General features: G+C 37.0%; 1 protein-coding gene, 1 non-coding gene and 4 pseudogenes across 4 annotated transcripts; 1 reads left to right on the forward strand and 5 right to left on the reverse strand.

The window, feature by feature from the left end:
• Positions 1–16,026: 16,026 nt before the first annotated feature.
• Positions 16,027–16,134, reverse strand: LOC132176761 (small nucleolar RNA R71). The gene has a single exon (XR_009439615.2). It is a non-coding gene; the product is annotated as a small nucleolar RNA R71 (small nucleolar RNA).
• Positions 16,135–16,502: 368 nt separating this feature from the next.
• On the reverse strand, positions 16,503–37,338 carry LOC132173281 (Pentapeptide repeat-containing protein). 3 transcript variants are annotated; one of them, XM_059584734.2, is made up of 7 exons: positions 37,162–37,338; positions 36,890–37,073; positions 36,789–36,818; positions 36,528–36,634; positions 32,114–32,148; positions 31,779–31,907; positions 16,503–16,893 (listed from the first exon to the last, which is right to left on the reverse strand). In XM_059584734.2, the coding sequence occupies exons 1-7, from the start codon at positions 37,304–37,306 to the stop codon at positions 16,702–16,704; spliced, it is 822 nt and encodes a 273-aa protein (XP_059440717.2). In that variant the 5' UTR covers positions 37,307–37,338; the 3' UTR covers positions 16,503–16,701. The 3 variants fall into 3 exon arrangements, with proteins under 3 accessions (XP_059440717.2, XP_059440718.2, XP_088371180.1); XM_059584735.2 differs by having other exon boundaries at positions 36,890–37,077; positions 37,162–37,247; XM_088515054.1 differs by lacking the exons at positions 36,890–37,073; positions 37,162–37,338 and having other exon boundaries at positions 36,528–36,664; positions 36,789–36,808.
• Positions 37,339–41,754: 4,416 nt separating this feature from the next.
• LOC132176818 (5S ribosomal RNA) lies at positions 41,755–41,873 on the reverse strand (annotated as a pseudogene).
• Positions 41,874–43,628: 1,755 nt separating this feature from the next.
• Positions 43,629–43,747, reverse strand: LOC132176741 (5S ribosomal RNA; annotated as a pseudogene).
• A 603-nt stretch (positions 43,748–44,350) lies between these two features.
• On the reverse strand, positions 44,351–49,805 carry LOC148586860 (uncharacterized; annotated as a pseudogene).
• Positions 49,806–58,152: 8,347 nt separating this feature from the next.
• Positions 58,153–66,122, forward strand: LOC148586861 (uncharacterized; annotated as a pseudogene).
• The last annotated feature ends 5,967 nt before the right edge of the window (positions 66,123–72,089 follow it).

Genomic DNA, 72,089 nt, shown 5'->3' on the forward strand with positions numbered 1-72,089 from the left:
AATGAATCAACCTTTCAATCAAATTATAGATTTTTGACTTTCCCAAAATTGCCAATCCTCTGCATAACTCAGATAAAGTAGACATATTATGAAAATCTCAATGTTTCGGCACATCAAGCTGATAATGATGCAATTGAATTTTCAAATAGATTTTTTCTTACTTAATGAAATCTTGAAGATAAAACTTCTCAGTTAAGTTGCATATATCATCAATCTTAGATGATTTGTATGCATCTTTAGGGCTTAAAGCATCGCTAAGAATAAGAAGTTTCACTGCATGCTCATTGAATCTATTATTTAGTTCTTGCAATTGAAAATGTATTGCAGCAGTAAATATATCAATTCTAAAATGATGCTCCATTGTCATCAAAGATTCTTCATCTTGGCGACGGGATCTGCCTCGAGCTCTAGTGTAATGAGCATTCATATCAGAGACATCGATTTCATTTTTTTTTTTCACAAAATGATTTAACAATATCAAGAAAAGGCTCCCATTCTTCATTTCTCAACCTCTGAAGAAGTAATTTTGTTGTTGAAACTACACTCATAGCATTTAAAATGTCTTGAGAATTTTGTTGCAAAGGTTGGCAAAGAGAATTAGTAAATCCCATAATCTGTTTCATCAAATGCAAGATCAAAACAAATTCAAATGAGGTTAATACCATATAAGCCGCCTCAGCATCACCACGTTGAGCATAGTTGATTCCCTCATTTGAGATTCTCTCAAGAACTAAGCAAGTTGGATGAAACAATCTTATCAAGCTACATACTGATTGAAAATGAAAAGACCATCTACTATCTCCAGGTCATTGAAAAGTACCAATTTGGTTTGTCCCCCTTCTTGTCTCGATTTCATTAGCAGCAGTCATACTTTCAATCTCAACAACTTGAAAAGATTGAAATTCTTGATGGCATTTTGAAGAACCAACAACAATATTGATAATAGAAGTCAAATAGACAAAGAACTGATGAATAGATTTTGTTTCTCTAGATGCTGCAACTAAAGCTAATTGTAGCTTATGAGCAAAGCATTGCAATAATATACATAGGGACATTCTCTTAGAAATAAAGCTTGTAGCCCATTCCATTCACCACGCATATTACCAGCTCCATCATATCCCTAACCTCAAATATTCTCAATTGGGAGGTCGTAACTAGAAAGGACATTACATATCTCGTGTTTTGAAGTTAATGCAATAGTATCTTTGACATGGAAAATATGCAAGCCATCGAGCACTATCTATCAAGGTTTTGAGCTGCAATCGACTATTCTCCATTTATTGTAATGATTGTTTTACAATTAACTTACCAATATAACATGAATTGTTCTTTGATAAGTGCTATTCATATTTTCAGCCCTTAACTTGCATGTTTTAATCCTTTGGTTTTGGTTAATTAGGTCATTTTAATTCATTTTTGTGTTTTTCATACTTTTGTAGGCTTTTGGAAGAAATTGAAGTAAATCTAGATGATTTGGGTTCAAAAGAGAGAAGATGGAAAATTGGGAGCTCTCTGACACTGTGATCGATCACAGGGTACCTGCGATCGAGCGCAGTACCCGAGAAGACAAAGCACAATTTAGGCCAGGAGCAATCAAGCGCATGCCAGAAGAGGATCGATCGCAGACCTATGATAGAGCGCACACGGGTTAAGATCGATCGCACCCGTGCGTAGGAGACATATCAAGTGGCGGCCAAATTGTCATTCTTTCCATATTAGGGATTTCCAAATCCCAATTGTAATAGGTTTTGAAACCCTACGAAATCCCTAGGTTTACTACTTTGTCAAGGACTTCTAAAGCCTATAAATAGACCCTTAAGCCTCTAGAATAGATATGCTTTGTAAGGAGAAGAAGAGGAGCTCTTCAAGTTTAAGTCTCAGGTTTATTCTTTTCCTTTCTTTTTTTTTCTTTATGAAGATGTTTAACATCAATTTTATGTGTAGCTAATTTAATTAGTAGGGCTATATTGAAGCCCTAGTTATGTTTAGTTAATATATCAAAATTGGCGCTCTTGTGATAATCTTGTTGTGCTATTTAACTTGATTAATGCCTACTTACATGAATTCCTCATCTGTGTGTGCCTGATCAACATATGCATGTGGTATGGACTAGTTAGTTAAATCAATTTGGATGGCTGATTCCTGGGTTTAACATAAGTAACAAAAAAATTCACACCGCTATTCTTGGGTTAATCAACATGGGAAACCGAGAGTATATGCCATACCCTAGGCCTCATGTGTTTGTCGATTTTCATACAACATATGCTTTCCTAAGGAACAACTTAGTATACATCATGCTAAATCCCTTAGTATACTACCTCTTTCATGTTGGGATTCAACCGGCGCTGTGCCTCACGGGAAGGTCGAGCATATTCTTCCAAATGGATCCGGTGCATACAAATAGAGGGGTCGATGCCTTTCAAATCTGCCATGATCCACCCAATGGCCTCTTTATAGTTCTTTAACACTACGAGCAAACTGTCCTCTTGGTCCTTTTGTAGGTCAAAAGCAATGATAACCGGCAGAGTGTTGTTAGTTCCAAGAAATGCATACTTGAGCTTTGCTGGCAGCGGCTTCAACTCAAGCTTCGATGGAGACAGTAGAGAAGGAACAAGAGGAGTGCTCGATGTCACAGGTAGGGGCTCCTTTACTACTCTCCATGGATGAAAATCTGCACTTGCGGTTGTTTCTAGCAAATCATGGACCTCTTTGATGTACTGGTCGGTGTTGAATTCTTCAAAGTCGAAGTAATTTAGGCAGGCTTCCACTGGATCCTTGTTCAGGAGACTAGGTAGTGAATCTTCTACATATTCTTCCATGCTGGCCAAAAAGAAACACTCATTCTGATCAGGAGCATGCTGAAATGCAGTAAAGATATTCAACCGAACTTTCATATTGCCAAATGAGATCTCCATGACTCTAGTTCGACAATTGATACAGGCATTCACTGTGGCTAAGAAAGGACGCCCAAGGATGACAGGAACCAGCTTCTCAGGATTGGGCACAGGCTCGGTGTCAAGCACTATAAAGTCAACTGGGAAGAAAAATTTATCCACCTGGATAATCACATCTTCCACAATCCCTCTAGGCTTCTTAATCGAACGATCAGCTAGTTGTAAAATCACTATGGTGGGCTTCAGGTCCCCTAGGTCGAGCTGCTGATATACTGAATGTGGAAGTAAATTCACACCAGCTCCCAGATCTAAGAGTGCCTTATCAATCTCCCTTTTTTCGATGATGCATGAAATTGTAGGAGTCCCGGGGTCCTTGAACTTCGGAGGAGTGTTGTGCGTAATCAGGGAACTCACTTGCTCAGTTAGAAGGACTTTCTTGGGGATGTTATTTCTGGGCTGCCTCTTTTGAGTACACAAGTCTTTAAGGAACTTGGCACAGGCAGCCACTTGTGCGATGGCATCAAGAAGAGGAAGGTTGATTTTTACCTGTTTGAACATCTCCATCATTCCTTGTATTTTCTCTCCTTGTTTTCCAAAGTGGGTCAGTGCCTTGAGACGTTCTGGGAAGGGGGCCCGTGGCTCATATGGAATCTCTGGAGTGGGAGCTACTGATGATGATGTGAGCAGCATTAGGAACAAAACCAGCAATCATCCATTGGTCTAGCTTCTTGGTGATAGCCTCAACTACTTGGTTAGCCATATTTGGGGGATGGCCTGCTTCATACAAACTCTCTGTCTTGATTGCTTTAGGTGCTGGTGCCCTTCATCTGGTGGAGACCTGTTGAAGAGAATTGTTACTCAAATTTTCAAACATAGCCCATGCTTTAGTCCATCTTTCTATTGGACTCGGTTAGGCCATGATAAAAACACTGCACTAGCTGCCATTTTGGGACAGCATGGTGTGGACATGATCTAAGCAAGCTCTGTAGCCTATCCCAAGTCTCATGGAAATCTGCTCCCTCATATTGGGAGAAGGTGGTGATAGCCCTCCTAGTGTCATTGGTCATTCCTATAGGATAATACTTCATAAGAAATTCTTGTTGCAATTGAGCCCATGAAGTGATAGAGTTGGGTGTTAAGGACTGGAAGCAATGTTTGGCTTTTTCCTTGAGGGAGAAGGGAAAAAGATGCATCCTTAGGGCATCCTCAGTGAATCCGTTCATTTTAGTGGTATTACAAATTGCTTCGAAATCACTGAGGAAGTCATAAGGATTTTTAGTGTTAAGCCCTAGGAAAGAAGGTAAACTTCGTATAGTGCTGGGCTTAATTTCATAGTGGGTTGCCGTAATTTCTGACAGCCTGAGACATGTGGGAGTAGTGTAAGTGGTGGGAAGATAATGATCTTGCAAAGCTATATGGTTACCGTCTCCCATGATCTTAGTGGAACGCTCTTCTAGCATATTAGGGTTCCTTTGGGATCTAATTTGTCTAAGAGTGCGTTCAATTTCAAGGTCGCAACAAATTAATGGAAAAGACAAAGAATGGCGACCGAGCATAAACAAAACAGAAAGAAAAGAAAAACTAAGCTAAAACAGAAAAGTAAAGCTCACAAACGGCCCTTAGATGCACTTAGGGCTCTGGATGCAGGTTGCCGCAAGTGCGCTCGATCGCACGGCAAGCTGCGCTCGAGTGTACTGCCGCAGATGGGTGTGAGCGCAGGAGAAGAGGGCTCGAGCGCTGCTGCAAGGTTCTTGCTGGAATGCGTCTGTACGCTCGATCGCACACGACCTGCGCTCGATCGCAGTCACAAAGAAGGCAGCATACGGACCTGTTTGCAAATTCTAAAAAAAAAACAAAAACCAACAGAATTAAAATTAGTAACTAAAAACAGAAAAATAAATTATTAAGCTAAAATTGATCCTTAAATTTAGATAATGAAACCGTTAAGCAGTCCCCGGCAACAGCGCGAAAAATTGATGTGGTATTTTTGTGACCAAAAATATCAATTAAAAATAACCACTCGCAATAGGACAAATCTTTGTAGGATACGGCTATATTGAGGGTGTCGAACCTCAAGGACTGCAGGGGTTTAATTATCAAAATTTAAAAGATTAAAGTTAACTTAATTAAAAGGAGATTTTATTTGATTTGCTTAAAAACTAAAGTGCATGAAAATAAAAAGAGTAAATATATGAGAGAGAGAGAGAGAAAGAGAGAGAGAGAGTAGGGTATTGATTTCACCACTATCCACACATTATTGGTTAACCATATTTAATTTTAGCAATTCATTCTATGCACGTTATAATTTAAACAAGAAAACATATGAAGATAATTTCATACAATCAACGGAATAGCATAACCCATCTTCGGTTGGCACGGATCGTCTACCTAAATTACACTAAACTAGGGTGTAGTACGATCCGTCTTTCCTAGGTATGGTCTATCTATCCCTATTGATTGCATGCCAATTAAGAACCATTGTATAACCATCATTCTTATAATCACAGAAAATAAGAATGATTTGAGTTTAATAATAGTAAAATAATTTCTAAGAAAAGATAAAGATTTTACTAATATTGAATTGGAATTAAAGAACAATTGCATTTAATATGAAGAACATAAATCAATTATAGCAATCCTCAGAGTTATACAATCAACATGCATAAATTGAAAACTAGAAATTAAATACAATCAAACCATTGTGCTTGGAAAGGGTTACATCAATACCCCACAATTGGGTTTAGCCGCTCATGATCTTCTAAGCTTCACAGACAATTTACTGAAATTTAACTCTAGAAAGCGGTGTGTCTGTTTACAGTGTTTAGAGCCCTATTTATATGGATTAGGAAAACCCTAGAAATCCTTAGAAAACCGGAGGTCAGTCTCCCAGTCCAATTGGGAGACTGAAAACCAAGTCCACGCTGGAAAAGGATTGCTGTCGTGCACTGCACGCCCGAGTGCGCTCGATCCGAGGTTTTTGTGCGCTTGAGTGCACTGCGCTCGAAGCTAGCTGTTATGCACACGAGCGCAAGAATGCGCTCGATCCCTGGCCGCAAATGCTCGAGCGTACCTGCGCTTGATCTCAGGAGTGCTGCGATTGATCCTAAATCCAGAATGCTCAGCTTGTCGTCCTCTTAAGCCCAATTTTCAATGGTTTGTCAAATAAGACCTGAAACACAAAACAAAACAAAATCAAACAAATAACAATGCTAAGGAATTAACATACGTAAATTAATGGGCTTGAATGTATAACATGATCAAAGAATTGGCATATTGTTATATTAGTTAAATATAATTAGTGGTGGATATCAAAGCCCTACCTTTTATTATCATCACTTAGACAATCAATCTTTTGTTTTACTTAAGGAATTTATTTTTAAATAAAAAATTCAGCAATCCTCGTGGGAATGATCCTGTACTTGCACCATATACTACTATGTTGACCTTGTGCACTTGCAGGCAAAACGTACAATTATTTACCTATTAATTTAGGTAGATATTTTGCACAACATTCTTGACATCATCACAACATCTTAGGGGAATTTTATATGGTGAGTTTTGATCTTTACCCATATGTTTCATTAAAGGACAATTCACTCCATTGTTTACCTTTTTCCAATTGTTAAAACCTTTCACTGTAAATGCATTTGATCCTGGACGGCCTGTCGATTGCTTAGCAAAAATATAGCATGGATGACAAAATATGGCATTCTTTAAAGGTGAATACTCTAACCAAGTTGAGTATGTTTTGAACCAAGAAGCTTGAAATCGACAATGATGATTATCCGGTCTTGAAGCTGGATATTTTGCACGTTTGGGTTGATATGGACCAGCTTTAAGATAAGCACGATGCATTTCATTTTGTAAGTTAACAAGAAATTCTCTTATTTAAGACGTAATCCTGAATCATATTCCAAAGAGGTAGCATTCATTTTTTCAGGTTGTACTCTTGTATATTTAGAAAGCTGCTCATCAGTCACGGAAGCATTAAGATCCGTTGCTAATGGTCTATCTAACTTTGTATTAACCTCTGAATCACTCACATCATTTTTCTTAAAGAATGAATCGATTGTTTTTGGTTTGCCCATATTTTTCTAAGTTGTAAGAAAAATTTATGGATCAATAATTAACTTGAAAAATACATAGAATTAGAAATATAAAATATTTGTTGGAATTTTTATCTCAAAATAGTTCTTATTAGCATCAACAACTAAAAGAGTAACAAATAAATTAATCAAATCACCAAAAAAAAAAAAAAACAAAAACAAAAACGAAAACAAAAATTAAAGTAACTATTAAAAATCTTCATCTAAGGACATCACAAACATATAATAATTCAAACTAGTTATGAAGTAAACTAAGTACAATTAATAGTGTTTAAGAAAAATGAGTACCTTTCAGTGAATTAGTTATCTTGAGGTATTTTTTGAAAACAAACCAACCACAATAAGGAGTTAGCTGAATGCTGCGAACCAATAAAACCAAATAATTAATTAGAAGAAGAAAGAATGGAACACAATAAAAAGAAGAAGTTATCTTCCAAATTGATTACTTATTTTAAAGACATTTATTACTTTAATAGAATAAATTAAAAAAATTCAATCTAATTTGGAGAAGTTTTATCCATCTAAAATCAAGGAGTTGTATTTTACTTAGTACTTCAACTGAAAAAGACATGCCTAATTCTCACACTACACTACTTTAAATACAACAATATAAATTTCACTCCTACCTCTTACCTTCTTTCCCACACTAATTAATTTTAGTACTACTATTTTAATCCAAACATAATTTATGCCAATTAAAAACATCCTATCATTGCAATTTATTTTTGTTTGATTTGTTTGAATTATTTTATGAATATTAAAATTTAAACACATAAGATTATCTTGAAAATTATTTGAAAAAGTATTAGATTGTTTAGAATTAAATTTGTGCGTCTTTTTTTTTTTTTTTAAAAAAAAAAAAAGCAATCTTCTTGAGAGTTCTACTATCAATCAAAGACTATTTCTCCATTCCTCAAACTCTTCATCTCAAGCTAAAAGACAATTGCCCCCCCCCCAAGACAAAATTGCTTTATCATCAACACACTTCACCCACAACGAATCACCTTTTTTTTTTTTTTTTTTTTTTCACACGGCTAACACCCCCACAGGACCACAGGCCACAACCACAAATATGTTTTTCTTCTTTTTTTTTTTTAAAAAAAAAATTTAAATTTTTTTTACTCTTGAACTTTGAGTCTCGACCTTATCTTTTAAGCCTCAAGTATCTTCTTTCAAATTAGTCTTCTTTCACCTTTCACGCCTCAAGGCAAAAAAAAAAAAAAAAAAAACTCTCACCGTTTCACAGTGTTTCTCTTCTCACATGTTCAAATTTCTTTTAAAAAGTCCCTAAGGGATAGCTCAATCGGTTGCGGACTACGCGTTATGAAGCGGAGGTCACTAGTTCGAATCCCCCCTCCCCCTCTTGTGTGGACATGTCAAAAAAAAAAATTCTTCCAAAAAAAAAATGGTGTGTCAAAAAAGCCCCAAATCTTAAAGCATAAATCAGATTAAATTCTACAAAGAAGAGGAAACTCATGATGCACTATTGCTACCGCTGGTGGTGCGTGGATGGCCGACAATGGATGTACAACAGATCGATGGTCAGAAGGGTGAGAATGTGAGTTATTTCTTCAACCACAAAAAATTCTCTCTTTCCTGGGGTTGGGTGAGAATGTGAGATAGAGTCAAATTTGAGATATGTTTAAAACAAAAAATTTGCCCCCTTTCCCCTTGTCCAGTGTGTGTGTAAATTTTGATTGACAGGATGGTATTGCTGAATGCGTGGAGAGGAAAATAAAGAAATATATTTTTTTTTTTATCAGTTTTTATTTATTTATTTTTTTTTAGGTACATAGTTGTGACTTGTACTTTGTAAGGGGTTTATTATTATTAGTTTTATTATTATTATTTTTTGTTGTAAATAATTAATTTTTTTTTTGACAAAGCAGTCCTTTCTAGACTTCTAGTATAATAGAGAAAAGAAAAAACTTGTATGGGTTAATTTTCAAATTTTGCTAGGGCCATTACATGTAATTGTAATTTTTTTTTTTAAAGGGTCTTCCAAATGTTAGGGGTTGCCATGGATTGATGGACCCCCCACCTCCTAACATGCGTCCACCCCTGGTCAAGGCAACGATAGCTTTCAACTCAATCCCTCCTGGATTAAAATAGAGAAGTAATCAGTGATGTACAAATTTAATTGTACATGTAAGCGCATGAGTCGTGTGCAATAAAGTGTGTGCGCAAGTGCAAGGTCGAATCCACAGGGAGTCGCGTTTACAAAAATTAATTTTCTAATTTAAACCAATTTTATCTTAATCTAGTTCCAAATTTCAAACTTTTGTTGTGCAAAAACATAAACTAAACTAATTGATTTGAAAACAATTAATGGAAAAGTTTATACATTGTTCAAAAGTCCTGAACACGCAAATTAAATCATTCGATGAATCCATCCGTTAAAAGAATCACAACGAATATTTAATTGAGATCAAATCATCAACTGTATCCGTATATCACAATAGATATTAGTCTCAATCTGATCGTTCGATGTAACCCCGGACGAAACACAACGAATATAAAATTTGGCATGAATAAAAGAACAGCATTCAATCAAATGAAATTAATCAAACAATTGAATTGGCTTTGAGCAACAATTTAATTAAAAATCACATTGTATACATAAAACGACAAGAACATGAATGTTTATCAATGACGAGGCTTCATCTTCAACCTTATCTGAAGGTTTTAGCCTCTCATGATAACAAAATGAATTGACATCATGAAAAAAATGTAAAACTTACAATAGAATTGGAGTTCAAATCTCCAAAAACCCAGAAAACACGAATTTTGACAAAGTACGGCCCCCCCAGTGCGTCTCCGTCCATCTACAATAGAAAAGAATGATATTTATAAGCTAATTTTAAGGATTTCAGCGCTGCCAAGTTGACCGATTGCGCTCGATCGTACTCTAGGTGAGCTCGATCGCACTCGAGCATGCACTTTCCACTTTCGATGGGCACAAGTGCGATCAATTGCACTATATGTGTGCTCGAGTGCACTACCTGTGGATTTAGCCAACTCTTGTGCAACATAACTTTGTAGATCTTTGAGTTAGCTTTCCAATGACACTAAGACCACTTCAATCCAAGCTCTACAACTCTAGATATGACCTTTTTAGTGGGACTCATCGGGTGCGAATAATTGCGCGATCTAAATTTGCTGCCAATGTTCCTTGAAGTGTCTTAAGCCCCAAAATTAATGGATTTTCCATTTAAATGTGCAGTTTTCCCTTAGCAACCTACAAAACACTGAAACACCAAAACTAACCAAAACATCAGAAAATAATAAAACTAAAGGCTTAGCAAATGCAGATTAAGGGGTCTAAATATGCAATATTTAGTACTCAACAAATACCCCTAAACTTATATTTTGCTGATCCCTTAGCAAAACAAAATGAAAAACAAAATGAAAGCAAGAAACATAAGTCACTGTCATGGGAGAGACGATTGCATTTAGCATATGCAACCAGCCTTTTAAACCCCTAGGCATCCTTAGTGGATGAGTGAAGTCTCGTGAGGGTTTAACAGAAATGATACCCACAAACATTGTCAATGCTATGTCATTGAAAAGAATTAAGTTTCACACAAACCATGGATCTCATTCATAAGCAAGCTTAAACAAGACAAACACTATCATCATAATCATTAGGGAATCCAGAATCAAAGAACTCATAAATGGACAGTTAAGACAACAAATGCTCAGATAGGTGCAAAGTCAAAATTAGCATACATTCATGAGGCTTCAATTTATTCTTAAGATAAACAGCTCATGATTCATTTGATGTACCCCCGGACGAAACACAATGAATGAAAAATTTAGCATGAATAAAAGAACAACATTCAATCAAATGAAATTAATCAAACAATTGAATTGACTTTGAACAACAATTTAATTAAAAATCACATTGTATACATAAAACGACAAGAATATGAATGTTTATCAATGACGAGGCTCCATCTTCAACCTTTGTTGAAGGTTTTAGCCTCTCATGATAACAAAAATTATAACAAAATGAATTCACATCATGAAAAAACGTAAAACTTACAATAGAATTGGAGTTCTAAGCTCCAAAAGCATAGAAAACATGAATTTTGACCAAGTACAGTGCCCCCAGCACGTCTTCGTCCATTTATAATAGAAAAAATGATATTTATAAGCTAATTTTAGGGTTTCAACGCTGTCAGGTCGGCCGAGTGTGCTCGATCGCACGCTAGGTACACTCGATCACACTCGAGCATGCACTTTCTACTTTTGATGAGCACAAGTGAGATCTACCTACAGAATTAGCTTACTCTTGTGAAACATAACTTTGTAGATCTTTGAGTTAGCTTTGCAATGACACCAAGATCACTTCAATCCAAGCTCTACAACTCTAGATATGGCCTTTTTAGTGGGACTCGTCGGGTGCGAATCATCGCTCGATCTTGTACATCAAGTACAAGATCGTTCCCACGAGGATTGTTAATTTTGTTTAGAATTGATTAAAATATAAAAGTTGTCACTAAATTGATATTGATATATGGAAAAGAAAAAAAAAAAGGAAGATGAAAAGGAAGGGCTTTGATATCCACCACTAATTATGCTCAATAATATAACAATATGCCAATGTTCGAATCATATTATGAATACCTAAAGTTTGCCAACCTAACGGTATGAGTGTCTACTCCTTAAGCTATTGATCTCCCTAAGCAACGAATTAGGCGCATGGGTATCTACTCTAATTCTTTTCTTTCTTAAAGGATTTCGCATGATTGTCTATTAAGTTGTTCTTTAAGAAAGCATAAAGCTATGGAAATTGACAAACACATGAGGCTTAGGGCATGGGTGTCTACTCCCGGTTCCCCATGTTGATTAACTCAAGAACCCGTGAGAAAATTCTTTTGTCACTCTATTAGGCCCAGGACTCGATCATCCTATTTGACTTAAAGAACTAATCCATACCACATGCATATAATGGTCAATCACACACATATGAGGATTTCGATAAAACAGGAATTAATTAAGTTAAGTATCACAATATGATTATCATAAAGGTGCCAATATTGAAATATTAAAGAAATATAATTAGGGCTTCAATCTAGCCCTACTAAAGTAATTAGTTACATGTAATTAAAATAAAGGGAAAAGAAAGAACTGAAAACCGCTCCTAGAAGTAGTCTCCAAATTCCCCTTTCCAAAGTTGTATGGAATTGTGTCTCCTCAATTGTCTATTTTATTGTGAGGCTTAAAGGTCTATATATAGGCCTACAGAAATCCTAGAACCCCTAGTAAACCTAAAAAATTCGTAGAGTTTAGTCCTATTACAAGTGGGACTTGAAAAACCCTAATATGGAAGGAAAGGGAATTCTGGCCGCAACTGTCTTTTCTCTAGTGCACGGGTGCGCTCGATCACAGCCCATGTGTGCTTGATCACATGTCTGCAATCAAGTCTCTTCTTGTGAACATGAGTGCAAGCCTGCGTTCGCTTCTTGACATTCTCTGGTAGTGCGCTCGAGCGTAGATCCCCTACGATCGATTGCACTATCGGAACCTCTAGCTTTCCAAATTTGCTCTTTAATGCTCGAACTTTCCATAAGTGCTTGCTTTTCTTCCAAAAGCCTACAAAAACATAGAAAACACATAAAAGGAATAAAATAGCACAAACTAACAAAACTAAGGAATTAGCAAATATAAGTTAAGGGCTAAAATATGAATATTTTGGCACTTAACACACCCCCAAACTTACATATTGCTAGTTCCTTAGCAATACGAAACTAAAAACAAAATTAAAAACAAAAAGATAAATCCTCCTTTCATGGGATGTACGATTGCATTTAACATATGCAACAAGCCTTTTAAACTTAGAAATTCCCTAGAGGTCGCATGAAGTCTCATGAGGATTTTCCAAGAATGTTACCCACAAACATTATGCACAAGTTCATGTTATCCAAAACTCAAGTATCACTCAAAACCATGGTTTTCATTCATTGCCAAGCTTAAAAAGATAAACTCTATCTTCATAATGAATTGGATTTTAAAGTCTAATCACTTGCAAAAGGCAGCTTAAGGCATCACAAGTTCGAAATAGTGTAAAGTGAACTAGCACATAAATATGAAGCTTCCAATTATTTTCAATATGTAATGTCTCAATATCTCAAAGTTCACTGAAATTCTCATAAGAATGAATAACTATGGCATAACTTTCTTTTTCTTTTTCTTCTTTTTTTCTTTTTCTTCTTGGTCAGGTTGTGCAATGTTTGGTTCCGTTAAGCTTTCTAATTGACCCATGTAACGAGTGTTAAGTCAATGACTCATAAACTAGGTGATTTTAGGGTAATAGGTGTAAAGACACCTCTAAGGACTTACTAACTCGAGTCAAAAAGGCTACGAAACCAAACTAACTATGACATTAACCGAATCAAAATTTTTCATCTTTTGACGTGAACACTCAATGCTTAATGAGGCAAGAGGTCCAGTTACTTAGTGAAAAGCTTATCAATGATCATTTTTATTTATTTATTTATATGTCAAAATATCTATCTAATAAATCATCCAGTTTCACCCAAGACATAAAAACACACACATCAGCCTTTCATGTCATACTCCAAAAATTTTGTGCTAATGTGGTTGTGTCAAATCAGATCAAACATGTGAATTCTTAAATGCCTAAAGCAAGTAACCAAACTAAAAAACTCTGTCATCGGATCATGTGTTCAAAATTTTAAGCTCACTAATGAAAATCAAATCACAATTTTTTTCAAATCAACCAAAATTTTAAGACAAACATGAACATGCAATTTTTTTAAAAAAATGGGACAAAGTGTGTGTAAAGTGCCTCCCCCCAAACTTAAATTACACATTGTCCCCAATGTGTGTATAACCTGGAAAGATCTTACCCAGTGATAAGAGACAAAATATTCATATTTTAGGTCTTAATTTACACTTGTTAATTTCTTAATCTGGTTATGTTGTGTTATTTTATTTCATTTTTGTGTTTTTGTAGGTCATGGAAGAAAAGAAAGCGTTTCCGGAAAAGTTTCAAGCTTAAAGGAAAAATTGGGAAGACCTAAAAAGTATGGTTAAGCTTAACTAATCATAATAAATAACCCATATGATGTGGTTATGTTTAATCAAATAAATGAAATGATTAAATCAGAATTTCTCAAATTAGAATCAAAATCGGATTGGATTCAAATTTAGATTCTGCATACGTCTCGGTATTTGGACCATAACTTTTAGCTGAAATATTCGACTGAGGTGATTCTAGCAGCATTGAAAAGCTAACTCAAAAGTATAGAAGTTATTGTCAAATATCATTTTCCTAATTCGGATGTGTGCTATGCCAAAATCGTCCTGCAAGGTAAGAACGCAAATTTGGACGAATCCTATTCCGATTTGGACTTAGGTTATCTATCCTAATTAGATTAGGAGATAAACCTCCAAATTTTATAGGATTACTAGGGCTTCTAGGACTCTCCTAAGCCCTATAAATAGACCTCTAAACCTCACAATACAATACACAATTGAGGAGAGACAATTCCACACAACTTTGGAGAGCGGAATTTGGAGGCTACTTCTAGGAGCGGTTTTCGGTTCTTTCTTTTCCCTTTATTTTAATTATGTGTAACTAATTACATTAGTAGGGCTAGATTGAAGCCCTAATTATGTTTCTTTAATATTTCAATATTGAAACCTTTGTGATAATCATATTGTGATGCTTAACTTGATTAATTCCTATTTTATTGAATTCCTTATATGTGTGTGATTGGTCATTATATGCATGTTGTATGGATTAGTTATTTAAGTCAATTTGGATGATCGAGTCCTGGGCTTAATAGAGTGACAAAAGAATCTCCTCACGGGTTCTTGGGTTAATCAACATAGAAAACCGAGAGTATACACCCATGCCCTAGGCTCCATGTGTTTGCTGATTTTCATAGATTTATGCTTTCTTAAAGAACAACTTAGTATACACCCATGGTAAATCCTTTAAGAAAGAAAAGAGTTAGAGTATACACTCATGCCTAATTCGTTACTTAAGAAAATCCATAGCTTAAGGAATATACACCCATGCTTAGGTTGGCAAACTTTAAGTATTCATAATATGATTGGAACATTGGCATATTGTTATGTTATTAAGCATGATTAGTAGTAGACATCAAAGCTCTACCTTTTCATTTATCTTTATTTATTTTCATAATATCAATTTAGTGAGAATTATGATATTTTAAAAACTATTCTAAACAAAATCAACAATCCTCGTGGGAATGATCTCGTACTTGCACCCTATACTATCGTTTTGATCTCATGCACTTGCGAGTAAAACATACCCATTATTATCTATTAATTTAAGTAGTATTTGGCACAACAAGTTTTTGGCGCAGTTGCCGGGAATTGTTTAATTTTGTTTAGAATTAATTTCTTTAGTTAATTTTATTTTTGTTTTAATCTCTAGTTTTACAATTTTTGTTTTGTTCTTCGGAGGTGCGCTCGAGCACCCAATCCAGTGCGATCGAGTGCACCAGTGCGATCGAGCGCGCTTCATGGTGCGATCGATTGCACATCCGGACAGCAGCATTGAAATTGTGTTAATTACGGATATGATTTATTTCTTTTATTTTATTTTATTTTTTATTTTTCTTTAGTTATTTAACTTTCTTTTTGTTTTAATCATGTTGAGAGACAATACACCTCCGGTGCGAAGACCTATAAAAAGTTCATTCAGTCCCCATTCCTCAACTAGCCATCATGCATTAATTTTCAGCCCATTGTGCAGAGCAACTACAATTTATCTCCGCAGCTGCTCAATATGGGTGCACACTATAAAGGCACACCTACACCATATTGGCATATTCGAGAATTCTTTAATCTCTGCAGAACTCAGAATGTTCAGGTTTAACTCCTGAAGAAATCAGGTTAATCCTTCATTTTTCTTTAAAAGATAATGCTAAGATATGGTACAATTCTTTGGCCACAGGTTCTGTTCATACTTGGGATGAGATGGTCACAGTGCTCTTAATGAAGTTTTTCCCAGCCCAAAAGACAAGGCAATTGAGAAGGAAAATTCTGACTTTCCAACAAAAAAAGGGATACCCTTTCTTCGAGCCATGGGAGCACTTTAACGAACTACTTCTCATATGCCCTCATCACAATTTATCTCAAGACGATTAGGTACTCGCATTCTATGAGGTTTTAAATGATCCTAACAACAGTTTTGTAGAAATTGGTAGAGACACCAGAGTACTTTGAAGATATTTTAGAATATATAATTGGCATTAGAGTAAAACTGATGTGATGTGTGCTTAATGATCTGGTGAATTATTAATTTTTTTTTTTTTTTAAAAAAAAAAAAAAAGAAAAGAAAAATTCATTTACAGCATATTTTGTGCTAAAATATTAAAGGTAATAGTGGTAGCGCCATGTAAAACCTAATTATGGTATTTATCAAAGGGGAGTGTCCATTACAATTTGCCACAATGTTTCTCATTACTTCACCTTTTCAGAACAGAGATGGCATTGACACATACAAACTGTGGTGATTATAGAGAAGTTAAGTTATACAGAATTATGCCTATTTGTTCAAAAAATTTTACAAATAAATTCACCAAACGTACGTTCTCCATAGTTAAAGAAACCAGAAATTTCATTTTGCACCGATTTTTTTATCCCGCAAGCTTATACATCTAAACGAATGTCATTTCTGTAATTACCTAGTCTTGATACTATTTTGCCTCACAAAGACCAGTGCCTTCGTCACAGAAACCATCCCTATCAAGCAGTTTCTGTGGTGGAGCGCTTAACAATGGAGAAGATGGAGTGCCATAGGCATTGCGTCGACTGTTTCCACAACCTAAGCTTACTCTGGTGCTAACACCTGTAGTAGGATTGGTACCACTTGCATACTTGCAAAGAGCCTACACGAGAAAAATAAAATAAAAAATAAAAAATAAAAAATAAAAAAAACCTAAAGATTCATTAGAAATGCTAAATGAAAAGAGTAATCATTGCGTGTATTATAGAGTCAATCAAATAAGGAAACAAATATCTGTTAATCCACGGAAAATATTAACAGAAGGGGCCAAATATACAACATCTTGGATATTAGTGAATGCAAACAAACATTTTGCAAGGGTAATCAAGTTCCTCAAATTTTGTACACAAATTCACATAGCAATAGAATCGTCTAGAAAAGAATGTGACTCACTTTTTCCGAGATTTTATAGTCTTCTACTTTTCTTACCTTTTTAATAAGATGATAAAGTGCTTCAATATCCGGGTTTCAAAAGTTGAATCTTTTTGCATTCGGTGAACCGCGCGCTACCATAACCATAGCAGTCCAAAATCCATGAGCTGTTTAATGATTATTGCTTGTCAATTGAAAGACTCCTACACAGACACTTTGGATTCATTCGTTCAGCCATCATTATACTCTAAAACTCGAATAAGTTTTAGGGTCCTATACACAAATTCAATCCAGGATATAGATTCATAATGGCTGCTTAGAGGAATACTTTCAAACCGAATTCTTTGACTATAGCTAATTTTTTAAGTAACTTTCAGTATTGCAAATTCGTTTGGGGGGGGCCTAATAAGAAGCGTTGTCACAGAAAATGATGATCAATGTAGTTAGAGATTCTACAATTTGGCTATATGCTTTGCTAGCGTCTTTGGTAAAGAAGGTACCCACAATGAGTTACTGAAACTGCTAATCATGTTGAAGCTCTTGTTTGGAAGAATATCTAGGTAGCTAAACATTAGTTATATACCAGGTAAGATTGTGCTATATAAGTAACTCTGGGGAGTTCGAATTATAATTTCGACTAATCTTTTGAAGTATAACACAAATGTGACTAGCGCTTCCATGAGTCATAACAAAGGTTATCAAAGATTGGAAGTCCCATATTGGTTATATATATTAGGTCCTAGAAATTAGTCTTACTCAAAACTTGGGTTCTAAAATGTTTTCAACACGTAAGTCTTTTGGGGTAAAAAGTTAAGTCTTTCATTGTTTTTAATATTCTGTCACTTGCTTGTCATCAGGCCATGGTTACGGATATCGTGATAAAAACTTTGAAGATTAATCAGACAGTTCTGTCACCTATGGCGTCACCTAGACATGCTAACGATTGGACTTCATGGGAAACGACCATAAAGATAGCGTTAAGCCCCTTGTTTTTTTTTTTTTTTTTGAGAAAAACTGCTGCATATATTATTCACTCAATCAGACTACAAGGAAAAGCAACGCTCCCGTAGGATAACATCCCGAATACATGCTGGATAATCTCCCATCCAAGTCATAGCAAGACCCTCCCTAACAGCACAATGAGCCAGAGTATGAGCAGCACAGTTTGCCAACCTAAACACTCCATGCATCTGCCATAGTGATAAATCTTGGAGCAATAATTTCATGTCCTCCACTAAATGACCGATCTTACTCCAATTTGTGCCTTCTGCTTTAACAGCTTCTATCACTCCCATCGCATCCCCCTCCAAATAGAGATTAGAGTGTCCCAGTTCAGCACAGAATCTGATAGCTTGAGTGCCAGCCCATGCCTCCGCCGATAAAGGATCAAGACAGCCATGCATCGCCAAGCAACGTACAGCTATCACCCTCCCTTCTGAATCTCGAATAACAGCGCCCATTCCCGTTTTGCCCTGCTGATTGCAGATCGCGGCATCCCAGTTTATTTTATTCCAGCCAAAAGGTGGGGCTTGCCAGTTAACTTGAACCCCATTTCTTGTTCCCCCCACTAGACGTTCACGAGCTAACGCATAAGCATCCACCACAACGGCAGCTTGAAGAACTAGAGCATTTGGGTGATCAAACAGACCTCCATGAAGCACAAAATTAGGTCGAAACCAAATCCTTCTTGCCAGAGTCACGAACAGATTGATCTCCTCTTCTGCACAACAGCCGATGATTGCCTTCACTAGATGACAAAACATGGGACCATCATAGGAACTTTTCTGCAGTTTTTTACCACAGCCACCCCGCACATACCTGGCCGAGGGGCATTCCCACAAAATGTGGAAACATGTCTCCTCTACTAAACCACAGAAAGGGCATAGAGGATCAGTAATGATCTTACGTTTGTATAAGTTGGTTCTAGTAGGCAGAATTTCGTGGCATGCTTTCCACAGGAAATTTTTTTCAGCATTAGGCACACTCAGTTTCCACAAAGCCCGCCATATCTCCCCCAATTCCCCTCTAGTCGAACTCTCCGGGTGCTGTCTTGCTTGTCTCTCCTTAGCAATATGATATGCACTTCTAACAGTGAATGTTCCTTTAGAAGTGCCCCTCCATGTCAACCGGTCATCCCAATTTGTGCAACTAAGGGGAATAGATAAAATCATTGATGCTTCATTGGGCCCAAAAATCTCTTCGATAAGTGCCTTATTCCACCCTTTTGTATCGCTATCTATCACTTACTTTTGCATCCGAGGCCAAGACCCTTGGATAGGATTGTATAGCATAAGTGGAAGGTAAAGGCACCCATTTATCACCCCAAATCTGCATCGTTTTCCCATTCCCAATCCGCCAAAACAGCCCCTCCTCAAGCAACTCCCGTGCCCCCGAAATACTTCGCCGTGCCCCAAAGGAGCATCCAAAAAGGAATTATTGGGGAAATATTTTGCCTTCATAATTTTCGAGACAAGACTATTCGGTGTACTCCAAAGGCGGCACCCTTGCTTTGCCAACAGAGCCGAATTAAAGCTCATTAAGTCGCGGAAACCCATACCACCTTTCTCCTTTGACTCCCCCAATTTACTCCAGCTCATCCAAGGAATATGAGACACTCCCCACCAAAACCTTTGCATAAGAGAGTTGATATTTGAGCATAAAACCTTTGGAAGCCTAAAGACACTCATACAATAAGTCGGGATTGCTTGTATGACTGCCTTTAGCAAAATTTCCTTCCCCGCTTGGGAAAGGAATTTGAGCTTCCAATCTTGAAGCCGCTTCTACACTCGATCTATGATCCCCTTGAACTCTTTAGTCCGTGACTTACCCACCAAAGCTGGAAGGCCCAAGTAGGTATCGTACCGTTGGGAACTCGAAATCCTTGCCACTTCTAAAATTTGCTCCTTTACTCCTTCTGAAGTGTTATGGCTAAAGAAAATAGTTGTCTTCCGAATTGTTAAGCCCCTTGTTATTCCAATTACAAGTGACACGATCCTCCTCTGACCAATCTTCATACGCCTCCTCGAAACGTTTTCAACCCGTCCAATAGTTAACCAAAATTCTCATTTAGTGACTTGAGGAAAGCTCTTATACGAACTTTTCAATAGGCGTAGTTACTCCCCTCCATGAAGGGAGGGACGTTCAAGGAAAAGGCTTGTTCCATGACAACAAGATCATAAAAAATGCTCAGGATGTGAGTCTAAATATGAGTAAAACTGTTTTGATACGTAAAAGGATCAGATACAACTAGGGGTGTCAAAAAATATCGGGAAACCAGAATCAGAACCGGAACCGGAAAACCGGGAAACTGGAAAACCGGTTCCGAATCCGTTGGAAAAAACCAAAAACTAGGGACCCCTGTTCCGGTCCCAGTTCTTGGCACCCGGTTATAACAGGAAAACCGGAACTAGGTCCATATATATATAATAATATTTTTTTAATATTATATATATATATATATATATATATATATATATATATATATATACACACTTTAGGTTTAGCTTCACACACTTACACTTACCCTTCCACCTCTTTTCAGTTTTCACTCTTCATCACTTCCGCCTCTCTCTCGCTCTCTCTCTCACTCCAAAGGACTCATTCAAAAGGGCAAAAGCATGACTTCCTTAAGGATAGAGACCAGGAGGTCAATTGCTTCAAGTTCAAATAGGAATAGCAACTTCCTGTTTTGATATCTCCTCAAATCGAAAGGAAGTAGTCCCTTCGTGAGCTTTCAGTGCGTAAAGGTGATGTTGGCTGTCTGATTTGATGGGTCGTTTTTGTTGGGTGTCTGATTTGTTGGATTGTTTTTGTTTACTATTTTTTTGGTTTGGATCTGTTCTGATCTATTTGTTTTTGACATTTTGTTTTCTATTTGTGGGGCTTTGTTTTGTTGGAGAGAAGGGGATGTTGGAGAGAGACGAGAGAGATCTTGGGTGATATACTGATATGTTGCTGTTAAATCTTTGATCTGTTGCTGTGAGAGAGAGATCTTTGATTTGTGGGGCTTTGTTTTTGAGAGAGAGATCTTTGATATGTTGCTGTGAAATTTTGCAGGTATGGAGAGAGACGAAAGAGAGAGAGAGAGAGAGATGAATAAGAAATAAAAAACAAATTGTACAAAAAGGCTAAATGGCTAATAAACGTGCAAAAATAATGGGCCCAATACCTGGAATAAGACTATTTTTTTTTTTTTTTAAAACCCGGTTACCCGGTCCGGATAACCGGGTACAAACCGGAGTACCCTGGTTAATTGGGGTAGGGAACTGGTTTCCGGTTCCGGTTTCCTAAAGTCAATAATCGGGATACCCGGTTCTAGTTATGAAGTGAAAATCCTTCGACATCTCAAAGGTAAACCACTTCAAAGCAACCAAACCCAAGAGAACGCTTCACTTTAAAAAGTTAAAGTATAGACACAAACCCTTACAACTCTTGTAAGGTTAAGATTTTGTATGAACAAGCAGCTCCCCGCTTGCGTTTGCTCCAGTTCCTTGCTAGCCAATCTTCTTATAGGTGAACTCCTTACCGACCCGTTAGTAGACTTCAAAACGATTGAAGGAAGTGTAAGGTATGGCTTGAATAAACTGAACTCCAAGAGAGGGAAAGCTATATAGGATTAACACAAAATTCTCTTGGGATAACAATGGTGATGCTAAACAAATCCTCACAAGAAGTTTTAAGACTCAAAAATAGTCTATGCTTCACGTCTCGCAAAGAAGACACCCTATTCTATTTATAGGAAAGGGAAAAGGCACCATCAATGTGTAAAAAGAATGGATTTTTACTAGCAATTTTTTTGAGTAATGTTAAGGACATCTTTTTATCATCTTTTTATCCTCCTAAAGTTGATGTGGCTTTCAAAATCACCATCGAATCAAAATTCAAGAATGATTCATATAAAATTTAATGGTAATTTTAAAAGCCACATCAGCTTTAAGAGGATAAAATGAGGATAAAAAGATGGTCCCTAGCATTACTCAGTTTTTCTTGAGGCATACGGATGATCCAAATCCATTAGTACAATCATTAGGATTTCAATGCTCACTTTGTTGACAAACCCAACAGTGTCAACACGGCTATGTAAAGGGCCAGGTGATGGAACTTTTTGTGATAGCAATCGTCAGCATGTTAAGGTGACGGTCCAGGTGACAAAACTCTCTATGCTAGCAAACATTAGCATGTCATTGTGAATAAAACTCAAACCCCAAATGCACATATTTTAATATGGAAAATAAATCAAACCTAATATGGAAAACACACAAATATGGATATTGCTTTCTTTAACTTAAATGATTCTCAATGGAAAGTGTCACATTCTACAATTAGAAATTCAAAAACCAAAGTTACCAATACAGAAGAACAATGGTTTGAACATAGCAACTATATTCTGAATTAGGACACCAAACTATGATAGAAGTAGTGCATGTACTTCACTACAAAAATTCCCATGTTTAAAAAATGAAAAGCACATAGCAACCATAAGATATCATTTTTATTCCCAATTCCCAGCTCTAACGTCTCAAAGAACATCCATCCTCAATCAATCTGATGTTATTGACAGTCAACACACACCAACAAATGTGGTAATTTGTAGAATTGACCACAACTTACTGATCTTAAATATCACTAATATTTTTACTTCTACTTACCAAACAAAAACACAAAAAAGAAGGAATTTTTAGTTCTCTCATCTGAGTTCTATATTATGAGCCAAAGAATATACTATCAGAAACAATAACAGATTTCAATCATGCATGCAACTCTCCAATTAATAGCTGCCGTCAAGAAATATAGAAATAAAAGTTGAATGTGAAAACAATGGGTTCACTTGGGACGGTAGAGAGAGCAACGGCAACGACTAACAGTGAAGTAATTTTTTCCTTGACGACATATCTCGATGAGTAGGATCCTATTGAGCACTATCAAGAATATATGGTTGCTTCCAAATAAACTAAAATTACATAACCCATCTATAGAATCAAGCATATTTAATACTCATCCCAATTCCCATTAATCATTAGAAAAACAGAGAACACATGATTTAAGAATATTGGCTGTGAATTTAGGCAATCAGATAAGTATGTCTTTAGTTTCAGCTTTTAATTAATGGCTTTTGAGAACCGTTTCATTGAAGCTCTTTTCTTCTTTGGTGCACAAATTTAATATTCAAAGATCAGCAAATACATCAAAAAGCAGCCCATACTTGGAGAACATAATTTTGCTGAGATACCCAATTCCGTTATTTGTTTCTATTTCAAGAAACAAAGAAATAAAAAACCCAAAATCAAAGAGAGATAGAGAGCGAGAGAGAGAGAGAGAACGTGCATTTGTTTTTATTTCAAGAAACAAATAAATAGAAAATCGAAAATCAGTGAGAGATAGAGAGCGAGAGAGAAAGTGCCTTAGAGATCAAAATGTTAAATTATCAGTTGTCTCAAAAGCTTAAGCTGATAGGAAGAGGTAAATTTTTAATCACTTAATCAATACTTTAATACTCCCCTTCACGTGTGGGCTCAAACTTTCTTTTAATTGGCGAGACGAGGCCAAACACGTGAAATATTTAATTTAAATGGGGTGAATTGACGGAGTCAAGGTTCGATCCCAGGATCTTTGGCTTTGATACCATGTTAAATCACCAGTTGTCCTAGAAGCTTAAGCTGATAGGAAAAGGTAAATTTAATTACTTAATCAATACTTTAATACAAAAACGGAAAGAGAGCGGGAGAAAAAGAGAGAGAGCATGCCTTAGAGGAAGAAGAGGAAATCAGAGAAGAAAGAAGAAAGTGAGGAAAACATAATTGTGGTTAGAGAGAAGGAAGAGACGGCGTCAAACTGAACCGGTTCAATTTTAAACCGGTTCTATTTTTAAAATAATGTATTAAAAATCTGGTTTTGACATTTAAAAGAAAAAAAGTTTATGCCACATGTCGCAATTTTAAGGCTTTTCTGGGAGGTGATTCGGCTTTTATATATGTATATATGATATATGATTAGGATCGAGTGTCATAGTTTGAAGAATTCAAAGAGGCGAGCCATAAATGCCTCTATGAGTAGTGAGTTTGAGTTTGATGATTCCAAGGACTCCAAGGAGAAGAATCTTCGTTTCATGGCCTTTCCAACCACTTTAGAAAGTATTGATGGCACCACTTATGGTGATCCTTACTGCTGATTCTTGTGGTGAAGACTCATAAGATGACTCTGATAATGGTCTCAGTCATCAAGGGGCCTATAAAAACTTTTTAAGGAATGTGTGAAATAGAAAAGATTGAACAAAAACTCCTTAAAAAATTTAATAAGGTTGAGGCTGAGAAAGAATCCTTGTGTGTTCAATTGTTTGATGTTAATGCTGTTTTGGATTCCTTGAAAGTTGACAACTCTTTACTTTTGAGTAAATTTCAACGAAGCGTCTAAGTTTGATTATCTTATGGACTCTTCCACTACTACACTTGACCCATATTTTGAGTTCTAAGAAGTCTTATGGTCACAAGTATAGACTTGGTTTTGGCCCAAACACTTCCTCTTCAAAAATCACACCTGTCACTAAGAAAAAAATAACACTTGTATGGATGATATTGTTTCGGAAGTAGCTGATAAGGGGAAGCGAGTGTTGGTGGACAATAGGTACAAGGTTAAGGGTTTTAATCCTCGTCGGATACAACCTTCTTCAAGCCATGTCCCTAGTTGCCACCTCTGTGGCAAAGTTGGTTACATACAACCTCAGTGTCGTCTTCTTAGGTCTAGGAACAATATAAAAGTGACCACCCCTCTAGGAAAGCAACCATCCCACAACGAAGAACGCTGTCCTTATATTGGATAAGCTTGAAGTTGGTAAGGGACTTACTTAATTAGTGTAGGTAGGTTGTAGTATGGCTAGGATTATGGTGCATGCATTTCTTCATGTGTCCTAGGACACTCATAGGATTATGGTGCACTTCATTTGTTTTGTTGTTTCTTTTTCATTTTTGCTTAGTTGTTCGCATTGCACTTTCAAAAAAAAAGATTACAAAAAAAAAATGTTGAAAAGAGACCTTAGTCATATGCACTTTACTTAAGTATCTCAATTTCCACATGTTTCTCATTATGTCCTGCTATGTACCATTTTTGCTTGAAAATTGATTTAAATGATGGATGGTGACTTTTATATGTGTGCACTTGTTAAATGGTTTGGTTAAGCCATGCTGAATTATTTTCATGCACACTTTGTTTACAAGGTTGAGGTCTGGCAGCATGTGTGAGGTTTGGTAGGCAACCTTGTGTGTAGAACTGGTAATTACTATGACTAAATTGACGACACGCCAATCAAACTAGAGATGAAACACCAATTATATCACATCTTTCAATAATAAAGCAAAATGTGATTAAAGATCACGCGTTTAAAAAAAAAAAAAAATGTCAAAAGTAAAAGCGAACACAACATTTATAAATATGTCCATGAAATCCATAATTATAGAAAAAGCTGGTGTTCTTTCATTGCAGAGAAAGGTGAAATGTCAAATGGACTTAAGTGCTTCTAATTATTGCTTTGATTAAAGAGGAATGAGTGCATATGTGTGTTTTAGCGCTGGTAGGTATAGGGATGGACTTTTGATCCCAAGGGTAACCTAGTTCTCATGTGAGCTAGCTTGAATTGCTCACATATGTATGGTCTTTAACCTCTCGCTTGTGAGCTTTATCACACACTACACTTGACATGGTTTTAAGAAAAACAATTTTTTTAAGTGCTTTGTGTGTGAAAAACCATCATATTTGTATAAATTTTGTACATTATGGTACACATTGTGATATTTTGGGTTTTTCCTATTGTATGTGTTAGGAAATTAATCCTATTTCCCAAGACCCGTGAGATGCGAAAAATAAGAAGAATGCGGAATAACAAAGATAAGCAATCACACACGACACAAAGATTTAAGTGGTTCGGCTTACAAGCCTACATCCACTGGCGGAGACGACCCGGAGAAAATTCACTATCAAAAGATGGAGTACAAAAATAGTAGAAAGAAAATCACTCAGATCCCAAAGCCCCAATACACCCAAATCTCACTGTCACACAAGAAAGATTATTCCTAAAATAGAATACAAAAGACAGATGTACAAACTCTTCTTTTGCTGGAACAGATGGCGGCTGATCTCTATTTTCTTCTCTCACTCTGCAGCACTCTTTTTTCTTCTAATCACTTGTTTTTAACTCCTCCAAAAACCACCAAGAAGAAAACACCCTTGCTGCCCTTGTACCTCCTCTTAAATTCTCTCTTTTTCTCCTCCCCTCGGTGCTTCACGTTTTTGGCACACACAAATTCACCTTGTGCTTTGTTCCTTATATAACTCTCCTTTTACATGTTGGTCTAGGACTCCTACTATAAGTCAAACAAGGAGTCCAATTACACATAGGAGAAGGACTCCAAATCAAACTTGGACAAAAGTCTCCTAAACCCAAAAGGAGTAGAGAACTAGTGGGGCCCACGTGTGATGGGTGGCAAGTCACACCTAACAATCTCCACCTTGACTTGAATCCCATCAAGTCTACCAAAACGTGTCTCCTCCAGATGTCTCCGCCTTAGCCCCCAAGGGCAATCACACTCTACAAGTGTCCCTCAAGTCCAAGCGCCTCTTGAACTTGAGCATAGGACCTGATTTAGACATAACACTATGCCTCCCTATCTGTCCCGTCGACCGTACAGCTTTATCCGATGACTCTTTCTTCCTGTAGACCCATCTGCACCCTTTAGCCTTCTTTCCCTTGGGTAATTCTGCCGATTCCCAAGCTTTACCACTCCGTAGTGACTCCACCTCTTTCAGTGTACTATTCTGAGTAGACGATGGATCTCCACTACAAGCCGTTAGAGCAAAAGAAACCACATCTTCAAAGCCATACCTCTTTGTTGCTTTTCGATCCTGTTTCTCTTTGCCTCTTGCTAAAGAATAAGACTTTTCCCGGTGCTGTAAGTTTCTTGAAGATTTTCTGTCATCACATTCATCCGTGAGTGAACACTGTTTATCAAGCTCCACCTCCACGAATTGTTTCTCTTTCTGCACTGTACTTTCAGAAAGATCATCTAAGTTAACAAACTCAGACTTCTTCGGTTCCTGCTCTGTAACTTCAGGTTCTGTACTTGACCCATCCTTGTACATAGCACACTCATTAAAAGTCACATTCCGACTTCTAATGATCTTCCGATTTTGATCATCTCAAAATCGATAACCGAAGGCCTCATCTCCATATCCAATGAAGAAACACTTTCTAGATTTACCATCTAGTTTACTTATAGCATCAGACTCAACTTGGACATACGAAGCACAAGCAAAAACTTTCAGATGTGAAAGATTTACCTCTTTTCCACTCCAGACTTCTTCCGGTAGTCTATGGCTTAGGGGAACGGAAGACCCCCTATTTATCAAATATGCAGCAGTGCTTACTGCATCAGCCCAGAAAGTCTTTGGTAACCCAGCATGCAACCTCATACTCCTAGCACGCTCATTGAGAGTTCTATTCATGCACTCAGCCACGCCATTCTGCTGCGGCATTCCCGGGATAGTTTTCTCCATTCTAATCCCATTCACTGCACGAAACTGTTTAAACCCCCTGTCTTCGTATTCTCCTCCATTGTCTGATCTCAAACACTTGAGCTTCAAGCCCGTTTCAGTCTCAACCATGGCCTTCCATTTCTTAAAAGTCTCAAATACATCAGATATACTTTTCAAGAAATAAACCCATACCTTCCTGCTTGAGTCATCAATAAATGTGATGTAATACCGCGAGCCTCCAAGAGATGCCACTGGTGCGGGACCCCACAAATCCGTGTGTACCAGCTCCAGCTTTCCAAGCTTAGGTGCTTTGCCAACTTCCGCGAAACTCACCTTCTTCTGCTTCCCTATGATGCAGCCTTCACACAAATCAGACTCAACTGACTTTAACCCCGGTAGTTTCCCTTTTGACATAAGTACCTTCATCTCTTTCCCGCTCATGTGCCCAAGCCTTAGGTGCCATAGTTTTGAGTCAGCAGTCGTATCTACAACAGCATCTGTATCCTTGCTGTTCGTGGTCATATAGAGAGTATTTGTTTTATGACCAGTAGCCAAAATCATGGCTCCCTTGCTGACCTTCCACTTTCCATCGTGGAAATGAATTGAATGCCCTTCTTCATCAAGCTGTCCTACTGAAATCAGATTCTTCTTCAGTTTCGGAACATGCCTGACCTTCTGTAGCTTCCATACCGAGTCACTGTGAACTTTAATGCGAACATCGCCTAGGCCCACAACATCCAGCGCCGTTCCGTCAGCCAAATACACCTTCCCGAAATCTCCAGCAACATAGTTCTCGAGAATTTCACGGATCGCTATCGTATGAAAAGATACTCCTGAGTCTAAGACCCAAGAATCAAGGGGACTGTCAACAGAAAGAAGTAGGGCATCATATACTTCTTCTGTCACTACGTTTGCATAATCATTCTCAGTCTCCTTCCACAGTTCTCTGCAATTCTTCTTGTAGTGGCCAGTCTTGCCACAGTTCCAACACTCAGGTTGTTGGCCGAATCTGAATTTGCTTCTCCCTTTTCTGGAATTTGATTTGCCTTGACCAGAGTTTCTATCTTGTCCTCTACCCCGAGTCTCGAGGTTTAAAGCAGCACCAGAACAAGAGGCTTCACCCGCATCTTTTCTGCGAACCTCTTCACTGAGAATCAAATCCCTGATGTCTTCATAGCTTAGTTTACTCTTTCCTACAGAGTTACTCACAGCCATCCTCACTGCTTCCCAGCTATTGGGCAAAGATGCCAAGACGATCAACGCGCGAATCTCATCATCAAAATTAATTTCCACCGAGGACAATTGATTTGTGATGGTGTTGAACTTATTGAGATGATGTGCCACCGAAGCTTTTTCCGCCATCTTTAGGTTGAACAATTTCTTCATCAGATGCACCTTGTTGTTAGCCGACGGCTTCTCATACATGTTTGACAAAGCCTTCATTAGACATGCTGCGGTCTTCTCCTTTACAACGTTGTGCGCAACTGATTTTGACAATGATAACCTGATAACTGCCAGGGCTTTACGATCAAAAAGAGCCCACTCGCTATCATCCATGTCGTCGGGTTGTTCTTCCAATAGAGGTTGATGAAGATCCTTCCCATAAAGAATATCTTCAATTTGTACCTTCCAAAACCCAAAATCTTTGCCGTCGAACTTCTCGATTCCCATCTTTCCTTCTTCACTTGCCATCGCTCCCACTCGAACCAACAGCTCTGATACCAGTTGTTAGGAAATTAATCCTATTTCCCAAGACCCATGAGATGCGAAAAATAAGAAGAATGCGGAATAACAAAGATAAGCAATCACACACGACACAAAGATTTAAGTGGTTCGGCTTACAAGCCTACATCCACTGGCGGAGACGACCCGGAGAAAATTCACTATCAAAAGATGGAGTACAAAAATAGTAAAAAGAAAATCACTCAGATCCCAAAGTCCCAATACACCCAAATCTCACTATCACACAAGAAAGATTATTCCTAAAATAGAATACAAAAGACAGATGTACATACTCTTCTTTTGCTGGAACAGATGGCGGCTGATCTCTATTTTCTTCTCTCACTCTGCAGCACTCTTTTTTCTTCTAATCACTTGTTTTTGGCTCCTCCAAAAACCACCAAGAAGAAAACACCCTTGCTGCCCTTGTACCTCGTCTTAAATTCTCTCTTTTTCTCCTCCCCTCGGTGCTTCACGTTTTTGGCACACACAAATTCACCTTGTGCTTTGTTTCTTATATAGAAGCTTAACTCTCCTTTTACATGTTGGTCTAGGACTCCTACTATAAGTCAAACAAGGAGTCTAATTACACATAGGAGAAGGACTCCAAATCAAACTTGGACAAAAATCTCCTAAACCCAAAAGGAGTAGAGAACTAGTGGGGCCCGCGTGTGATGGGTGGCAAGTCACACCTAACAGTATGATTGTCACATGTGATGGGTCTCCTTTGAGAGAGTTCTCTCTTGTGCTGATTTTCAGCTTTTGAAGGGTTTTGTCTGTGTAGACGTCAGCACAGGTCTTAACTGCGTGATGACAGTTCCATCTGTTGGTTTCTGTTGGAGCATTTTTGGATCAAATCACAGGGTTCAACCTCTTTGCAAGCTAAAATCAAGGTATTTCGGCAAATCTCTGCTCCTTTTCTAGCATTTTTCGCTTTTCTCATGAACCTATTGTTTGAGTTCTTCCCTTTGTCCATTGTGACAAAAATGGGGAGAATGTTAACAACAGTTTGGGACTTTGCTAGCTAGGGAGTTGTGCTTCATTTGAGGGGGAGTTATCACTACTGCAGTTTTATAGTTTTAACTCTATGTATTCATGATGGCATCTCCTTTGTCTTTGTTTTCTTTATGTTAGGATGTACCGGTATACATTTGATATTTTGGTTGTACTGACTTTTTTTTTTTGTTTTTTTCAATATATATATATATATATGTGTGTGTTTGAAAATAATGGATAAGTAATTAAATTTACCTCTTCTTATTAGCTTAAGCTTTTGGGACAATTAGTAATTTAACAATATGTGAATAGATTATTCTACTTATGTCAATTTTGGTTATCAGGACTCACATTTTGAGATTTGATTGTTTGTGACCATATTGATCTTATGTTTTTATTCCATATCCCAATGATGGTAATGAGTTAGTTTGATGTCATTTCAAAGAACGGGTAAATTAACATGTTCGATCAATAAAAGTTTAGTAATGGTTTGATAGGCTGAAGTTAGGGTTGTAAAATGTTATTTACTAGTAGTAATTTTTAGATTTGTTTTCCTTTGCGACAAGGTATTCCTTTTTACACCTTGAAATTGGAGTTCATTTTCAGACTGAATTTGAATCCTTATTTTGGACCAATATGGAGTCCAATTTTTACCAATCTTGCTGCTTATAAAAGGAGTAAAGCTTAGGTCCAATGTTTTTCATGTTTGTGGTGTCGAACGACACTTCAAGAAAAAAGAGTGTTTTCTTTTCAAGTTTTTCTTTTTTGTGTGACAATGAGATTTTGGTGTATTGTAACATTGAGTTTTGAGTAGTTTTCCCTTTACTATTCCTTGTACTTTATCTTTTGATAGTGAATTTTCTCAACGTCATCTCTACCTGTACATGTATGTAAGCTTGTTACGTTAAACTACGTAAATCTTAGTGTTAAGTGTAATTGATTTATTTTTATTTTGCTCTTTTCTATTTCTTTGAAATTATAAAATTATTTTCTCACAACGAAATATACGGGACTTATTGATTGTTGTCCAAGTTGCCCTTCACTTAGCTAAAAAATGCTCCAAGTGAAGAGCCCTTAAGGCACTTGCAGAAGGTTGTGTACCATGAATTTGAAATCATGAGCATTAATATTCCATACTAATTAATCACGAGATTAGATTTTGAAAAGTATTTTTTTAGTTTTGTTTTGAAAAAGTGTTTTGATATAATATAGAGGTAAAAAGTATTTTTTAAGTGTAATCCATGATTGAAAGGTATTTTTTATTTTGGAAATAGAAAAGCATTTTAAAAACAATTACCAAACGAGACCGATCAGTACTGTTGAAGGAGGGAAAGCAAGCATTCTCACACCAAGATATGGCATCATACAACAATTATATACCTGTTTCTGCGGAAGGTCCAGAACAGCATCACTGAAGTCAGCACCTTCAATGAGGGCACCCCCGAGGTCACTACGAGTGAGAACTGTTCTAGCGAGCACGGCATTTGTGAGATTGGCTTCATTCAAGACCTAATGATAAAAGCCAGCGTATCATATAATTCTTCATAATTTTTAATCAACAATAGAGAGAGGAGCCGGTCCCTTAATTCATAAAGGTAGAATGGTTATTTCAAATTTTTTGGGACCATTCTATCATATGAAATAGAGGAAATCGAGAGGATCCTTCTCCCTCATTAAGTTCAATTTGCAAAAGACAGGTATTTTTCATGCTTTACCATGCGGTCCATCAACGTGTCGCTCAAATCCGCACCTAAGCCAAATGCGAGAAGAAAACAAAAAATTACTCCAGAAACCAATTTATTAAACAAAAAAATCCATGATGTTGGACCGTTGTGGCCCATAGATATCCCTAGCTTAGACCTAAAAATTGGAACGCCAAAGCTAAAAACTAATAGAAAATGCTACACATTCACTTTCACACTTTCGTCGTAGCAATGAAAATTATCATTATATTTTAAACCTAACAATAATTGTTAATGACTTGTCAGGGAGCGTGCATTTGAAAATGTAGGCGTGTTTAGCATTTCCCAAATAAATATATCATTTTTGGACCCTAAATCCTAACTCCAGATCAACTCAAACCCTAGAAAAAACAAATAAAAATAGACAATTTCCAGTCTAACCAGAAAACAGAATCCAGGCTAATCGACCAGGTCAGTACGATTTTTTTTTTTTTTTTTTTTTTTTTTTTTTTTTTTTTTATGTCATTATTAATTGAAAAACGGTGGCTTATTTTGCTGATACTACTCTTTACTCAATTGTAACTTTTTGGCTTTGGCCTTATGGATTTTCTTTTGCACTGATAGGAATTTATGCCTTTGAGACTTTGATAGGAATTACCACTTTCCTTTTTTTTTTCATTGTTTTATATTTGTATTGGGTTATACTCCAAAACTGAAAATAAATATAATGAGAGACATCCTAATTCCTTTAGCTCATATCCTTCGTGAGATTCAAGGCGTTTGGGTATATCCAATTGGGTTTGAGATTATACCAATTGTTTTTAGGGAAAATTATCAACTTGATTCCCGTAGTTTGACCTTGAGAAAAGTAAATTTACGTGTTTTCAAAATGAAATTATAAACCCTTCAGCTATGTTTTTGTAACAAACTGATTTCTCTTTACAAATTTTGATTTTTTTTATAGAGCCCCTATGAAATTATAATATTACTCTAAAATAAATAAAAAATTAGTTAAAAAAGAAAAAAGAAAAAATTTGGTTTAAGGGTGGCTCTGGCTGCTTGTCCACCACCACATCTAACCTTGTTATGGGGTGGCCAACCACCCCATTAATTAGTTATAGGGTGGTCAAACCATTAATTGGACCGGGGTGTTACAAACTTCCTGTCTTAAATTCCTAACATTCTCGTCAGGATCACATCATGTTGTGCTCCAATACCACATGACCTATCGTTACTAGGTGGTTTTAATACTACTTATAACAACTCAGAGAAAAGCGCTAGCCACATTTGCGCTATCACCCCAAAATAACTAGTAAACTTGGAGTTTCCCTAAAATTTATTATAAAGCATAGTTTCACCTAGTAACTATGCAATATGGAATTTAGCATCCATGACTATCTTTATAAACCACCCACTCTATATTGGCTTCTTCTCAACTTCCCAATATGGGATCGAGATGTTACAGAATGAAACATTTTTCTTTACTTGGGTTGAGCAATGAGTTTCTTGTTATTTTTAGTCTTACGTATATTTTGCATATTTGGAGCATGTGTAGAATATTCATTGCTAAAATACATGAGCCGTTGATGTGTGTATCATGTGTGCTCATTTGACTTTTGAGGGAAGAAACATGGTTTTTCTTTTCCAGTTTCTTGTTGATAAATGAGCCATACATTGAGGGGAGTTTTTGATATTGTGACTTCAAGATCTTGAATTATACTTCATACATTTTCCTATCTATGATCATGAGTTGTGTTTATTTTTTTCTTGTTCCACATATGTTTTAATGTTTTTGTTGAGTGTTTTTGGAAACAAGAGAAATTTTGTCAATCTGTGACAAAAAGGGCGAGTAAATAGGAGAAGATGAAGGGATGTCTCAGCCTATTGGTTTTGTCACCGAATTGCCAAAGGAAGAGTTTGTTGGTTTCTTGGTTGGCAAATATTGCTGACCAAAACGGATGCTTCGACTACAAAGTTTCATCTCCATGCAAGGCCGTCTGGATGGGAAGCAAGGCTGTCCAGATGCTCGAAGAAAGTAATTTTTTAGAGAGCCTCGTCTGCACCTTCATTTGCAAGCCTTCCAGACGAGATAGAAAAACAAGAAAACCCGAGAGCTTCGTCTGCAATCTCGTCTGAACCCCGTCCGGAAGCGCCGCTCCAAAAGTTCCATCTTGCGATGTTTCCTCGAGATATGCCCTAGCTCCATCCGGACGAGACTTCTCCCCGTCCGGACAGCCATGACTAAAACATACACATTTGGCCGTGTCAACTTGCTCTGTCCGGACGGCCCATGTCCCCGTCCGGACGGCCCATGTCCCCGTCCGGACGGCCCATGTCCCCGTCCGGACGTCGCGTACATGTTACAGTTTGAATTGAATGTAAACTGCGTCCTAGGTCTAGGAATTAAGGGGCTATTTCAAATACATCTCTATAGAAAGGGAGGGGTACAAATTTTCACCCTAAAGAGTTCATGAGAGGCTTTGCTTAGAGAGAAGAATTGTTGTGAGCCTAGTTGTTCCTCTTAGAAGATCTTGTTAGTTTGATTGTTTACTTCAATTGAGAAGTCTATTGGAAGGATCCGGTAAAGGAGAATCACGTTGAATAAGATTGTGAGCGAAGAGACGAGTTCGAGGCTTGTCGATCTTACAGAATCAAGGTCTTGCATCGAGTTGTAAGTGTCCCTAGTATCTGTAATCTCTGAACATCTTTTAATAGAGATTTCCTAGGTTTGGCTGCCCCGGAAACGTTTTACTTTTAGATCGTTTTCTAAAAAGTTTCATCTTCGTCACCAAAATCATTGTGTCTGATTAATTTACTATTTTGATTATTTTGGTGATTGACTGTTTATAGATTCCTTCAATTAATTCTGCATGTTGTGTGATACACACCTGTTAAGCATTTTTCACCATGGCAAGGACAGGCCGAATTTGAGGGCGAATTCTTTCCAACCTGGAGAGAATGATGTAGATCGACGAGCATCGTCTGCAAACTCGTCCACAGCCCATCTGTACGGTCATCAGCCCGAGAGCCTCGTCTAACACACATCCAGACGCCTATGTTATTTTCGTGTTTTACTAAATTTGCACCTGACAACTTTTGCTAAAAAGGTCATATCTAGAATTTCTGACCTCTAATTGGAGCAAGCTTTTCGGCATTGAAAAGATAACTCAAAGATATATAAAGTCATGTTTCACGAGATTTGGCTAATTCAGATGTTTACTAGGTCAAAACGGGTTGTAAAGAGAATACTAGAAAGCTGGGCAGAAATGTTCGTGTGCAATCTTGTCCGGATGAGATTGCAGCCGAGGAGCAACCAGAGCGGCTTGTCTGCAACCTCGTCCGGACGAGACAGACGAGCCCTCCGTAGAAGTTCGTTTTCATGGTTTTTGTCCATGGCCGTCCGGACGGTCTTAAGTGCCGTTCGGACAAGCTCCGTAGAAGTCCAATTCCGAGTTTATTTCGTATTTTAATTAGGTTTAGGGTCTCGGAGCCTATAAATACATGCTTATAGGCTCTAGAAACGTAGTTGTTGATTATTATTGAGTTTGTTTAATAAGAATAACTAAGAGTTGAGTTTCTTTTTTTTTAAAAAAAAAAGCCTAAAAAGTATCTAGCGTTTTAGAGAAGATTTCCTTAGATCATTGAAAGAATCTAGATCTATAAATACATATCCGCTGCTTAATGTTGTTATTCACTGCAGCCTACTAAGTCACGCTGCATCATTCTCATAGCACCAACTTTCTTCAGATTTTTCTTAAATTTAGGGAATCAAGACAGTTTTTGCTTTCTTATTCAAACAAAATCCACAATAACTTCCATTATCTTGTTTCTATACTATTTAAATATTCAAGAAAGAGCGGAAAGAGAAAGCCACTTTTTTAATAAAAAAAATGATAACGAAAGCAAAAGTGATATCTTATATCTAAGGTAGGATTTTTGGTTCCCTTAACCCTTGGTTTAGGGAATACTAAAGTAATCTATTTCAGTAGGCTTTTTTGGAGTTTTCCCTACATGTGGAATGGAACGTATGCGAGTTGGGTTGCCAATCGCATCAAACTACTAAATTGTTAAAGAAAGATGAGGGAAAGACCCTTTGTCAATTGTATACATATCCGCCAACTCGAAGCGTTCCCCCATTTTGGGGAACAAAAGCTCTAGTAATTCATAAAAGAAGATCGTTTGAATCCATACACAGCATGGAGAAGAACAAAAGGTCCAAGAATTAATTAGTAAAGAAAATTGGTTGAAATCCATTGATGCTCTTAAGCTGACAATTTGGACACTAGAGCCTAGAGGTAAGAGGAAACAAACGAAAGTTTTCATGTACAACAAGTATTTGTGATGTTGGAACTTGCAGGCTCTTAATTTCCTTAAATGTATTTATTTTGTCCAAGAGTTTCTTTTTCCCTATCGATAACACAAATTGTTAAGATGACAACGAGATTACCTGAAAAATTTGCCTTGTATGCAACTGCTTTCTCGAGGTATGCACCATTGAATGTTGAACCGCTAAAATCAGATTCCCTCATATCCGCGGCCGTGAAATTGGCTCTTCTGGATAAGTCATTTAAATGTATTGTTTAACTAAAAGTCTAAAATAAAGATAAACGTTAATTAGATTTAGAGTTTCAACTTAAAACTTCTGCTTAAATTCTCACTTGCTCTAAAATCATAATCTAAAAAAATATATAGAAACATGTAAAATCACCTGAAATTTTCATTCACATGTACTGCTTTTCTGCATAACAACAAACAGAGAGTTTTAAGAAGAACAAACACAGAGTTTTAACAACAAACAGGGAAATGTACCTGAGGTCTGCAGAACCAAATTGGGCTGCTGAACCAATCCCAAATTCACCTCGAGTAGCAGCCTCAAACTTGTTGAGATCAGCAAGAGCAGACATGTTGGAGCTGAAAGTAATAATGGCAGCTGCCATCGCTGTCGAAACCAGTTTCCTCCATTTCTTTGATTCTGACGAGTGCCTAGAATAATCTTCCTTTTCAAGCAAAATTCAGTAAGCTATGGACTATTTGTTGATTGTTGTTAATTATATGCTAGAGCCGAGAATAAATGTACTCACCGCGAAAAGATTTTTGCTTTGGGTCAATCTGACAAATTATGGCAAAAGGCTTTGAGAGAAACTGGTGGGGGTTTGAAACCTTTGAAATTGATGAAGAAATGTTAAGGGTTTTTACGGATAATGGGGAGATGCAGAAGAGTGCCATTGCCAAATTTCTTATATTTTGAAAAAGATGCAAAAAAGAGGTGACAAAAGGTTTAGGATTAAGTAGCACGTGGACGTGAGGGGGTCCTTTCCTTTTGGCCACTTATTTTGCAATCAAGGATTGGTTGAGATGCGAACACGTCCTGCCACTTCTTGTTCTTTGATGATAATACTATGTACAGTGTCTCGGAAAATTTCCTTAATTCAGGAAAAGATGGCATTTTGGCATGTGCTATTACAGTCGGAACGAAGGCCCACCTACTCAATTCTGGTTGCTCACTCTTGTGATTTGAGTTCGGTTGCTAAGGGATCGGAGCTACCCAACTTTCAAAAAATACTGTCGTTCAGTTAATAAATTTGGAGGCAAACGTACTCAAATCATTCTATGGCACACGTCAACATAATTATTTCGAAGTTCTATACAAACTCATAAATTTTCATGCCAAATGATTATGGTTATGCATATCGCTATCAGAGCATTTGAGTTGGCCCACGGGTTTTTCTCATAGTTGTGAAAATTTCACTTCATCCAATTGGTTCTAAACTTTACAAGCATATGTAAAACTTCGAGGCGATTATGTCGACTAGTAACACGAAGTGATTTGAGTTCATTTGCTGGAAGATCGAAGCTACCCACCTTCAAAAAAAATTTGTCGTTCAGTCATCAATATCAGGGAGCAAATGAACTTAAATATCTTTGTGGCACCCGACGACATGATCGTCTCGAAGTTCTGCACAAACTCGTAAATTTTTGGGCCAAATGATAATACACCAGCGTCCGTTTGGCGTTTAAGTTAATCTAACATAGTGACTAAGAATTAGTGAGATTTGTGCACGAAATACTCCATAAAAACACTTTTTTCGAGGGAGCATGAAATTTTAGAAAATTATTATTTTAATTATGAATGTGTGCTTTAGTTTTCCTTTTTCAATAAAAATTGGGTTTTTTCTTTCCTATTAGGATTTGTTTTCCTTTTTCTATAAGGATTTGTTTTCCTTTTCCAATTAGGTTTGCTTTTCATTTTCCTTGTTAATTTAGGAGGTGCTTAGCCTATATAAAGGCATCTAGTCTTTGTTGTTTTTCAATTCAATTTATACTATCAATTAAATTTAAATCTTTCAAAGTTATTTATCTTTTTGCTTATTTGGGGCACTTAGGGATTTTCTCTTCCCTATTTGTCATTTTCTCTCTTCCTGAGTTCTCTTTTATATCTTCAATTCTTACTTTCTGCTGCTATTATACGCTATTAGAACAATTCTAGTTCTGCCCCGCGTCAGTACTGATGGGGGAGAAAATTCACAAAACTGTTATTTTAATTATGCATGTGTGTTTTAATTTTCCTTTTTAATAATGACTAGGTAGATGGGATGAGTGGCATAATCAACTAAGATTAGATAGGGCACTTGCCACTCAACTCTGAGGCCGGGCAGAACTAGGATTGTTCTGTCAGCGTATAATAGCAACATAAACTAAAAATTGAAGATAGAAAAGGGAACTCAGGAAAAGAGAAAATAACAAATAGGGAAGAGAAAATCCCTAAGTACCCTAAATAAGCAAACAGAGAAATAACTCTGAAAGACTTAAATTTAATTGATAGTATAAACTGAATTGAAAAACAACAAAGACTAGATGCCTTTATATAGGCTAGGCACCTCCTAAATTAACAAGGAAAATGAAAAGCAAACCTAATTGGAAAAGGACAAGAAATCCTTATAGGAAAAGGAAAACAAATCATAATAGGAAAGAAAAAACCAAATCCTTATTGAAAAAGGAAAACTAAAACATACATGCATAATTAAAATAACAATTTTCTAAAATTTCTCCTGCATCAATCTCTCTAGGTTGGAAAGAACTCGCCCTCGACTTCAAATTATCTTTTCCTCAATCTTTTGGATGTCCAATTAATCCCTTCCATCCAGTACTTTTCAACATCAATGCAACTTGATACCGGAAGAGAAACAATTTACAACCCATCACAACATGACTGGGAATAAGAGTTTGAAAACTCTTCATATCATATTGAGATACTTTAATCTTCACACGGTATTCATTTATCTTCTCCCATTTGTGATGTCTCCCAAAAAGGATCAACTATTTCTTCCTCATTGAAAATAAAATTTTCCTCCACCTCTATAAGATCTTCATCATTGACACATGTGTCATAAGTTGGTAGAGAATTCCAATCCACGAAACATTAAGAAGGATCTTCAACATCTTCTTCATATTGAAACTCTTCATCAACAAACTTAACTCCGAAGTCTAAGTCTCCATGTCATTCATCCCGAACACGTTGTTCCCAAAACAGAACAGGCTTGTGATACAGGTTCTTGAAATTGGATTTTGAATTGCTACCGTCAATATCGCAATACATCTCCAAGTTTTGAGCCGCTAGATGCTGGGTTAACTCTGCAACCTGCCTTTTCAAATCTTCAATCATCACGTCTTGTATACTACGCTCATGGTAAGGGATGATAAGCGCTAAAATATTCATATTTTCAGCCCTTATCTTACATGTTTTAATCCTTTGGTTTTGGTTAATTAGGCGATTTTACTTCTTTTTTGTGTTTTTGATGTTTTTACAGGCTTTTGAAAGAAAGTGAAGTAAAATTGGGTGATTTAGGCTCAAAAGGAGAATATGGGAAAATTGGAGCTCCCTGGTACTACGATCGAGCGCAATACCAGAGAAGATGCTGCACGAGCCAGGCCAGGAGCAATCGAGCACAGACAAAAGAAGGATCGATCGCAGACATGCGATCGAGCGCACACGGGCTGCGATCGAGCGTACCCGTGCGCAGGAGGTATTCCAAGTGGCGGCTACAATGTCCCTATTTCCATATTAGGGTTTTTCAAACTCCAAATTGTAATAGGACTGAAACCCTGTGAAAACCCTAGGGTTTACTACTTTTCCAAGGACTTCTAAAGCCTATAAATAAACTCCTAAGCCTTTAGAATAGGTAGGCTTGGAGAAGGGAGAAGAATAGGAGCTCTCAAGTCAAGTCTCGGGTTTATTCTTTCCTTTCTTTTATTTTATTTTATGAAGATGTTTAACATCAACTCTATGTGTAGCTAATTTACTTAGTAAGGCTAGATTGAAGCCCTAGTTATGTTAAATTAATATTTCAATATTGGCCCCTTGTGATGATCATGTTGTGCTATTTAACTTGATTAATACCTGCTTGGATGAATTCCTCATATGTGTATGCCTGATCAACATGTGCATGTGGTATGTACTTGTTAGTTAGATCAATTTGGATGGCCGAGTCCTGAGTTTAACTTAAGTAACAAAAGAATCCACACCGTGATTCTTGGGTTAATCAACATAGGGAACTAGGAGTATATACCCATGCCCTAGGCCCTATGTGTTTGTCGATTTCCATAGAACACATGCTTTTCTAAAGAACAACTTAGTATATACCATGTTAAATCCTTTAGGAAAGAAAAGAGTTAGAGTATGTACTCATGCCTAACTCGTTGCTTAGAGAAATCAATAGCTTAAAGAGTTAGAGTTTAACCCTTAGGTTGGCAAACATTAAATATGCATAACTTGATCAAAGCATTGGCATATTGAAATACTAGTTTAATATAATTAGTGGTGGATATCAAAGCCCTTCCCTTTGTTATCATCACATCAACAATCAATCTTTATTTTGCTTTTGCTTAAGGAATTTATTTTTTAAACATAAATTCAGCAATCCTCGTGGGAATGATCCTGTACTTGCACCTTGTATGTTGACCTTGTGCACTTCCAGGTAAAACGTACAATTATTTACCTATTAATTTAGGTAGATTTTTGCACAACAAGGGACTTCCTCATTCGGAACCTGTCCACGTCGACCACGACCACTAGTCATGAAAAACTAATGAAAAAATTCATCCCAAGAAGACGCTAAGCTTTGATACCAATTGACGCCGGGCAAAGCTAGGATTATTCTGACAGCGTATAATAGCAATAGAAACTAAGAATTGAAGATAGGAAAGGGAATTCAGGAAAAGAGAAAATAACAAATAGGGAAGAGAAAATCCCTAAGTGCCCCAGATAAGCAAACTGAGAAATAACTTTAAAAGACTTTAATTTAATTGATAGTATAAACTGAATTGAAAAATAACAAAGACTAGATGCCTTTATATAGGCTAGGCACCTCCTAAATTAACAAGGAAAAGGAAAAGCAAACATAATTGGAAAAGGAAAACAAATCCTTATAGGAAAAGGGAAACAAATCCTAATAGGAAAGAAAAAACCCAAGCCTTATTGAAAAAGGAAAACTAAAACATACATGCATAAGTAAAATAACAATTTTCTAAAATTCCTCTTGCATTAGTGCACGACTAAAAATGAGGTACTTGGGGGTCGAAATGATGGATTTTGAGCTTCGAAATGTGCTCATGCAGTCCTAGCTAGATGACCAGTGCCCTAACTAGCAAGCCGCGCGAACCAATAAGCAAAACGGGGTGTGCAACACGATGACGTCCTAGGAGCTCACCCATCCTAGTACTACTCTCGCCCAAGCACGCTTAGCTGTGGAGTTCTAATGGGATCCGAAGCATTAGTGTTGGTATGATCGCACCCATTAGCATCTTTACGCAAAAAACATTAAGCCTCACGTGTCTAGCTGAACTCACCCAAATAGTGATGGGATCTAGAGCTCGCAATTGTCCCCGTACCACATCGGCCCCGCTAAATCGATAATCTACTGGCGTCCATTTGGCGTTTGAGTTAATATGACGTAGTGATTAAGAATTAGGGAGATTCGTGCACGAAATACTCTGTAAAAACAATTTTCCAACGGAACAAGGATGAAATTGAAGTACTTAGGGGTCAAAATGATGTATTTTCAGCTCTGAAATGTGCACACCCAGCCCTGGCTCGGAGACTAGGGCCCTAACACATTAGCCGCGCGGACCAAAAGGCAAAATGGGGGGGTGCAACACGAGGACTTCCAAGGAGGTTACCCATCCTAGTATTACTCTCGCTCAAGCAAGCTTAGCTGCAAAGTTATGATGGGATCTGGAGCATTAGTGTTGGTATATCGCACCCATTAACATCCTCACGCAAAAAACATATAAGCTTCATGCGTCTAGGTAAACTCACCCTAGTAGTGATGGGATCCAGCGTTCCCACTTGTCTCTGTTCCGCATCGGCCCCGCCAAAATGATAATACACCAGCGTCCGTTTGGCGTTTGAGTTAATCTAACATAGTGACTAAGAATTAGTGAGATTCATGCATGAAATACTCCATAAAAACACTTTTCCGGCGAAGCACGACTGAAAATGAGGTACTTGGGGGGTCAAAATGATGGATTTTGAGCTCCGAAATGTGCTCACGCAACCCTGGCTAGGTGACCGGCGCCCTAACTCGCAAGCCGCGCGAACGAAAAAGCAAAATAGGGTGTGAAACACGATGACGTCTCAGGAACTCACAGATCCTAGTACTACCCTCACCCAAGCCCACTTAGCCGCAGAGTTCTGATGGGATCCGAAGGATTAGTGTTGGTATGATCACACCTATTAGCATCCTTACGCAAAAAACATTAAGCCTCACGTGTCTAGGTGAACTCACCCTAATAGTGATGGGATCCGGTGCTCGCACTTGTCCCCATACCGCATCGGCCCCGCCAAAACGATAATCCACTAGCGTATGTTTGGCATTTGAGTTAATATGACATAGTGATTAAGAATTTGTGAGATTCGTGCACGAAATACTCCATTAAAACAAATTTTCCGACGGAGCACAGATGAAAATGAAGTACTTAGGGGTCAAAATGATGTATTTTCTACTCCGGAATGTGCACACCTAGCCCTGGCTCGGAGACTGGTGCCCTAACATGTTAGCTGCACGAACCAAAACGCAAATCGGGGGGGGGGGGGGGGTGAAACACGAGGACTTTCCAGGAGGTCACCCATCCTAGTATTACTCCAACCCAAGCACGCTTAGCTGCGTAGTTACAATAGGATCTGGAGCATTAGTGTTGGTATGATCGCACCCATTAGCATCCTTACACAAAAAACATATAAGCTTCATGCGCCTTGGTAAACTCACCCTAATAGTGATGGGATCCAGCGCTCCCACTTATCCCCGTCCCACACCGGCCTCACCAAAATGATAATCCACCAGCGTCCGTTTGGCGTTTGAGTTAATCTAACATAGTGACTAAGAATTAGTGAGATTCATGCATGAAATACTCCATAAAAACACTTCTTTTGACGAAGCACGAATGAAAATGAGGTACTTAGGGGTCAAAATGAAGGATTTTAGGCTCCGAAATGTGGGCTAGGTCACCGGGGCCCTAAGTCGCAAGCCGCATGAACCAAAAAGCAAAATGGGGGGTGCAACACGATGACATCCCAGGAGGTCACCCATCCTAGTACTACTCTTGCCCAAGCATGCTTAGTCGCGGAGTTCTAATGGGATCCGAAGCATTAATGCTGGTATGATTGCACCCATTAGCATCCTTACGCAAAAAACATCAAGCCTCACACGTCTAGGTGAAATCACCCTAATAGTGATGGAATACAGCGCTCGCACTTGTACCCGTGCCCCACCGGCCCAGCCAAAATGATAGTCCACTGGAGTTCGTTTGGCGTTTGAGTTAATATAACATAGTGATTAAGAATTAGTAAGATTCGTGCACGAAATACTCTATAAAAAAAACTTTTTTTTTCTGACGGAGCATGGATGATAATGAGGTACTTGGGGGTCAAAATGACGGATTTTGATTTCTGAAATGTGCTCACCTAGCCCTGGCTTGGAGACCGGGGCCCTAACACGCAAGCCACGTTGACGAAAAAGCAAAACCAAAAGAACTATCCATCGATCCATCAAAAGAGCTACTATATATATATCCATCAAAAGAACTACCACATCAATCACAAACATACAATATTCCATCAACTATCACAAATATACAAGTTCCATCTACTATATCGAAGACAACAAAACTAGTTTCAACAAACAATCAAACTATCTTTATTATCACAAATAAAGACATAATTACATCTAACTATATACATCAACAAAACAGGAACCAAATATATAAGTTCACCAACTACGAAGGGCCAACCATTTGCTCAATCCAAGTCAATAGCATCCTAACTAAACGAATTCTCTTCTCTGCACTAGCTGCAAATGGTAAAATAAACAATCAGCAAACATGTTTGCATCTTATCATATTGTACAATATGATAGAATCTTATCAAGATCCTAAGCCAAACACCAAAAACAGCGCCTAAACAACTTCAACATATATATATATATATATATATATATATATATATATATATAAACAAAATGATTTCCAACCCAACTACCATAAAAAAACATGGTAAAAGTACAACTCTTTACTTTACCTATTGCTTCTTAACTACACACTCCAACAGATTCTCTATTCATTCTCTACTTGCTTTAAAATATTATTTCTCATTCTTTTTTTATTATATTATTGTCAACACTTAATGAAAGGGAAAAAAAAAACACATATTTAGAAATGATTCATAAAAAAAAAATAATAATAATAAATAAACACATATGAGGAACATTCATCTCACATTCATGTACTAATCCTTAAAATTAATAACAAAAATAAATAGATGCAAACATTAATTGATTTGTTTTAATCTATGTGTTTCCATGCATTCAATTTTTTCATCTAACATCAATAAATTTTTTCTGCATTCAATTTTTCCATCCAGTCATGCTACATTCAAGAAAAATGATGCAATACGCCAATACAGAAAAAAGATGCAGTACGCCATCTAGTCTTCTAATAAAAAATAGATGTTTCCAGCTCCTATTGCATTCAAGTTTTTCTACATTCAATTTTTTCATCCACTCACGTAATAATCTATTACTAGAAGATAGAACAATAATTCATTACTTTAAACAAATAGAAACTATTATTGCTAGTGCAGTGAACAATAATCCAGCTCCTACAAAATAGTAAATAAAATGGATTTGAGTGAAAAGGAGGAGAATACCCAAAACACTAAACAATGAAAAGCAATAGTTGAAAATGATATTTTATTCAATCTAGTGTGCTACAGTGAATAGCAACAAATTGCTATTCACTGTAGCATTTAAGGTAGACTAGTTAATATGAAGCTATTCTGTTGTAGCAAAAGAAAAGGGCAAAAATAGCTAAATGTAGCTAATATCTTCCTTTTAGCTATGCTGTTTGAGATGCTTTAAGATTAATTTTGTAAAGATTAAATATGCAAAGCTCCAACCCGCAGCCACAACCAAACCAACCAAGATATAACCAATTTTAACAAGAGTTGCAATATCATTCCAAATTCCAATGATAATCAATACAAAAGAAAAACCAAAATAACAAAAATATAGCATTACCTGATCCACTCCCTACCGATGATCTCACCATCAAACGGGATGGGGACTCTGTGTCTAGCACATCCTTATGTTGAGTCAACTCGGACGCGGACCTCGACTGCATCATGGCCTCAAGCTGGCAAAAACGGGCCTCATACATGGCATCCTTTGCTGCCATCTGAGCATCTTTCTCTGCAATCTGCTCTCCCAACTGCGCAACTATTTGCTCTCGTTGTGCAGCCAATAGCGCATCCATCTGTGCCATGTGCTGCTCCTTTTCAGTATGAAGTGCAGCTTCTATCATATGTGAGACTGTCGAGTTCCCAGAATTCTTTGACTGTGCTTGGGATGGTTTATAATAGGACTGTATGCTGCCTCACACAGGTAGAATATTTGGACCAACTTCACAAACCCTGCCAATGTACTTAGGCTTATTGCCGTGCGCCTGGGCGTACGCGTCGTTAGGTGCCCACCTTACGGTCACTTCGGTCATGCTCGACGATGCAGCAGGGTTAGTGGGTATTAGCTCCGTCATCCTCTCTTGTAGGTTACATTAAATTTGCAAAAATGATATAAGTCTTAATCATAAATACATAAGTCCCTCGAGCACATAGTAATCAAGATATATCAGTAATTAGTAGCATACTCATCTCTCCTTGAGTACGTCATTTGGATATTGACCATCCTTCTTTTTGTGTGTCTTGATAAGATTGCGCTCGTGTAGGAGGAGTGCCCGTAGTAAAGGTCTGCATAAACAAAAAATAAATAAATAAATATACGTTTAGATATATATTAAAATGTTTACATCTACATATATAGGGTAAATGACACACATACTTCTTCATGTGTCACCCTGGCAAAGCTTTTCGACTCGGTACAGTGAGGCGTTTTGTTTAATGATCGTAATCGCTTCATATGCACAACATACTCTTACACAATTAACATTCTTCATATGTGAGCCCTAACACAATTACAATTAATAAAACTACACAAAAATAAATATAACTCGTGACCTACTTGATTCTCTTCATCACACCGTCTCTCCAACAATATTTCCAAGTCCATGGGGTCGTACTCTGAGAGCTTTTGTTCCCCGACCCTCGCCTTCATGGTCGTGGGAGTATCGCCTGGCTGAATGTTAAGCTCAAGTTTTAATTGGTGTCTCAAACTCTTCAGCTTGGTGCCCATATCTTTGAACATGTCGCGTTTTACGGCCACGATATCGCAATTAGGCAGGATGTAGAAGTGCTTCTACATAAGATAATATATATATATATATATTAACAATAAGGCGTATATTTGACAAAATAAAATACACTTACTATCATAAATAGAACAACATGCAATTCAAACATACCATCAGGGCATCCCATATATCCTCCTTCGTACGCTACGGTACGTTCGTGCACTCGTCGTGTATCCTAACATAATTGCCGCTCCTAACAAACTTTTCGGTCATCTATCTGAATTTCAATGTACTTTGTCCTACGGGCTACGACACGGGGTTATACTCGGACACTACCCTTTGCCCGTCGGGGATCCCCCACAACTTGTGCGAGTCAACACATGAAAACAGGTGGTTCCATCTCCATTTATACCTAACACATTAATGATTCAAACATGTTAGTTAGAATTGAATACTAACTACATAACATATATACGTATATATTGGTATTTTTACCATATATACTTACTTATCGTTCGGACCTGGTCAAGGCCCAACACTTGTCGAGCAGGGTCATTGGGCTGCGTGTCCTGTGTGGCACCAATCCCATCATTCAAATTGTCCTCGAGGGGCTGTGTCTCACTATCATCTATAGCCGGATTGCTATAGCGGTGTCGATCAAAATGGCCATGTGAAACAATCCCTAGCTGGCTTAACGTCGTGAAGTCAACCGTAAAAGGAGTGGATGCACTTGCGTCCTGCAGAGTATGCTGAGAATCTCCATGAAGCTCACCCACATACCCATGAACTTCTTCAATATTGAATACGAAGTCCTGACTTGTACAGATCTGCCCTTCCACAGGAGGTTGAAGTACTGGTCGATACCCTTCTTGCTTTCTCTGTAATGCCTGAATGTCCTGCGTCTCACGATCATCAGGGTGGGACGATCCCGACGCCTATGCTCCCTATTTCAATTGCACAGTGGGTTGCCTCCATCCTCTTGGCTTCCCCCTGTAACTCATATCAACCTACGAAATACATCACTCACAGAATTAATATTTACAATAACAAAATATTTACAAACATACATAAACGAATCACATGTTTAAAATTTTAAACATATACCAATTACTCAATGTACAAATAAATTTCATGTTTATAATAAACAACAATTACCAATATATATATATATAGGGATTCATTTTATCTTTGACGTAAAATACTTGGTTAACTTGTGAAGTTAGCACATACGGCTCATCCGTAATCCGCTCTCCCATGTGGATAAGGTTTTTAAAATTGACAAGCGTTATCATACGTGTGTTCACCTTATATCCCCTGTCCCTCGTGTTATCTGCCCAATCACACTTGAACATAACATAGTCTTGTCATAGTACTCTATCTCAATTATTTGGGTTAACTTTCCGTAGTACGTTTCACCATCAACAATCGGCACACACACGCCGCTGTTTTGAGTCCACTTTTCGACATCAATTGCAAGAGTGCGAAACAACTTGCCGTTAACCACATATCTGTTATACTTGACTGTTGTCTCCCTCGGCCCTCTACAATGCATTACCAATTTGTCACCTTCCTGCGTCGATCATCCAATCAATCGACCTGCGACTATATTATGTACAATGGAAGACGCAAAGTTATTTTGGTGAGGAAATAGGAATGAGAAGTAGATATACTCGTACTTTGATAGGTAAAATGATATTAGTCTTACGTACTCACGGTACCAATCGACAAACTGATCAAAATGTCGGGTTTCAACTGATTGTCCGTCGTTCGCCCCCTGTTGCATGCTCGCCTAAGCATATCCATGTGCATCCTACAATTTGAAATTAGTTTCATTATAATCCACAACAAAGGGTGTACGATGAATGAACATGCATATGCTAGTAACGTGACTCACGCTCGTAGTTGTAGGAACTCATCCGAGTTAAACATAATATATCGATGAATCTATGCTAATGTTATACGATTGAGGACGACTCGTGTTCCCACGCCCTTAGACCCATCCGGGTTTCTTTGGGGCCTATTGTGAAATGTTAGCTCGTTATCTAAATTCATCAAGCAGAATGTAGCCAACTCAGTTGCTATATAGCCCTTCGCAATGCATCCCTCAGGAGCCGCTTTATTGTGCACATTAGATTTGAACCACCCTAGGCTCTTACATATGAAAATTAGTCAATCATTGCAGTTATTCATTGTCTTTCAATGGATGGGAAAAAAATAATGATTTACCTAAAGTTTTACCTTTCCCCCGGATACATCCACCTATACTGTATTGGTTCACCCAGTTGGCATTCATGAATAAGATGCATAACAACGTGAACCATGTTGATGAGAAAACTAGGGGGAATACCTGTTCTATCTTGCACAAAGTGTTACAGACATTACCCTCAAGTCGATTCAAATCATCTAGTGTTAATGTAGTTGAACATATGCCCCGGAAGAATGTAGACATTTCAACAAGAGGTCTAACCACGTTACCTGGCAATGATCCACGTAAAGCAATAGGGAGAAGCTGTTGCAGTAGTACATTGCTGTCATGACTTTTCAAATCTGATATCATACGTTCCTTAAGTCTTACACATCTCAAAATGTTCAAGGCATATCCTTCGGGCACTCTTACATCTCGAAGCACTTTAAAAAAACTAGTTTTACCCTCATTGGATATCGTGTGGCAGGCTGGGGGCATATAGATTTTCCCATTCTCGGCCATGAATGCATGAAGTGTAGGTCTCAATCTCATCTCACACAAGTCTTTATGGGCCTCGAGGTTGTCCTTCGTTTTTGCTTTAATGTCAAGTATTGCACCAAGTATGTTGTCCATCACATTTTTCTCTATGTGCATCACATCAAGGTTATGCCACAATAAATTATCCTTCCAGTATGGCAACCTAAAGAAAATACTCTTCTTCTTCCGCTTCTTTCCTTTTTTCTTACCAGCCAAATTTGACTTATTTTCGGGCTTTGACTTACCGGCATTCTCATCCCCAAATACCATCCCTTCTAATTGTCTTAGGATTTCATCTCTACTAGGCACATCGGGTGCACAGTCTAGTTCCTAGTTACCGTCAAAAGTTCTTTTGTTCCGCCTCCAAGGATGATCCAAGGGCAAGTATCGCCTATGCCTCATAAAACAAAATTTACGGCCATGTTTTAACCATCTAGACCTTATTGAATCCATACAGAAAGGACATGCCTTTACATCACTGGTTGGCCATTCGGACAAATCTGTGTATCCCGGGAAGTTATTAATTGTTGTTGTGCAAATATCTACCTAAATTAATAGGCAAATAATTTTACGTTTAACTCGCAAGTGCACAAGATCAATATAGTAGTATAGGGCGCAAGTACGAGATCATTCCTATGGGGATTGCTAAATTTTGCTTAAAATAAATTCCGTAAGTAAAACAAAACAAAGATTGATTTTTGAGTTAATAAAGATAAAGGTAGGGCTTCAATATCTACCACTAATCATGCTTACATAATATAACAATATGCCAATGCTTTAATCATATTATGAATACCTAATGTTTGCCAACCTAAGGGCATGAATGTATACTCCTTAAGTTATAGATTTTCCTTAGCAATAAGTTAGGCATTGGTGTATACTCTAACTGTTTTCTTTCTTAAAGGATTTAACATGGGTGTATACTAAGTTGTTCTTTAAGAAAGCATAAATCTATGAAAATCGACAAACACATAGAACCTAGGGCATAGGTGTATACTCCCAGTTTTCCATGTTGATTAACTCAAGAACCTGGTGTGGAATTTTTTTGTTACTTTTATTAAACCCAGGACTCGATCATCCAAATTGATTTAATTAACTAATCCATACCACATGCATATGTTGATAAGAGAAACACATATGAGGAATTTAATAAAACAGGAATTAATCAAGTTAAGCATCACAATATGATTATCACAAAGGCGTCAATATTGAAATACTAAATAAACATAACTAGGGCTTCAATCTAGCCCTACTAAGTAGTTTAGTTACCCATGAGTTTGATGTTAAACATCTTCATAAAATAAAATAGAAAGGAAAAGAATAAACCCGAAACTTGAACTTGAAGAGCTCCAATTCTTCTCCTTGGAATTGTGTGTCTATTCTAAAGTCTTCACGGTCTATTTATAGGCCTTAGGAACACTCTAGAAACCCAAAAAATCGTAGCATTTGCATTCTAGTTCGCCTAGGATTCTGAGGGGTTGAAAAGGGGGACTTTCTGGAATAGGGCATTGCTGACTTGCTCATCACGCATGGATGCACTCGATCGCAGCCCGTGTGCAATTGATCGCAGGACAGCGATCGATCTCCTATGTTTGGCGCTCGATCGCAAATGCGATCGAGGCTGCTTCTTGTGCGCATGAGCCGCCTTGCTAGTCTTGGCTTGGACTTCTTTGGTAGTGCGCTCGAGCGCAGTAACCCTGCGATCGATCGCACTATCAGAACCTATTACTTGACTCAAATCTTCTACCTTTTCTTCAGTTTTGTCTTTTAAGTCCGAGACTTCTAGAAATACTTTCTTTTCTTCCAAAAGCCTACAAAAACACAGAAAACACATAAAAGAACTAAAATAACATAAACTAACAAAACTAAGGAATTAACAAATATAAGTTAAGGGCTAAAATATGAATATTTTGGCACTTAACAATTGTCCACATCAACTGCGCTCGCAACATAAATTTTTTTTTTGTGGAGACATCAAATGTGCGTACCCCTACATTCCATAGTTCCTGTAATTCCTTGATTAAGGGCTGAAGCTAGACATCTATATCTACTCCAGGTGAACTTGGGCTTAGGATAATCAAGAATAATCTAAGGAGGCAAGTTGTACGGTACAAGCATTATGGGTCAAGTGTTGTAGGATGTGCTCAGGTTCTCAAAATGATTAAATCTATTTGAGGTTAATCCAAGTTTTACGTTCTTGCTGTCCGCTGAAAATTCTGGATGTAAATTATCAAATGACTTCCATGCTTCACCATCTGTCAGATGCCACCTCGTATTAGGTGCGGTATGCTACGACATAAACAGCCTCTGTAGTCGTGGTATGAGTGAAATCCACCGCAACACCTTCACCAAACGTTTCTTACTTGACGATATGGGTTGACCATCCTCGTCTAAATGAATTTCATCCTTATACTTAGATTCTCCACAAACTGTACCTGAATCTAACTCCTTATTGCCCTTCCAGAATAACATACAGTCATTACGACAAGCCGAAATCCTCTCATACTCGAGTCCCTTGTCCCTTAGAAACTTTTTGTCCTCATATGTATTAACTGGTAAAGCTCCATCGTCTGCAAGCAACAATTGATTGATGAACTCAAGGAAAGACGAGAATATCGTGTTACTAAGTCCACCAACACACTTCAAGTTGTACAGATGTATAGTAGCACTCAGTTTGTTATGTTTGGTCCTATCATGAAGCGGCGTCTCTGCCTTTTTAAGCAAGTTGTAGTAATTTTGGACATCACCTTCATCCGCTTCTTCATCCCCCTGCACCACGACCTAAGGCTCACAATTGTCTTCCCTGACATCATGCATGCCAAATACATCACGCAACATGGCGTGCGTATTTCCACTCTGTTTTGTGCTTGCACCCGCATCTAGGGCCGAGCGATTCGAATTAGAGTCTTCAACAGGACCCTGTACAGGCCTTTCACCATGATATATCCAATCTTTATGTGTAGTAATTATTCATTTCCCCCCTGTCAAGTGGGTGAGTACCATACCCGGTGGATGGCGCTGGTTAAGGCGACATGCCTTACACGGGTAGTAAATTAATCCATCAGGGGTTGTACAGTTCCTAACTGCGAAGACCACAAATGATCTACAATCGTCTCTGTGTTCCTTCGTACCCCTAGACTTTGTCATCCAACTTTTGTCGATTGTTGTCATCCAACTCTCTGGAACAAATATATAATACTTAAAAATAACAAATAAATACATACCTTTAGTGTAAATACAAACTAATAAATATAGTACAAATTGAAATGCATTTGTTATGTATGGGACCGTAAATAAAATAAATCTAGGTTAATTAGTTGTAGTTTTTTTTTTTCTTTTTTTTTTAAAAAAAAAAATAAATACATACCTTTAGTGTAAATACAAACCAACAAATATAGTATAAATTGAAATGCATTTGTTATATATGGAGGCCGTAAATAAAATGAATCTAGGTTAATTAGTTGTAGGTTTTTTTTTTTTTTTTTTAACATTTACGTAATCTAAATTTGCAAAACCTAAACCAAATTAAAATCACTACAAGTTTTAACACATTTGGTATGGGGACCCTAAATAAAAGAAAACTAGGTTTGTTGTTTCCTTTTCTTTCTTTTTTTTGGATGTCCTAATCTGGTGTGCCAAACTAGGGAAGACACTTTGACTCCAAAGTGAGTAGTGAGAGCTTTCACTTTATTTTTAGTGAAATGTTGCAGCTGGATAGGGTAGAGTCCATTTTTACTGGCCCCCTGCAGGAGGATCCTCCCTGTGAGGTTGTCATTTTATCAAAAAATAGGTAGAAGTTAGTTTAAAATGGCAATCCTTATCATAACAGAATTTGTTTATAGAGAGTAGGTTGGCTGAAGCATTAGTGCAGTGTAAAATATCATTAATATGAAGAATGGAATCTGAGGTATGAAATGAGGAAGAGCTAATGTGACAAATACTAAGTCAACTAGCATTACCTACTGCTACTATTATTATTATTTTTTTTATTATAACATCTACATAATCTAAATTAAGGTCCAAATGGATATGCATTTGTATATGGGACCCTAAATAAAAGAAATCTATCTAAGGTAGTTGTTTGTTTGTTTGTTTTTATTTTTTTTTATTTTATATATATATATATTAACATTTACATAATATAATCTTGCAAAACCAAAAAAAATATTAAAGTCCAAATAGATATGCATTTGTTATATATAGGGACCCTAAATAAAAGAAATCTATTTAAGTTAGTTTTTTTTTTTTTTTCCTCTTTTGTTTACATATTTTTCTTTTCTTTTTTTAACATTTACATAAACTAATTTTGCAAAACCAAAAAAAAAAAAGTAAAGTCCAAAAGGCTATTCCTTTCACTATATATAAAAAAAATAAAAAAAAAAAGAGGAATTTTTTTACGTGTCTATAGTATGCCATGTTAGTAATTAGTGACGTGGCAAAAAGTGCCATGTCGATAAAAACTTTATTGATGTATGAAATGTGCCATGTCACTAATTACTGATGTGGCACATTCTACACGTCAATAAATAGCAATGTGTCAAACATTGCCACGTTGCTAAATTTAAATTCAAATTAATTTTTAAAAAATATATTTAAATTATATACATTAGTGACGTGGCACATTATCACACGCCAATAATTATTGACGTGTCAAAATGGCACGTCAAAAATTATCGACGTGGCATTTTGACACGTAAAAAATTATTGACATGGCATTTTAACACGTCAATAATTATTGACGTTTATAAAATTTTAATGGGTTTAAAGTATAGGCTTATAATTATAATAAGGTGCTTTAATTTTTACTTGACATGCATTGATAATTTGAAATGCATTTTTACTTGACGAAAACTTGACATGCATTGATAATTTTTACTATCAACAAATGAATATGATTTTATTTATTTATTTATTTAGATTACAATACGTGCCTTACTTTTTACAATGATTCAGACTTAATACCAAGTTTCTTATGAAAAAAAGAGTGATATATCAAAATCAAATTTAGACCGTTGAAAAAACTACAGACAACACTTGAACAAGATTCTACTTATTTAGTTAGACCTAATTTCATGTAGGGTACGTATAGGAATTTAGCTTAGTTGTTCAAACAATTACAACACTTGCATGCTCTTGCACATATCATTTTTTTCTCTTACATAAGAGATTTTCACATTTGTTTGTCTTGACGTGTCACATGTAGAACGTCAAAAAAAATTTATTTATTGACGTGTCACATGTGGCACGTCAATAATTTCTTGACGTGCCACATATGACATGTCAAGAATTTCTTGATGTGTCACATGTGGCACGTCAAGAAATTCTTGACGCGTGAAATGTGGCACGTCAAGAAATTCTTGACATGTCACAAGTAGACACGTTAGTAAACCCCCTTGGGAAGGCGCGACCCAGCGGCCTCTCTTTTCTTTTTTTCTTTCCTCCCTCCTTCTCTTTCTTCTTCGTCTAGGGCACAGAACCCTCTCCTGCTCTCCTTTTTTTCACCGCCGGCCGGTGAAGCCATCGCCGTCGCCGTTGCAGATCTCACACTCACTCTCTTACTCGCTCACCTACCCTCTCACTCGTTCTCTCTCTCACCAACTCGCTCTCCTCTCTCTCACTAGCTCTGTTCGCCGTCGCCTTCTCCGTCTCTGGTGGTACTTCGACCTTAATTTCTCCCCCAGTTTCGTCTCTGGCGGTACCTCATCAGGTATATATATATTTACAATGTATATGTGTATTTATTAGGAAATATATCTGACATGTTCAGCTAATAAATTTATTTGTTTGAAATATTTGATTTGCATTTGTGAATTTGTTTGTATGGTTGGATTATTATATATGAACATGCATGCAAAATTGTGTAATATGATTAAAATAAGGTTTTTTTTGTTTAGCATTTAAATTTGGACCTTAATTTTGTTACGGTTTTGCAAATGTAGATTAATGCAAATGTTATCAAATCAATAAAACAAAAGAAAAAAGAAAGAAAGAAAAGAACGAACCTGGCTATATTTATTTTAACTGCAAAGATGTAAACAAAAAAAAAAAAAAACAAAAAAAAAAGGGGAAAGAACAACTAACCTAGCTAAATTTATTTAATTTAGTGTCCCCATTTATTACAAATGCATCTAAAATTTGGACCTTAATTTTGTTACGGTTTTGCAAATGTAGATTAATGCAAATGTTATCAAAACAACGAAACGATAGGAAAAAAAAAACAACTAACCTAACTAGATTAATTATAATTATAATTACAATTAATCTAGCTACGTTAATGTGTTTTTTTTTTTTTTAGGGTCCCCATATATAACAAATGCATCTCCATATATGGATATGCATGGATATGCATTTGTTTAGGGTGAACCCAAAAAACAATAACTAACCTAGCTAGATTTATTTAATTTAGTGTCCTTATATATAACAAAGAGGCATTTCCACTTTAGACCTTAATTTTGTGACGGTTTTGAAAATCTAGATTATGTAAAGCTTATAAAAACAATAAAACGAATGTTAAAAAGAAAAAAACAAAGAACGAACCATACCTATATTTATTTTAATTAGGGTCCCCATATATAACAAATGCATATCCATTTTGGACTTTAATTAGGGTTTAAGTTTTGCAACTTTAGATTTGTGTAAATGTTGTAAACAAAAAAAAGGAAAAAAAAAATTATTGAAACAACTAACGTATATGTAGTGAGCATTTATTTAGGGTCCCCATATATAACAAATGGATATGATCAATTTGGACTATATTTATTGGTTTGAATTTAGACTAAATTATGTGGTTTTTTTATTATTTTAAAGTATTATGTATTTGTTCCTAATGTATGTAGAGAAAAATGGACAAGACTTGGATAAAAAAGTCTAGGGGTACAAGGGAATACAGAGACGGGTGTAGATTGTTCGTGAATATCACAATTAGTAACTGTACAACTGTTGATGGATTCATCTATTGCCTCTATAAGTTATGTCAAAATAACCAGCGCCACCCACCCGGTTTCATACTCGACCACTAGATAGTGGGTAAAGGAATAATGACTACATACAAATAGTGGCACTATCATGGTGAGAGGCATGTGCGGGGTCCTACTACAAGCTCTAATTTGAATCGCCCGGCCGCGGTTGCGGGTACAAGCACAGAACAGGGTAGAGACATGCACTCCATGTTGTGTGATTTATTCGGCATGTATGATGTCAGGGAAGACAATTGTGAGTCTCAGGTCGTGATGCAAGGGGGTGAAGAAATTATGAATGAAGAAGCGGATGAAGGTGACGTACTAAAGTGCTATGACTTGCTTAAAAAGGCGGAGAAGCCACTTCATGATAGGACCAAACATAGCAAACTGAGTGCTACTGTACATCTGTACAACTTGAAGTGCATTGCTGGACTTAGTAACACGATATTCTCGTCTTTCCTTGAGTTCATCAATCAGTTGCTGCCAGCGAGTGATGAAACTTTGTCATTTAATACATATGGGATGAAAAAGTTTCTATGGGACATGGGAGTTGGGTTTGAGAAGATTCTGGTGCGTCGTAGTGACTGTATGCTATTCTGGAAGGGCAATAAGGAGTTAGATTCATGTACCGTCTATGGAGAATCTAAATGGAAGGATGCAATTCATTTAGACGAGGATAGTCAACCCCTATCGTCTAGTAAGAAACATCCAGTGAAGGTGTTGTGATAGTTTCCACTCATACCACGACTACAGAGGTTGTTTATGTCAGAACATATTGTGCCCTATATGAGGTGGCATGCAAATGGCCGCACTGAGGATGGCGTATTGAGGCATCCGACCAACAGTGAAGCGTGGAAGTCATTTAACAATTTACATCCGGAATTTTCAGTGGACAGTAGGAACAAAAGGCTTGGACTAACCTCGGATGAATTTAATCCATTTGGGAACATGAGCATATTCCATAGCACTTGGCCTGTAATGCTTGTACCGTACAACTTGCCTCCTTGGATGTGCATGAAACAAACGTTTTTCATACTATCCCTGATTATCTCGGGCCCATGTTCACCTGAAATGGATATAAATGTCTACCTTCAACCCTTAATTGAGGAGTTACAGGAATTATGGAATGTAGGGGTACGGACATTTAATGTCTTAAATAAAAATAATTTTGTGCTGTGAGCGCAGTTGATGTGGACAATTATTGACTTTCCCGCATACGCAGCTTTGTCCGGATGGCCTACCAGGGGTGAGAAGGTATGTCCTTGCTGTATGCACTCGACAAGGTCTAGATGGTTAAAACACGACAAGAAATTGTGTTTTATGGAGCGAAGGGGATACTTGGCCATGGATCATCCGTGGAGGTGGAACGAAAGAACATTTGACCAGAGCCAAGATCTAGAATGTGTCCTGGATGTGCCAAGTGGAGATGAAATCCTGAGACAATTAGAAGGGATGGTATTTGGGGATTAGAACGCTAGTAAGGCAAAGCCCGGTGGTAAGAAAAAAGGAAAGAAGCAAAAGAAGAGTACTCCTACGAAACGACAACCAACGATTGACAATGTAGTGTGGAAGAAGAAAAATATTTTCTTGAGGTTGTTGTACTGGAAAGATAATTTACTGTGGCACACCTTGATGTCATGCACATAGAGAAAAATGTGATGGGCAACATACTTGGCACAATACTGGACATCAAAGGAAAAACGAAGGACAACCTCGAAGCCTGCACAGACTTGGAAGAAATGGGTTTGAGACATACACTTCATCCGTACACGGGCGAGGATGGTAAAACCTATATGCCTGCAGCTTCCCACATGATGTCTAAGAATGATAAAACACAATTTTTGAAAGTGTTTCGAAATGTAAGAGTGCCCAACGGATATGCCTCGAACATTTCATGATGTGTACGACTTAAGGAACGTACGATATAGGGTTTGAACAGTCATGATAGTCACGTATTGATGTAACAGCTTCTCCCTATTGCATTGCGTGGATCACTTCTAGGTAACGTGATTAGGCCTCTTGTTGAGATGTTTGCATTCTTCAAGGGCCTATGTTTAGCAACATTGACACAAGAGGATATGGACTGAGTAAAGGGTGACATCTGTATCACTTTGTGCAAGATGGAGCAGGTATTTCCCCCCAATTTTTTTACCAGCATGGTTCACGTGGTCATACATCTTGTCCGTGAATGCCGACTCAGTGGACCGGTACAGTATAGGTGGATGTATCTGGCAGAGAGGTAAAATTTGTTTAGGTTTATTCATGATTTTATTTTTCATCCATTCAATATAACGACTAACTACAATGATTGACTAATGTTAATATGTAGGAGCCTTGGGGCGTTTAAATCTAATGTGCGCAATAAAGCGACTCCTGAGGGCTGTATTGCGGAGGGCTACAGAACAACTGAGTTGGTGACATTCTGCTCGAGGTATTTAGATAATGCACCAACATTTCACAATAAGACCCAAAGAAACCCGGATGGTTCAAAGGGGGAGAGAACACGAGTCATCCTCGACCGTATCATATTGACACAGATTCACCGATATATTATGTTTAACTCGGGTGAGTTCCGTCAACTGCTGACGTAAGTCGTGTTACTAGCATATGCATCTTGAATCATCCTGCACCCTTAGTTGTGAATTGTAATGAAACTAATTTCGAATTGTAAGATGCATATGGATACGCTTAGGTGATCATGCAATAGGGGGCGAACGATCAATTGGAAACCCAACATTATGAGTAGTTCTGCGAATGGTACTGGGACTACGTGATGAGAAGCAACAAGCACCATTAAAGGATCCATTGCATGTTCCAGTTGGGCCTATTACTAGAGCAAGATCCAAGAAGGTCAAAGAAGCACTTAATGGGCTGATTCAAGAGATTTGGGCTGATTCTAAAATTGGGCATTCCAAGCTTGGCCCAAAGGGAGATGAAGGCGTAATAAATTTGATCAAAGCTATTGATGGAGCTGATTGCGCATAATTTCCTTAGCAATGGCATGAATTAATGGTTGATTATGGCTGATTGACTTTCCAATTACATACCAATTAATTGGATGATTGACTTGCCAAATTACATGCCAATTAATTGGTTGATTGACTTAAATCAACCTTAATTTTAGGCTTTTATTAGTTAGTCCATTTTTACCTTATTTACTTTCCAATGTTGGAACCAATTTAATTTCATTTCCATAGCAAGCAGGTAGTCATATTTTCAGCCATGCTTTATAAATAGCATGCACTCATTGTAATGAGAACATCATGAATGAAAATTAGAAAAAATGTGACGCTTGCGTCTTCTATTGGTTCTTCAAAGAACTTGTGAACTTATCAAGGATTATTCCTTGTGGCGTTCAAATTTATATACCTTCGGTTCGCGTTTCATTTATAAGCGTTGGGTCGAGGTTGTTACCTGATACCTTTGGTTCGCGTTTAATTTATAAACGTTGGGTCGGGGTTTTCTATCTAAAAATCTGAATTTTAGCTTTCTTGGGTCAGTATTCCAATATTGTTGTTGGGTCGCAAAGCGTGTCGATTGAGGTTCGCATCAAGTATGGCCTAATGCTTGTCAACTTCAAAAACCTTGTCCATAGGGGAGAGCGTATTACTGATGAGCCGTATGTGCTAACTTCACAGGTTGACTAAGTATTTTATGTCGAAGATGAAAGGGATCTAGATTGGGCTTGCACTGTAAGGACTAAACCTAGAAACGTATACGATGTTGGTCTGGGTGAAGGGCTTCATGATGCATGTGCCAACTACCACGAGTGTGAGCCGCTCCTATTGACCAGTAATAATGACCATAATCTACAGGATAACTTGGAATACGTCCGACTTGACTTAGATTCAATAAAATTTGAATATATATAGTTCACATTAATTGACTAGTTTCCTGTTATTTCTTTCTACATTGATTGATAATTATTCACTAATTATTACATCAACACAATTAATTAGTTTGTGCAATAGGTAAATGGTATATAGCTCATTTTTAAATATGTGAGTCATTTATATATGGTGGTGCATGTTTCATCCATAAGCAATTAATTGGATGCGTGCTGTCTTTCGTAGGTTGATATGAGTACTAGGGAGAACACAAGAGCATGGAGGTCCACATTTTCAGTACGACAGTCTACAGCGCATAGGTCTCCATCGTACGAGCCTGATGACAGTGAGACACAGGACGTTGCTATGCTTATGAGGCAGCAACCAGGTTGTCGACCAGTACTTCCAAATGATGTGGAAAGGGAGACCCCTATCCCTAAACCATATGGTTCGACAGGCCTGACCCAACTGGGGTATCAATATTATGACATAGATGCTTCATTTCATATACCACCTCATCTTCTGGCAATGAATGAGTTAGGGCTGTATTCTCATGGCCATGTGGAGCAGCTCGACGCCCACAAAAACCCAGGTATGGACAACAATGAGACACAGGCCTCGGAGGACCTGCTTGGTGGGACAGGTGCCACACATGACTCGCAGCCTGAGGACCCTGCTCCACAAGTGTTGGGCCTTGACCAAGTCTGGACGATAAGTAAGTATATACGCTAAAAGTACACATATATACGTATACATGTTTTATATATTGTATCAAATTGCAAATTATTAACATCAGTAATTATTAATGTGTTAGGTATCAATCAGATGGAAGCACCTATTTTGAAGTAATGACCATTAAAGACTCGCACAAGTTGTGGGTGATCCCCGACGGAAAACAGGTTGTGTGCGAGTAAAATCATGCGTCGCAGCCCGTAGGACTTGCCGGTTTGAAATTTAGACGAATGACCAGTAAGATTATAAGGAGTGGGAGTTATGTTAGAATACGGGACAACTACACGAAAGTACTGCAGCGTACGAAGGAGGAAATATGGGACGCCTTGATAGTATGTTCAAACTAGATGTTATATGATAGGATGTGTATTTTACTATGTCAAACGCCCCTAATGCATGAAATATACCCCTATATGTGTGTGTGTGTGTGTGTGTGTGTGTGTGTGTGTGTATATATTATTTTTTCACTTGTGCAAGTGGACTTCTACATTCTGCCGGAGAGCGATATCGTGGTCGTAAAACTGGACGCGTTCCGAGATATGAGTATTAAGCTGAAGAGTTGGAGACACACATTAAAAGTTGATCTTGACATTCAGCATGACGATACTCCTGACACTGTGAGGGCGAGACTCGGGCAAGAGAAGCTCTCCAAGTACGACCCCTTCGACTTGGAAATGTTGTTGGATAAATGATGTGACAAGAAGAATCAGGTAGGTCACGACTTATGTTGCTATTTTGTGTATTTTAATTAATTGTAAGGGCTCACATATTAAAAATGTTAATTGTGTAGGAGTATGCTGAGCGTATGAAGGAATTGCAAGCATTGAACGAGCGCCCCACTGCATTGGGTCGAAGAGCTTTGCCAAGGTGACACATGAGGAGGTATATTTGTAATTTACCTTATACATATAGATGTAAACATTTGAAAATATATCTAAACATATGTTTATGTTTTCTTTTTTCTATAGATCGTAACTAAGGTCACACCTCCTACACGAGCATAGTCTTACATCAAGACACACAAAAAGAAGAATGGTAGCTATCTGAACGAGGAGATTAAGGAGAGATGTGTATGCTACTCACCTTTCCCCTCTTGATTACTATGTGTTTTATACTAACATTTTTATAATTAACACTTATACGACGAACCAACTTTTAATGTAACATATAGGAGAGGATGGAGGAGCTAATACCCACTGACCTTGCAGCATCATCGAGCATGACTGAAGGGATGGTATGGTGGGCCCTAAACGACGCGAATTCATAGGGGCATGGAAATAAGCAGAGTATGCTGGTAGGATTCAATAGGTTGGTCCGAATATCCTACCTGTGTGGGGCAGCATACATTCGTACCATACACCATCCTAGTCACGGTCACTGAACCCTAAGAACTCCACGGTCTCACAGATGATTGACAGAGCACTTGAGGCTGAGAGGGCACAGCACAAGGCATAGGTAAATGCGCTGTTGGCCACAGAGTGAGAGCAGACTGCTGCGCAAGTAGCTCAGTAGGTGGTTGCGCAGATGGTTGAAAAAGAGGCTCAGATGGCGGCGCACCTTGCAGAAAAGGAGGCACAGATGGGAGGAAAAGATGCCTTGTATGAGGCCCGTTTTCGCCAACTTGAGGCCATGATGCAGTCGAGCTCTGCGCCCGAGGTGACTCAACAGAAGGCAACGCGAAATAGATCTTCCCCAGCCTTTGTGATGGTGAGATCATTAGTCGATAGTAGATCAGGTAATGACATATTTTTATTAATTGTCCATGTGGTTTTAGAACTGTCCGCATATGTGCACCACTAAATTTAGAGTTTGGATTTTTGGTATTGATTATCATTGGAATTTTGATTGATGTTGCAACTCTTGTTGAATTTGGTTTATATCTTGGTCGGTTTGGTTTTGGCTGTGGTTTGGAATATATGTGCATATTTAATCTTACCATTTTGTCAATCTCATTTTGTTTTAATTCAATCAATAGAGTAATGAACACAAACAAACACACACACACACACACATATATATATATATATATATGTTGCACATAAACCCATCACTTGCATCGATGGGTGAAAGGCCCAACGTCCTAACAAAGCCATCTCCACTCTAAAATCAAGTTGAAATACAAGGAAAATTTAGAGAGACACTGTAACTCAATTTAATTTAATATATATATTTTTTTTAACTTTAAAAAATTATCTCCCTCTGATGATCACTATATCTATCTTTCTCTTAAATTAAAAAATAATTAAATAGTATGAAGAAAGATTAAAAAAATCGGATATGTGCAATTAAAAAGCTTTAAGTTAGAAAGACAATATAGACATCAATGATTTTTTACTAATTTTGTCACATGGTGATATTCACTAATTTTGTCTTTGTAATTATTAATAATTCGAATAATAAATATTATTTTTTAAATTCTTTGTCATCTGTCCATCCTTCAGATACAAGGACTTAATCATAAGACTGGAGTCAAAACAAATTTCTTATTGGAACTCATCCGGCTTAACAATGCTTTGAACGAAAAGTTTTGGTTTTTAGTCGATATATAACTTGAACCATTGACCTTTGTGATGGACTAGCTTAAATTTCATTTCAATTGCCCTGATCAATTGAGGGGAACTAGGTGTACACCTCGTTACCTAATATATGATAGAGTCCCAACTTATTTGTCAAACTTAAGTCCAACTTTTAACTTATTTTTTTATTTAAAAAAAAAAACTAATTAGCGAATAAAAAAAATGTCTGAAACAATAATATCTATTTTTGGTATTTCTTTTATTTGGTATTTTTTTAAAAAAAATAAATGAAAATGATATTTTTTCATAAAAATGGTTTTTTTTTAAATGACATTTTTAAGAAGAAAAATATCATTTTGTGTTTTTTAAAATACTAAATAAAAGAAGGAAAAAAAGAAGAAGAAGATATTATTCTTTCACACAATTTTTTCATGAGGAATGATAGAGCCCTAACTTGGGCCAACATGTGGCCAACTTTTGGTTATTTTTAATTTTTTTTAAAAAATAACAAAATTAAAAATTAAAACAGTTTCTAAAGCAATAATTTTTATTTTGGTCATTCTTTTATTTGGTATTTTTTAAAAAATAAAAATTGTATCTTTATTCATAATAATGACCAATTTTTTTTTAAATGGTCCTTATTATGAAGAAAAATAAATTTTTTATTTTCTTTTAAAAATACCAAATAAAAGGACCAAAATAAAAATTATTGCTTTAGAAACTTTTTTTTATTTTTTAAATTAAAAAATAGGGAAAAAGTTTCTGAAGCAAAATACAGTTTTTATTTTTTTTAAAAAAATGCAGAAAAATAACCAAAATAAAATTATTGCTTCAGAAATTTCTTTTATTTTGTTATGGAAAATGTTAAGGTCACAACATCAATCCAACTTATGGTCAACTTCTCTCCTACGCGTCATTTAAAAAAAAAAAAAAAAAATTATAGAGAAGATTTTGGGATTCTGAAAATTTGGGAAAAAAAACAATTTGTTTGATTTAAAATTCAAAATTTTTTTACACGTAGGAGAGAAGTTGGCCGTGAGTTGGATTTGTGTTGTGTCCGTATCAAACCTCTTTTGTTATTTTGTTATTTTTTAAATTAAACAATATGGCAAAAGTTGGCCCCAAGTTGGGCAAAATAGTTGGGCCTTTAGCATTTTCCTCATTTCATTTGCTATTTAGTTTTTTTTTAAAAAATAAAAAATAAAAAAATAAGGCAAAAGTTGAAGTTAAGTTGGGCAAATAAGTTGAGGACCTATCAACCCTCATATTTTTACCAATTAAATTTTGTTACCTAATAATTTTTTTTTTGGTAAGTTAATATTTTATTTGATACACATAATAAATATTAGTTAATGATATTATAATTAATATTATATATATATATATATATATATATATATATATATATATATATAATTGAAAAGTGAATTATTGACTTGTCAAAATGACATGTCAATACTTTATTGACGTGTCAAAATGTCACGTCAATATTTATTGACGTGGAATAATTCGCCACATCACTAATGTGATGAATTAACACGTTGCTATTTAGTAACGTGGTGAATTTGCCATGTCACTAATTTGTGATGTGTCAAATTCAACACGTTGCTAAAGTTTTTATTGACGTAGACACGTTAGTAAACCTCATTTTGTAGTGAAAGGAGTACTCAACCTAATTTGGTCTACTTAACCTTCTTTCAAATTTATGCTCAATTTCAGGGTCTAATAATGCTAATTCTACATTCTTAGATCGACGCCCTAGTATAAACTAGATACGGATGTCCTAAAATTGGAGGAAAGTTCAAAATCTTTTTTTTTAAATACTAATTAAGAAAAGAAAAAATAAAAATGCAAATGATCTAATCGTAGGCTTAATCCAAAAGCAATATTACAATTAAAGCAAAATCAATAAGTAACCACAGAAAAAATATAGTGTTCAAAATTACTCCCCTCGTACTTGAAGCCTTTTAGTTCCTCACGACAACTAAAGAAAACCCAAGATTGTATTGCTTTGGATCAAATAAAATAGATACATGTAAAAAAGAAATATTAGAATATCTAAAATAGAAATTAAAATCTAAGAATAAGATAATGAAAAAGGAAAAATAAAAGAAAGAAAGAAAGAAAAGCTAACAACTACGAATTATGAGAAGCAAAATTCTAAAATTTGATTAAACAGTCAAATCTCCAACAGCGGCACCAAAAACTTAATGTCGATTTGAATTGTAACCAAATTTTAATATGTTTTCAAAGTATGAGCAAGAAATTGAAGGTCGAAATTTTGAGTTAGGAGATCAATAGAAAGCATGGTCATGTAACCTTTTATTTTTAATAAATATAGTTGTTCAATGAGAAAAATTTTATACATGTTTAATCATTTCTTATCGTTTGAAGTAGATACTTCTCATTCATAAATCCAGGAAAAGATCTGAGAAAGATCACAAAGAGAGCAAAGTTTCTTCCCTCCTTACGTTACCACAGATGTCTGGTGGAATATTATTTAGCCAAGTAGCATCTATGAAATGGGCGGTAGCCATCTTAGCTAACCGATGAGCTGCATTATTGGCCTCCTAGTTACATGGATAAAACTAGCCTTGCCCGCATTTCTGATTGTATCCCCTGCACAAAGTGTCCATAACTGCTTCTACAGAGTCCCATTCCATTAACTTCTTTGACAATTGCCTTGGCATCCCCTTCAAAGATTCTCTGCCGATACCCTAGCTCCTTACTGAAAACAATGGCATAAAGAGTTGCTAAGGCTTCTGCCATTGCGAGATCAACCTTTGCCTCCTTCATAATACTGCAGGCTACAAAGAAAGTGCCAGTTGAGTCTCCGGCAATACATCCCAAGCCTATCTATCCATTCTTCAAGTCCATTGCAGCGTCCCAATTCATTTTGATCATGTTAGCAAGTGACGGCTTCCAATTTTCCACATTCTAGTCCCCTTCTTTCTTCGATTCTACCCATCCTGTATGTTCACACGATGGAACTCCTCAAAGGCATCTAAAGCTTCTCGTACTAGTAGGTTCGGATCCATAAAAGCCTCACCATGCACCATAGCGTTTCTACGTGGTTTTCTACGTAGCCACATGTGCCTAGCTGTAACTGCAAACGCCACAATTTCATTTTTTCCACATCGTGTCATTACTTCCTCAAAGGCGTTGATGAAAGGCTTGCCTATACACTTCCCTTTCTGCAGTTTTTTCATCCCACATCCCCACACATCATTTGCAGAGGGACAGCTCCACAAGGCATGATCCATTGTCTCATCCTCCATTTAACAGATAGGACATAGTTTATTCTTCACTAAGCCTCTACAAAATAAATTCACCTTGGTGGGTGATAAGTGCCAAATATTGCATATTTGGACCCTTTATTTACATGTTAATCCTTTAGCTATGTAGTTATTTAATGTATTGTGTTAGCTTTGTGTTTTAGTGTTTTATAGGTTGTTGAAGAAAAACTGCAGCTTTAAAGGAAAAAATGCAAAGTTTGAAAGAAATCACACTTTGAGAAGACCTACATGATGTGGTTAAGTTTAACCCAATCAAGGAAAGGATTAAATCCAAATTCCTCTAATTGGAGTCAAAATCAGATTAGATTCAAAATTCAGATTCTGTACATGTCTCAGTATTTTGACCATAACGTTTCGTTCAAATATCGGATTAAGATGATTCCAGTGGCAATGGAAAGCTAACTCCAAATAATACAATTCATTGTGAAAATAGGAGTTTCCTAATTTGGACGTTTACTATGCCAAAATTGTCCCGCAATAAAAGAATACAAATTTGGACGAATACTATTCCAATTTCAGACTTCTATTTGGACTAGGAGACAGACCTCCGAATTATCTACGTTTACTAGGGCTTCTAGGACTTCACTAAGCCTATAAATAGACCTCTTTGCACTCAAGAAAAGATATACAATTCCAGGGACTAGTTTTGGGATACAATTTTGGAGATAGAATGTAATCCACAACTTTTCTTTTAGTTTAGTTTTTCTTTAGGTTTAGGTTTAGGTTTTAGTTTCATAGTCATGTGGAGCTAAATTCTCAACTAAGGTTGGGGATGAAGCCTCACCGATGAATAACAACATTGCTTTATTGTAAGTTTTATTATTCAGATTTTATTGGTTTTATATTTCTCAATTGTTTTACTTGTTTTCAATTGTGTTGAATGAATCTTAGATATGTTGTTGTGATTCAAGGATACACTTGATGATTTTGGATAATTTCACATGATTGATTGCTTGGTTTTATATGCCTAAAATTTGGATATCCCTTGTGATTTGTTCTTCAGATACATCTGGTATTTCAATTAAATTTGGATTCCTCTTGTGATTTGTGCAATGAATGGATATATGGGATGGTTTTCATTAATTCTTTGAAGCATAGTAAAACATACATAAGATTTAAATTGTGAAAACTTTGGATTAATATTGATGAACATAGAGTATGTTGTTATGATTTGGTGAGTGTGAATTCCGCATCCTTAGTACCTTTATCTATTGATTTACTTAGTTTATTTATTTTATGTTTAGTTGTTTCAATTTTTTTTAAAAAAAAAAAAATCAAAATTCAAAACCCTTTTGGAACTAGGTTAGGATAAAATTAGTTTAGATATAAATTCACTTTTCAAAAACACAATTTCCTGTGGGTTCGACCTCGCACTCGTAAAACATTATATTGGAAACGATTCATGCACTTACGAGTATAATAAAATTTGCACAACAAGTTTTTGGCCCCGTTGCCGGAGAATTGTTTAATTTTTAAAACCAATTTATTTCTAAATTAGTTTTATTCTTCTACTAGTTATAATTATGATTTTATTTTTTCTGCAATTTGTTTTGTTTTATTTCTGTTACTAAGAAAAAGAAAAAAAAAAAAAAGAATTTTTTTTTTTTTTTGGCTTGTATTACAATTCAGCCGTAGCACCTTCCGCACGCCCCTGCTAGTGCGATCGATCACAGCCCTGCTATGATTGAGTGCACTCGGGACCAAGACAGCAAGTCAAGCTGTAATGCCTCGACTTTTTAAATTGTTTTAAAAAGAGTTTTAATCTCTTACTCAACGAGCTAATAGCCTTCTAAATTAGCCATAAACAGAAAGACCCTAAGCTATCTCAACATAACCCATAGCCCTCACACTTTGCCATGAAGCCTTTGAAGTGAAACCCAAACCTACCATTTCTGACTGTACATACGCTAGGTTAGCCGGACATATGCTCTTGTCTCTAGTACCGGACGTACGTCGGGGGACCACACTGAACGTATGCTGCTTATTGAAGAACCCTTGGATAATACCTAGAACGTACGCTGAACCATTTATCCACTGTGTAAATAGTACCGGACGTCCGCTGCTTTTCTGGAGAGTTGGTAGCTCCCCTCCCCTATAAATACCCCCTATCCCTTTCCACCCCACACACCATTTTCCACCTCTTGGTACACCCCTAGGCTGCCAAAACCCTAAGAGATTATGGTGAAGAGAGAGGGAGTTTTTAGTGAGAAGGAGCTCTTGTCCTTGCCTAATTTTGACGTAAACCCTGCCTGTTTTACACTTTCACTACTGTTTTATTGTTTTCCTAAATGCTGTGATTTTTCGAAAGGATGTTATGTTAGGTTTTCACTCCTTTCTTTACAAATCAAGAAATGTTTTTAAAAGAGTTTCGAAAGCTCCTTTGATTTCTTGTATTTCATGATATTGAGTTTTCTTATGATGCATGTGCTTATTTTATAACCTAGAAGGAGTTATAGTAGCCTCTAGATTGCAAGGAGCCTTGAAACCCTGCTAGGAGCTTTTGGTCGAAATGCCTACTCACTGACCGGACATATGCTCCTCGAGCCAAGACGTACGGCCAGGAGGTCAGACATCTGGCTTAGCCCCATTTGTGAAACTTAGGCCCTAGCAACCCTTTTGTTAGATAAGGCTTAGTATCTTACTCGTAAGGGTCCTCTTGAACTGTGCATGATGACATGTCGTATTTCGTTATAGCAGGATTTAGCTATGTCGGAGGATTCAAGCGAGTGTACGAGGTAAGTAAATACTTACGAACACTTTCTTCAAAACGTGGGATATGTCAATTGACTGTCCATGAGTATGATATGAGCATGTCTATTTTTTGTAATAACTTGGTAACACATTTATCAACTGATTAATAAGATGCATTGTATGATATGGTACACCGGTACGTGCGGTATAATGGCCATGGGCTTACTATATAGACTTCATTCTATGGTCAAATGTGTGTGTTGTTATGTGGGCTTTGGATCCAATGGTTTTGTGACTTGGTGTAGCCATTCCCAAATGGCTAGGTTACTACAGGACGGACATCATTAGTGGTGTGGGCCACCCAAGGTAGGACTCGGTTGTGCCACTAGTGTTATGTACGGTAACGTACAATGGCTGGGGCACCGTCATTGTATTACCGGTCCCTCGGGACAGCACCAACTCTGCTGGAAGGGGTAATATCTCGGATAGACCATACATGAGAGTTATGACCTATAAAGCATTAGTTTTTCCTACATTAAAATACTTAGGTGATTGCTGCTGGGAGTATACCATTTTTATGGTGTATTAACGGAGACAACACCTTTTTTCAAATGATTACTAAAACTGCACATTTATTTCTACTTAAATGGGCTCAATCATACCTAATTGTGAGGTTTATTTACTAAGTCGTTAGACTTACACTGTTATTACCTTTTTAGGAAGCATGTTGCTACAAGTCAAGAGTGGCATGGTTGCTACTATGGACCTTGCTTTAGAATCTTTATGTTGCTATCAGGTTTGTTTTACTTTATTATTAGTTGCTCTATGTCTTTAATTTCGAGGAATATACTTGTCCCATAATGATTTATAGTTCTTCTAAGATTGTATTTCACCTTTTGATGCATTACTCTGATAATGCTTAGAGGGGCGATTCCTCATTTAGCCACAAGTAGGTTAAACAGGGGTAATTGCCAGTAACCTTCCCAAGGTAGCCAAGGCTAATTTTGGGGGCGTTACACAAGTGCACCTGCGCTCGACAATCGCCTCTGAACGCTCGAGTGCACTCGCGGTCACGCACCTATGGATCAGCACTATTGCGCTCGATCGCACCTAACCTGCTCTCGAGGACACCTCCAAAGGCAGCACCAACAGACTGGCAGTAGCTGAAAAATTTTGCCAAAAATTTATTTTTGGTCCTTTTTGTGAGTTTTTAAATTTTAGTTTTAATTTTTTTTATTGTGTTAGTTTTTTTTTTTATTTAAAAATATAAAAAAACAAAAAAAAAAAAAAAACAAAAAAAAAGAAAAGAAAAAAGAAATGGTTAATGTGTTATGTGGGAAATTTGCATGCTAAAGAGTGAGGGTGAAGTGTGGATTTTTTGTTTAATAATTTTAATAATTTTTCTGTACAATATGCTTCTCCTAGTTGTAGGACACCAGCTCCTATCAACTACTCTCAATTTTTTTACCCACATGAACCATATTCATACTACTCCATTCCTTATCATAGCTCTAGTAATTGTCCACACTTGAGACAATTTTCTAATTTTTCATATGAGCAAATGAACACTATTGTCTCCAGCTCAGGGTTTGAATCAAATTCAAATTTTTACACCTCGTGATGGAACAATCAATCTGAATTCTCATGGTTAGCTCAGGCTACTAGAAACTATGCTCCCCAATTTCATGAAATGCACCATCCAGAGTATCCGCGGTTCGACAATCAATCTTCCCATCCCTCATCCTGCAATTATCCTCCACAAGAATTATCCTTGGAAGACATAATGAAGGAATGCATACAAGAGAGAAACAAATCCAACATGCACAACTCTCAAACCATGCAAGAAATGCAACAATCCCTACAAGAACTACGACAATTCAATCAAGAGCTCAAAGATTCTAACACTCAAGCTATCGCAGGGTTGGAAAAAGAGATTGGCCAGTGTGAGAATAAATATCTAGCTGAACATCAACTTGACCCAATAACTCAATATTGGGACAATGCACGCGTAGAGGATAACAATGAGGAAGAAGAACCTCAAGGTCAGCTGATGGCTAAAGGATACTACATGATTGATGAGGATGAATCCGGAAATTCTTATCATGAGCATGTCCAAGCCACCACCAACCTTGAAAGAGAAGAAAGTGCTACAAGAAATTATCTTCCTAAAGATGAGGTATGGCAATTTTGCCCAAATGCTCACATTGATGACTTAAAAAAAAGGAAAAAAGAAAAAAAAAAAAAACGCATGACGGCTAGGGCTGCCTATGTCAAAGTTATGAATAAATTCGAACTATGCTTGTTTTGTGAATATTGTTATAATCCTACTCACCACCAAATTGAATGTCCATTCATTTTACACTATATGGTTGATGAGGATGAAATTGTGGATAATGAAGATGAGCAAGTTGAGCACCCTGAGCAAGAGAAGCACACAGAGCAAGTTGAGCATGCCCAAGTCACCACCACATTTGAGGAGTGAGGAAATTGTGGATAATATTGAGGAGGAAGAAAGGGAAGAAGAAGTTGAGCA

The sequence above is a fragment of the Corylus avellana genome, chromosome 3, assembly GCF_965113065.1.
Source record: "Corylus avellana chromosome 3, dhCorAvel1.hap1.2, whole genome shotgun sequence".
Taxonomy (NCBI): domain Eukaryota; kingdom Viridiplantae; phylum Streptophyta; class Magnoliopsida; order Fagales; family Betulaceae; genus Corylus; species Corylus avellana.

Bases quoted from the DNA above. Each gene is read 5' to 3' on its own strand.
- LOC132173281 (XM_059584734.2), bottom strand. From the start codon at position 37,306: ATGGCACTCTTCTGCATCTCCCCATTATCCGTAAAAACCCTTAACATT. The intron at 36,635-36,788 runs GTGATTTTACAT...TGACTTATCCAG, and splicing joins CATGTGAATGAAAATTTCAG to AAGAGCCAATTTCACGGCCG. The intron at 31,908-32,113 runs GTAAAGCATGAA...TTTTATCATTAG, and splicing joins ACACGTTGATGGACCGCATG to GTCTTGAATGAAGCCAATCT.